At 43.0% G+C, this 72,089-nt stretch overlaps 2 protein-coding genes across 4 annotated transcripts in view; both read right to left on the reverse strand.

Moving 5' to 3' along the window:
- Positions 1-15,778: 15,778 nt before the first annotated feature.
- On the reverse strand, positions 15,779-50,661 carry Washc3 (WASH complex subunit 3). 2 transcript variants are annotated; one of them, XM_050145762.1, is made up of 7 exons: positions 50,499-50,661; positions 49,855-49,953; positions 43,220-43,285; positions 40,660-40,767; positions 37,049-37,156; positions 22,731-22,795; positions 15,779-16,886 (listed from the first exon to the last, which is right to left on the reverse strand). In XM_050145762.1, the coding sequence occupies exons 1-7, from the start codon at positions 50,547-50,549 to the stop codon at positions 16,802-16,804; spliced, it is 582 nt and encodes a 193-aa protein (XP_050001719.1). In that variant the 5' UTR covers positions 50,550-50,661; the 3' UTR covers positions 15,779-16,801. The 2 variants fall into 2 exon arrangements, with proteins under 2 accessions (XP_050001719.1, XP_050001718.1); XM_050145761.1 differs by having other exon boundaries at positions 37,049-37,159.
- A 13,281-nt stretch (positions 50,662-63,942) lies between these two features.
- Nup37 (nucleoporin 37) overlaps positions 63,943-72,089 on the reverse strand; it is a 31,873-nt gene continuing 23,726 nt past the window's right edge. For both annotated transcript variants that reach the window (XM_050145756.1, XM_050145757.1), the window contains exons 7-10: positions 67,614-67,795; positions 67,219-67,269; positions 65,085-65,178; positions 63,943-64,200 (exon numbers count right to left, since the gene is read on the reverse strand). In XM_050145756.1, coding sequence (XP_050001713.1) covers positions 64,087-64,200; positions 65,085-65,178; positions 67,219-67,269; positions 67,614-67,795 — 441 coding nt within the window. In that variant the 3' untranslated portion in view covers positions 63,943-64,086. The remainder of the gene's footprint in view (positions 64,201-65,084; positions 65,179-67,218; positions 67,270-67,613; positions 67,796-72,089) is intronic.

Here is a 72,089-nt window from a genome sequence, read left to right on the forward strand (position 1 = left end):
TCGTTAACCATTGCCCAGCATGTATCCACAGCACCAGCTGGTGACTCCTAGAAATAGATTCCCCAGAGCTCTTAACCAAAGGAAATATTTACATTTCTTAAGGTTTTGCCTATAAAATCAACATAGAAGAGGCCAGTCAAGTGAGCATTACAGCTTGTAACTGGCTGTCATGCAAACCCTCCAGCAAAATCAGCAATTAGAGACAGAGATAATCTGCAACTTGACTTCGGGATTTTTTTTTAAAAATGCATGATTTATATTTATATTATATCATGTTATAGACAAAATATTGGTCTTCTCCAAATCTATAGGTTGTAGCTGTAATCGCAATCGTGATATTTGGAGATGGGGCTTTTGGGGAGTAGATGAGGTTGTCAGCGAGATGCCATCATGATGTGTTAGCCACCTGATAGCTTTACCATCTCCCCAGCAGTTGAGGACACAGAGAAGCTGGCAGTAGTTTCTGTCCTGCCCAGTCCCGCAGCCGTCCAGTCCCAAAGAGACACACAGAGGTCTACATTTATCATAAACTGATTGGCCTATTAGCTCAGGCTTCTAATTAACTAATTCTGACATCTTAAATGCGCACGCCTTTAATCCCAGCACTCGGGAGGCAGAGGCAGGCGGATCTCTGGGAGTTCGAGACCAGCCTGGTCTACAGAGCTAGTGCCAGGACATGCTCCAAAGCCACAGAGAAACCCTGTCTCGAAAACCAAAAAAAAAAAAAAAAAAAAATGCTCGTAATTCTTATCTATGTTAGTCATGTGACGTGAAGCGTTCTCATCTTGCTTCCTCTGTGTCTGCTTTCTCTGTGTTGACTGCAGACTGACTCTCTCCTCTTCTCAGAATTTCCCTGTTCTCATTGTCCTGCCTCTACTTCCTGCCTGGCTACTGACTAATCTGTGTTTTATTAAAACAGTACAATATAAGTGACAGGGTAGAAGACCATTGTCCCACAGCACAGAGAGAAGTCTGTTATCTGAAAACCAGGAAGAGAGAACTTGCTAGAAGCAAGTAAGTCAGTCCTTTGACTTTGGATTTGCCAACCCCAGAACAAAGAGAAACAAATACCTCATGTTGAAGCCACTCATTGTGTGACTTTTTTCTTTATGACAGCCTAAGCAGCCTGAGATGTGACCTTAGATAGTTACAGAGGTCTGTAAAAAAAACTGTGAAAACGCCCAAACGTTATCTCTTGAGGTTTCCAAGAGAGGTCCCGCGGCTCTGCCAGGCTGGCTCTCCAGCATCTCTTGAAGAATATTTGCTCTTTCACGCTTCTAGCTTCTCCTCCCCCTGTGCTGTTCTCTTTACCCCAGATGACCTCCACAAATCTCCCACTTCTGGTTGGGAGGCACAGCTCTGAGAACCCCTCTTAATTACCCATGATCCCTTTCCCACACGATGCATTACTGTCTTCCCATCTACTCCCTCAGGATACAGCTCCTACCTGCTCTAGGGGACTTTCCTCAAGCACCTCTAGGACAAACCTAAGATCTACATCTTCCGTGTCTTCTACTGGCCCACTGGGGGTGTTTTGCAGATCATATGGGAATAAAACTTACTGAAGAAAATTGAATAAAACGCTCGAGGCCAACACATGTTCTGGGACAAACGAGCCAGCAGTAGAAGGATGTACAATAAAATCCTGGCTTCCCAGGCTGTGGGTGGGGGCGGGGTGGGAGGAGGCATGTTCCACATAAACGAGTTTAATAGATGGCTGAGGATTTATCCTTTTAAACACCAAAAGTTTTACTTTTAATTGTCTTGGATGGAAACATTTCCAAGATGTTCTTCTGAAATAATGCATTGTAAACACAGCCCAGTCAGAACACTTGCCGTCATTAAATGAAGTAGTGGACTCTAACCCCCAGAAGCCCCTGGACTCTTCGGAGATATGTAATGGAACTGCTTGTCCCTGTTCTAAATGGCCCCAGGTTGCCGTTTTTATTATTACTCTGTGTGGTCATACACACACACACACACACACACACACACACACACACACACACACACACGGGGGTGCTTTTGTAGACTTTTCCTCGATGAGGCTGTTCGTCTTACTGATGTCTATGTAAATGACATCTATTCTGTGCTCCAAATCGGCTGTTTCTCAGCTAAAATAAGTTTGGAAATCAGATGCTGGAGTCCACTGTGGTTGTTGTCATGATGACCATTGTTAGAAACATGTACGAACTGAGAGCAAAAGGCTCTATGTGTGTGAGGGCTTGCCAAGGTCTCTGTGGCTAAGTGGGGTCAGAGTCAAGGGCCTCTATGTCTGAACTCCTACTTAGATTGCTCTCAGACTTTTCTTGCTATTCCGTTCTGAAAATAAAGACAGTTGGATGTACAGTTTTCAAGCAAATGAGGAACTTAGGTACGCCACAAATATTCTCTGAGTACTTGCAGAGTAAGGCACACATGCTAGGGACAATGGAAGAGACACATAACAAATAGTCTACTGGTCTTCTTATATTACACACCATAGATACATAGTTATTGAATGAGAAACTTTATAGCCTCATCATTGAAAAGATGACACCCAAGACACACAAGTAACCTCGCCATGTAACTAGGGTCAAAATAGACCATACAAATAAAGTAGATTTAAGGACTAAAAGATTATTTCCTGCTGGCAAAATCCAGGAAGACTCCATAAAAGAGGTTCTAGTTTTGATTAGGACCTGATGGGTGGGACTCACGTTTCAATCAGCAAGAATTCAGGGAACTAAGAAAAAATACAAATGCTACAGACGTGGGGCCCAGAAGCTGGACTGGATAGGATGCTGTTGGGAGTTGACCAGTATGCTTTGGCTGGACTTCATGTAGAGAGTAGAGGAGGACACATTATGATGCTATTAGGGTCACAGCATGGGTGGGCCTTGGACAGCAGCTAGAAGGAGTTGGGCCGTTATTAGGCAATGGGGAAAAGCGTTAGCTGGAGGTGGCAATGCCCAGAGCTCAGCGTGGGATTACCTTGGCTGGTGCTAGGCTATATAGAAGAACGTGCTATGCATTGAAGTGATGTTCACTCCAGAGCTTACAGAGTTTGAAAGAGCAAGTTTTAGGGGATGAAGAGAGTCTGAGCTAGGGTGGCCTCAAGGGTGAGGATTCACTGATGTTTACACACGGCTGGGGAAGTGCGCTGAGCTACTCAGAGAGTACTGGGTCCTCACAAGATGAGTGCTCGTGTGCACTGGGCTCTCAAGAAGAGGCTCAAAGGTTCCCATCTTAGTTTTGGTTCCTTTTGGACACATCTATATTTAAAAAATAAATCTTACTTTTCAGATAGCTTTCGAGCGAATCTTTATAGGCAAGCTCATCCTTGCCTTTTCCTGTGAGTCCGCCCTCTGTGTGACTACAGGATTGACACTGACTTCTTCATGGAAGCTGGACCAGCTCGCTGGGATCGATCCCGTATCCCACAGAACGAGTGAGGAGGGTTTGACACAATCCAAGGCGAAACAGGAAGAAAGTGTGTCTTGTCTTGTAAAGGGCGTGTGCAAAAGAAGCTGAATATAAACCTGGATGATAGAAAGTTACATATGTGCTCAAAAGACGGCAAGAATGAACTCCCCTGTAGCCAGAGAGCGCGGAAAAAAGAGTGTGGGAACAATACCATATGCTTAGGCAACAGATGGCTAATACTAAATGTCGTCGGAAGCCAGTGATGGTGGGGCAATAAACCTACCAACTAAGCCAGTGCTCCGCCTATAATGGGCACTCGGTCCTGTGTGCTTGATAAATTGTCTGGGGTTCTAAGCTCATCAGAACCTTTAGGGTTTCCTCTTGGGTTCAAATCAGCTTCAGTTGTTGGTAGAGCTCAGGTCTTTAACTGAGAAAGATTTTAGGACATTAACATTGGAGCAAAAATAGCAGCAGGTTTTGGTAAGTCTGCTTCCTCTTCCTGGTAACGTGAAAAGTCCCTAAGGCATGATCGCTCTGGGCAGGAACATCAAGCCTCCAGGGCCAGGGCAGGGTGTGTTTGAGCTTGTAACTTCTTAACTAAACCAAAGGGAAATTGCAAGGGCTCTCTGTGGAAGAGTCTCTACTACTCTTCAAAATACAGTAAGTGTTTGTCCAACACAATGGCCACTAGACTGTATGTGGTCACTGTAAATGTCAAATGTGGTGACCCAGGTGCTCCAGGGGGCTTGGTAAAATGCTTGCCTAATGAGAGTGGAGCCCTGGGTTGTAGTCTTACTACCTCATAAAGTTAGAATTAGTAGCATACACATATAATTCCAGGACAGGGGAAGCAAAGGCAGGGGAGAGTATAAGGAAATCCTCAGCCATATAGAAAGTTGCAGACCAGCCTGGGATTCAGGAGAACACAGCCAATTTCAAAGACAGTATGAGAAAAATAATGTCAGCTACCCATTAAGACTTCGTTCCTGGTTGTCTGTTGAAATGCTGGTTTAGCTATGTTGAGTTAAATACGTTGTTGAAGTAAATTGAAAATATTTCTGTTTACTTTGGTATTTGGATGCTACTTAAATTTCAAATAAAATATGTGGCTTATTTATAAAATTTCCATTTTATTGGGAGAACTGCAGAAATGCCGTGTTATTTTCGGTTGCGATAACAAATAGCACCACCTCCCTGATTCTTCTCACTTTTTTTCCCTTCTAGGGAACTTGCTAACACGAACACTAGGAAGACGTTTGAAGCCTAATAAACAGGTTCATGCATTCTTATCTATTGTCTGGGATTGTTTATCTGCATTTCAGTGTTTCCATGGAGATCCGTGTAACTGCAAGCTTGTCTTAATGGTCACGATGTTCGGTACAGTTTGCGTATTATAAAAATTAGTGAGACAAAAACTCTTAAAACGGCTCATTACTTTTGGTCATTAAAAAGCAGAAAGGCAGAGGGAGGGAGCTGACTTATTAATAACTTTCATATCAGGCAAGTTGTTGTCTGACATACTCAGATGGACGACTCACCCTTTCTGGAGAAGTTATTGCTAAACACTGCTCTCCTGCAAAGCGCCCGGAGCCTGCATCTGTTAGAACAGCAGCAACGATGGCTGTTCTCAAGAGACGGAGCTTGCAGGATCATTTTGCTCTCACACTGGTGAACAAAAGAAACTGTCTGAAAGGGATTCCTGAAATCAATTGCAGGGCTTCCAATTTTTTCGCTTATGGGCTAACGGGAATGTAAGGTTTGATCATCACATTTACTTTTAGCCTAATTTGCCCTGGTTTTATGAACTTTCTTGCTTCCCACCAGCAAACTCCCATGATCCCATGAATTTGGTGTATGCCAGCATTTAAGAGATGTGAAATTGCCTCAAGGATTTGCCACCAAATGGAACTGATCACACAATGAAAATTAGCTGACTGAGAATCCGAGATACCATATCAAGAATTTACTATGTTCTGTGGGACTCTTTGCGTTTAGGAAGTGACTTGTTTTTAAGTACAAATGGGATTTGTTTAAAAAGTAAAACCTTATTCAATGTCTCTGAAGTGTTAGCAAGCCAAAAAAAAAAAAAAATCCAGAAGTTAAATTCTGATGATGAAATCCAAAAGGGAGAGTTACAACCTGAGGCGTGCCTGCCACACGGAGGGTCTGCTGTACTTCAAAACAGTCAGGAGCAGTCTCTGTGTGAGGATGGCCTGAGAGTCCTCAGCAGACAGCGAACCTTCTGGAAGAACACACAGTTCTTAAATACCTGTCACCAGCGTTATACTGCAGAGCAAGAGGAGATGGAAGGAGTCTCATGCTAAGCATTTCCTACTGATACAGCAGCCATGACTTCATAGTGCAGTTAGCGGACAAGCTGTTCTCTCTCACGCAGTCCCTTCAGGGGGAGAAACTCATTTTGACTCTCTCTCTCTCTCTCTCTCTCTCTCTCTCTCTCTCTCTCTCTCTCTCTCCTTTTGTCTTCTACACTGAATTTTGTTACTTTGTCAACCGCAACCTCTTTGGCCTAATAATTACAGTCAACATTGCAAAGCTCTGCTCCCCAATTATAAATTATTAGTACAAATAAAAGGAGGGAAAAACAAATTGAACTATCCGCACAGAAAACCCTTCTTTGACTGAACCATCTTCCCGCCCTCACACTGAATTTCTCTTTACTAAATTAATTCTGCAGAATTTGGTGTTGCATCTGCCTGGTTGCTTTGCTGATTTGACTGAACTGTGTATTCCAACAAGTTGAAAAATAGTTATGAATGTTAATTAAGAATAATAATTCTTTTTAAAAATTTTTATTGATTTTTATTGAGCTCTACATTTTTCTCTGCTCTCTTCCCTGCCTTTCCCCTCCCTTCAACCCTCTTCCATGGTCCCATGCTCCCAATTTACTCAGGAGATCTTGTCTTTTTCTACTTCCCATGTATGTCTCTCTTAGGGTTCTCTTTGTTCTCTTGGTTCTCTGGGATTATTAATTGTAGGCTGGTTTTTCTTTGCTTTATGTCTAAAAGCCACTTATGAGTGAGTACATACGATATTTGTCTTTCTGGGTCTTGGTTACCTCACTCAAAATGATGTTTTCTAGATCCATCCAAGAGTAATAATTCTTTTATATAAAGAAAAGAAATCCTATGGAATCTATTTTCTTCCCATTGAGTTTCAACTATCTAAGGAAAAACTGAGAGGAGACAGCACTTAGAGAAACATATGATTCTTCTGTACAGGACTTAAAGAGGCTTCTAGAAGAATATGTTTACATAGTAACATGTCTCAGAGGAAGGAGAATACAGACCATGTGTTTTACCTTTGTCTTGATGGTGAACCAAAACTAAAAAGAAGTTCCCCCAAGCTTTCAGGATTAATTCATCTTGCTAACGATAAACTCCGGGAGTCTAGAGCTGCTCATGTGGTGCCGGCAAAGATGGTACTTTAGGGATGGCCCCTGTTGCGGAAAATTCCTTCACAATGTGTGAAGATATTTCACTGGGATTGGTTTAATAAACAACTCAGTGACCCATAGCTAGGCAGGATTTGGGGGGCAGAGAGAATGTTGGGAAGAAGGATGGAGTCTCAAGGAGATGTCAGCACTCAGAGGAAGCAGCATGGGCAGTACAGACTAAAGGTAATAAAGTCACGAGGCAGAAAGTAAATTAATAGAAATGGGTTAGTTTAAGTTATAAGAGCTAGTTAGAAACAAGCCTAAGCTATTGGCTGAGTTTTTATAATCAATAATCAGTCTCCATGTCATTACTGGGGAGCCAGTGGTCCCGATGGAAAAAAAAAATCAGCCTACATGCCCCATTTTAAACATAGCAGTAACCCCCACCTGCTGCTATAGACCTGTCTGTCATTCCAGCATTCAGGAAGCCAAGAAAAGAGGTCTCCTATGAGTTCAAGACCAACATGAGCTGTGTAGCATCAAGCCAGTCAGAGATACATAGCAAGACCACATATAAAGACAATCAGTATCCCAGCCAAGGAAGCAAGTAGAATAAACAGAGGTCTCCACTTCCCCTCCCTCCTTGCCTCCAAATTCAATCCCGCATTCTCACATTTGCTGTGCCCCCCACTTCCTGTCGGCCCCACCTCCAGTGGCTCATGTGAATCTTCCCCTCTATCCTTCCTTCCAGGGCTGTCCTCTTTATCCCAGCCCCCAACTCCACCAGGCATTCTCTGGGAAACAAGTAACTCTTCAACAAGAATCGAGAGCATTAGGTCTTCGTGCTCACTCCTCTACTCTAAATCTGACACCCAGTCTCATCCCCAGATCGGCAGCAGACCTCCCGTGTGACCTTTCCTCTCTCTGTCCCCATTCTCAGCGAACTGAGCAGAGCGTGTTGGAACACCCCATTTCCCTCTCTCCTGCAGACTCCCTCACCACCCCCATCCCATCCCTATTTCTGACTGTCAGCTCCTAGTTTATAGAGACACATTTCACCCAGAAACCCCAAGCGGCAGTACCTGGCAGGATCCCAGGAGCATTCCCCGCCAGGCAACACCCTCCTACAAATCAGAGAGGGCACCTGAAACCAAGGAGCCAAACAGAAGTGATGTAGAAACAGGATCCATCCTTCGCTGCATCCAGGAAGCACACCTTAACATCAAATATGCAAGATGCCACGCAAATGGAGCTAAGAAACAAACTGGTATGGCCATTTTAATATCCAACAAAACAGACTTCAACCCCAAACCAATCAGAAGAGACAGGGAAGGACACCACATACTCATCGGAGGAAAAAAATCCATCAAGAGGGCATTGCCATTCTTAACATCTACACACCAAACACAAGGGGGGCCAAGTTTATAAAATAAACACTACCACAGCTTATCGGTGTATTGACCCTCACACAGCGATAGTGGGAGCCTTCGTGCCCGACTCTTGCCAATAAACAGGCCGTCCAGACAAAACTAAACCGAGGCCATAAACCAAATGGACCCGACTCCTTCACAGACCGTTTCGCCCAGACATAAAGACTATAGCTTCTCGGCACCTTATGGAACCTTCTCCAAGACTGACCACACTCTCAGACACAAAGCCGGTCTCAATAGATACAAGAAAACTGGAATAATAGTTTCTATCCTAGCTGAGCCCCACGGATTAAAGCTGGATGTCAACAACAGAAACAACAGAAAGCCTACAAACTCATGGAAGCTGAGAAACTATCTACTTAATGAAAAATGAATCAAGAAAGAAATCGAAGGCTTCCTAGAATTGATGAAAATGAATATACAACATACCCAAATTTATGGGACACAATGAAGGCGGTTCTAAGAGGCAAGCTCACAGTACTAAATGCCTATATAAAAAAACTGGAGCGATCTCACACGAGTAATTTAACAGCACACTGGAAAGCTCTAGAACAATAAGGATAAATTACACCTAAAAGGAGTAGACATTAAGAAATAATCAAACACAGGGAGAATTCAATAAAATGGAAACAAACAAACAGACACACAAAAATAATACAAAGAATCAATGAAACAGTTTGTTCTTTGGGAAAATCAGTAAGATTGACAAACATTTACCCAAATTAACTAAAAGAAAGAGAAAGAACATCAAAATTAACAAAATTTGAGATGAAAAAGGGGATATAACAATAGAAACCAGAAAACCCAGAGATTCATAGAAGATACTTTAAAAACTGTATTCCCCCAAATTGGAAAATCTAAAATAAAGAGGGTTTTTTTTTGTTTGTTTGTTTTAGAAATATCACTTACCAAGTTAAATCAAGATCAGATAAGCAATATAAACAGACCTGCAACCTCTAGTGAAATCAAGGCAGCCATTAAAAGTCTTCTAACTGAAAAAAGCCCAGGGCCAGATGATTTTAGCATAGAGTTCTACCAGACTTTCAAAGAATAGTTAATGCCAATTCTCCTCAAATTATTCCACAAAATAGAAACAAAAGAAACATTGCCCAATTTGTTTTATGAGGCCACAGTTACTCTGATACCCAAACCACATAAAGACTCAACAAAGAAAGAGAATTACAGACCAATTTCCCTAATAAACAAAAGAGCCAAAAAATCTTAATAAAATACTTGCAAAGTAATTCCAGGAACACATGAAAAAAATTATCCACATGATCAAGCAGGCTTCATCCCAAAGATTCAGGGATGGTTAAACATATGCTAATCAAAAATATAATCCACCATATAAACAGACTGAAAGACAAAAACATCATGATTATCTCATTAGATGCAGAAAAGGCCTTGAGAAAAAAAAATCCAACACCCCTTAATGATGAACATTCTGGAGAGGGGGCTGGAGGGGTGGCTCAGCAGTTAATAGCACTGGCTGACCTTCCAGAAGTCTTGAGTTTAACTCCCAGCACCCACAAGACTGTTTACAGCCGTCTGTACCGGTGGTACCATGGGACTGGAAGCCCTCTTCTTGTGTGCAGACAGACATACATGCAGACACAACATCGATATTCCTAAAATATCTAAATCACTATTTAAAAACTCCTGGAGGTACTAAGGATACAGCTGACATGCATTAACCTAATAGATGCGGTTTACAGTAAGCTCATAGCCAACATCTACTGAAGTTAAGAGAAACTCAAGTCTGCAAAAATCAGGAACAGGACACAGTGGCCCCCTTTCTCCACACCTCTATTCAACACAGTACTGGGATTGTTAGCTATAGCACTAGCTGCTCATACAACTAAAGGAGATCAAGGGGACACACAATGGAAGGGAAGAAATCCAAGAATCTTTATTTGCAGATGATATGATAGTATACATAAGTGGCCTAAAATTTCCACTGGGAAACTTGTACAGCTGATAAACACTCTCAGCAGTGTAGCTGGATACAAAATCAACACCCCTAAATCAGTACCCTTTCTCTATACAAGTGGCAAATGGCCTGAGAAAGAAATCAGGAAAACAACACTTTGCCCACTAGCCTCAAATAATACTAAATATCCTGGAGGAACTCTAACCAAACAAATGAAAAATTTGAATGAAAAAAAAACTTTAAGAGATTGAAAAATATATGAGAAGATGGAAAGATCTCTCATGCTCATGGACTGATAGAATGGGTATAGTAAAAATGATCCTCCTGCCAAGAGGTGGTGGTGCACCCCTTCAATCCCAGCACTCGGGAGGCAGAGGCAGGCGGATCTCTGTGAGTTCCAGGCCAGCCTGGTCTACAAGAACTAGTTCCAGGACCAGTTCCAAAGTTACACAGAGAAACCATGTCTCAAAAACTCAAAATAAATAAATAAAAATAAAAAATAAAGAAAAAGATGACCTTTCTATCAAAACAATATACAGATTCAATCCCCATGAAAATTCCAATACAATTCTTCACGTATCTTGCAAGGATAGTTTTCAGCTTCATATGGAAACACAAAAACCAGGATATCTAAAATAACCCTAAACAACAAAAGAACTCTGGAGGTGTTGCCATCCCTTACCTCAAATTGTACTGTACAGTTATAGTAATAACTAGCGTGGTTGTGGCATAAAAAAAGACATGTTGGCCTATGGAATCTAACTGAAGACCCAGATGTAAATCCACACACTTATGAACACATGATTTTTGAGGGGGAAAAAAAAGCCAGACGTATACCCCGGAAAAAAGACAGCATCTTCAACAAATGGTACTCATCAAACTGGATGTCTGCATGTAGAAGAAAGTAAATAGATTCACATAGCATGAATAATAAAAACCCAGAGATAGATATAGGGGTTAAAGATCAGAGAAGCAGTGCAGTAAGCCACTAGAGAGACCTCTTACCTCTACCAATGCTCAGACTGAAGGGCGATCAGTCTGCCCAGACTGCACTGTGTGTCTCCACCAAACCTCAGACTCCACACTCCAGTGGATTTCAGTTGTACTTTAATAAATAAACTTGCCCGAGGATCAGAAAAGTAAAACAGTCACACTGGTTAGCCTTACAGACCAGGTAGCAACGATACACACCTTTAATCCCAGTAGCCACACTAGTTGCCACAGAAACCAGGCGGTAGTGGTGCACACCTTTAATCCCAGAACTAGAGAGGAATATAAGATGGGAGGAGACAGCTCTCAGTCTCAGTCTTGTTCTGAGATTCCTGGAGGCAGGATCGCCATTTCGGACTGAGGTAGAGGTAAGAGCCAGTGGCTGGCTGTTTTGCTTTTCTGACCTTCATGTTGAACTCCAATTTCTCTCTCTGAGTTTTTACTAATTGTGCTTTACCACATTCCTGTCTCTCCTTTATATCCATCCCTCTGCCCTGCCTTATCACTCCTGTCTCCACCTCCCTAAAGCTGGGATGAAAGGTGTGTGACTCCCAAACACTGGGAATAGAGCCACCACCACCTGGATCTGTTTCTGGATCGATTTCGTGTAGATCAGGGTGACCTTGAACTCACATGGAACTCACAAAGATCCGTCTGCCTCTGCCTCCCGAGTCCTGGAATTAAAGATGTGTGCCACCATTTCCTGGCCTGTAGTGGCTTAGCTCTGCACTCTGATCCTCAGGCAAGCTTTATCTATGAACATACAAATAGAATGTCACTACAGATTCATATCTGTCTCCCTGCACAAAACTCAAGTGCAAGCGGAACAAAGACCTAAAACCAGATACGCTGAACCTGAGAGAAGAGAAAGTGCGGGAGAGCTTTGGGTGCCCTGGCCCAGGAGACGACCTCCTGAGGATACTGTTAACACAGGCACTAAGATCAACAATTAACACATGGAATCACATGCAAGTGAGAAACGGTAAGGCAATTGGCAACATTATTTGGACAGAGTGGCGGTCGACAGAATGGGGAAATATTTTACAAGCTACACATCTAATAGAAGGTTAATATCTATGTAAAGAACTCAAAAAAAAAAACCCCTACATATCAAGAGAATAAATAACCCAGTTTAAAAATGGAGTACAGATCTAAACAGAGAATTTTCAAAAGAGGACTCTCAAAATTCTTAGTCATCAAGGAAATGCCAGTCAAACTTTGAGATTCCATCTTACACCTGTCAGAATGGCTAAATCGACAAAACAAATGACCGCTCATGCTAGTGACGATGTGGAAAAGCGGAACACTCCTCCATTGCTGCTGGGAGTGCAAACTTGAAAATGATATGGCGGTTCCTCAGGAAGCTGGGAGCTGATCCACATCGAGATTAAGCTGCAGGATATACGGGAATATATTAAGCATGGTGTGATGAATACTAAAGAAGAGTTCATATTTCGGAAGAGAGAACAAGGATACTGTTCTTGGTGTATGAGATGCTCATTGACAAAGGGGAGGAAATGGAGCCTCATTAATTCAATAACTGTTGAACACCTACAACGTACAAAACTCTAGTCTAAGTGCCAGCTTAACTGAAAAGGCCAAGGTTGCAATTACACTAAAAGTCTAATTAAAGCCGGGGCATCGAGAGCTGGAGGGATGGCTCAGTGGTTAAGTGTGCCTGCTGCTCTTCCATGGGATGGGGTTTCCACGCCCAGCAACAATGTGGCAACTCCTAACTGTCTGTAACTCCAGTTCCATCCTGTCCAGTGCTTGCTGCCATGACCGCGTAACAGGAACAAAACTCATCTCTTCTTTAGAAGGTGAACTCTCTCTCAGGTGGCGCACTTTGGACATTGCAAAGTAGGTGGCCCAGGACAGTGATTCCCCCCCCCCCCACACACACACTGAGGTGATGGTGGCTCTTCCAGGACACTGCCCACACAGGGAACAGGAAGTCAGGACCCTTGGCAATGTCCCTGAGTTGAGCAGAGTTCAGAGTATAAAGATACCAAAGTGGTGGAAGTCAGGGACCAGAGTACCTGGAACTAGAGACCAATAGAGAGTGTCCTTGGGTCTTTAGCTATATTGTAGTTAGCACGTGGGTGTGAGCAAACTATCAAAGCTAGAAAAGAAATCAGGAAAGGAGCCTTTGGGGCATCCCCAGAGCACATAGGGCAGTATCCTGCATGTTCCCATGGGCTAGAGAAAGCCTTCTTCACACATGAGCAGCGCCCTCAAGAGAAGGAACTAGTCATGCCAAATAATCCCTAAGACGGTTTCAACCACAAAACTTGGAAGTTTCAAAACCAGACAATTAGGCCCAAGTAACTCAACAGTCATTCCAGTAAAAGACCAAACCAATTAAAATCATATAAATCATATGACCATATAGAACATCCCCAAAACTGCTGGTGTGTCTGTGGGGAAATGTCTTAATTGCTAATTGACATGAGAGGTCCCAGCCTTCTGTGAGGAGATGCCAGCCCTGGATGGGCGGGCCTGGGCTGTGTGAGAAAGGCGGTTGAGGGATGAAGGGGAAGGAAGCCAGAAGAAGCTGTGTTCTGTGGTTTGGCTTCAGTTCATGTCTTAGGGTTCCTGCTTGAGGTCCTGTCCTGACTTCCCTCATTGCTGTCCTCTTACTTCAAAGAGTAAGCTACATTAAACCTGAAAATGAATGGAATGTTCGCAATGTAGCAATGCTGAAGCAAGTGTGGGCAGTCCGAGTGTGGAGGTTCTGTTGAACTTGTCTGTATTGGGCTTCATGGTCTAAACTGACAAGGATGATTGACAGGTCTCTTCCTCTAGAGGACGCCAGACCTCATTACAGATGGTTGTGAGCCACCATGTGGGTGCTGGGAACTGAACTCAGGACCTTTGGAAGGGCAGGCAGTGCTCTTAACCGCTGAGCCATCTCTCCAGCTTCATTTCATTCAGATTAAACCTGTTCCTCCGCAAATAGGTTTGGTCAGTGTTTTAGCGTAGCGTCCGAGGGTGCAAACTAGGAAAGTCAGGCATGCCCTCGGGAGCGGTACAGCCGGTTCTAATCACTCTTGTTTTTAACTTTTTCGCGGAGCCCCCAGAATGATTTCCATGGTGGCCTGCACCAGGTTTACTTCCGCCAGTGAGCGCTGGATTCATCTTTTGCCGCGTCTTTGCTGTAGTAGTAGTGGGCCCAGAGGCTCGTGCATTTCAACACTTGATCTCTGGTTGGTAGCACTGTTTGGGGAGGTTCTGCTGAAGGAAGTACATCACCGCGAGGTGGCTTTGTGTGTTTCTAGTCTCCTCCCAACTCTACTCAGCTCCAGTTCTTACTCTGCCTGCCACTTGTTCGCAGCTGAGATGTTTCCTGCTCCTGTTTCTAGGCCTGCCTGTCACTGTAGACTGAGATAGATCATTTATAAGTTAGGTTTTGTCAGAATATTTTATCAAAGCAGCAGAAAAAATTGACTATTTATAATTAAAATTATTGCTTAAAGGATTTCTTGTGTATGTGTAGGGGGCTATGGTATGGAAGAAAAACGAATTTAAGGTCCTGATGATTAGACATAAATTACTGAATTCAACAGAGTAAACAATAGGTTTAGGAGAAATAATAATTGCAGCTGGGAATTTTACTTGGGAGTACTTTGGACGTCCAGGTGAATCTGTTCAGGATCAAAAGAGATCAGCACAGCTGGAGCTTGGGGGAGGGGCCTGTACATGAGATGAAGCTTGGGGGAGGGGCCAATACGTGAAATGAAGCTTGCAGGAGGGGCCTATACGTGAGATGGAGCTTGGGGGTGGGAGTCTAGACTTGAGACAGAGATTTGGAAGAATCAGCTCATAGCAGGTTAAACTATGGACCTGGAGGAGATAATCAAGGACATGCATTCATAGCGTTTCAACTTACAGTAGTTATTTTTCATGATCTTCCAATTTTCCTTGGAAACCTATTTTGTCCTTTTGACCCCTGCCTGGCTGGTGTCTAATATAGGTTTAAAGCTACCCATACTTTCCCAAGGCTCAAGACAGGTGCTGGGATGGATGGTCCTGGTTGAGTTTATGCTATTGATGGTTGTGTTCTACAATCCTGCTAAACTTGTCTGGGCTTCAGTAGAGTTGTTTGTTTTTATCACAATGGACATCCTAAAGGATTAATAATGTCATCTTTCTTCTTCACAGTCTATACATCTCTTCCTTCTCCTGCCTTACTGTGGCAGCCAAAATCTTCACTACATATGAAGCTGAACACCAATATTTCTGGGCCTACTGAGCCTTGCATTTCATTGTTTGGCTTATTTGTGCTGGGTACCAGGATGCTAGGCAAGCCCTCGGTCACAGAATGAAGTTCCCAGGGGGGCTGGAGAGATGGCTCAGAGGCTAAGAACACTGACTACTCTTCCAGAGGTTCCTAGTTCAATTCTCAGCAACCACATGGTGGCTTACAACCATCTGTAATGAGATCTGGTGCCCTCTTCTGGCCTGGAGTCATACATGCAGACAGAACACTATACATAATAAATAAATCTTTAAAAAAAAAAAAAAAAGAATGAGGCTCCCAGCCCGGTTTGTTAAAATGATAAAGTAAGTATTGGCTGATTTTCAAGTGGAATCTGTTCTTGTATTTGTGGGATAAATGCTACTTGAATGAATTATTAACCAATAGATTTTATTTTAGCACAATGTATAGAGTTAGTATACACAGACCTATAAATTCACCTCACGCCTCATCACAGCTTCCCATATTTTTAAGATCTTGCTTTAGTGATACATTTGTTAAATTAATAAACCAATATTAATGTATTATTTTTAACTAATCTACAGATTATATTAAGATCCGCTATGCTGGGCAGTTCTATGGATTTTGGCAAATATACACTAGTTCTGCACACAATAGCTTTAGTTTCTTCAGGATCCCCCGTGGTTGGGAGTAGTTCTTCTACAACGGCTGGTAGAGGAAAAAGCCAACGCCCGTCAGCTTGGGTTCAGCTGTGATGACAGAAACTACGGCTTGTCTCACCGATCTTCTCGGGTGGTCTTTCAAGAGCACAGCTCGATATCCTCTTTGAAGTCTTGGAGATGAGAGCAGACAACACGGAGTTCGGGCAGATCTGGGCAGTCCAGGGCACCCCGAGTCAAACGTCTTTATCCGCCCCGTGTATCGCATCCCTCATTTCTACTTCTGGCCGCACTAACACCTGTAGTGAATAGTTCTGAGCTCTTATTTACTCACAGCAACACTTATCCAGGTATTTCATTCTGGCTACAGTTTCACAATCATCTTCACGGCTTGGGAAGCTCCTTTTTCCCATAGAAAAGCGCATCCCAGAAGCTCAGGGGCAGCTACTGTCCTTGCAAGCCACTCTTTCCCTGATGGGCCCTAGAAACTGCCTGGGGACCTCGGTTCTAACCAACTCCCTCTTAGAATGTTTATTAAATCACCTTAGTGTTTGTAGCACTCGTAGAAATTTAGGTCGTTCTGGTTTTAATTAGAGCATTTTATTTGGTTAACAAAAAATACTGGAAGCTTATAAACGCTTTATTTTTTTTAACAGAAGAAGGCTGGGGTGGGTGCGTGGCCACTGGATGACACAGTCACTAAGCGCAGCGTTCAGACTCTTCCACAGACGATAAACATTCACACATTTTTGTGATCCTCATCCACAGTTCAACTCAGTCGCTGAAAGAAGAGTCACTGTCTGAACTTTCTTCTATGGCTTTTTCAGTTGCTCCATTGGGCACCGGAGCATCTGGCTTCCTGGAAAAAAAAAGGAGGTGGGGATTTAAAGATTTTCCCAACCGAAGACAAGCTTACAAACTGTGAATTAGGTTCATCGTGCAGTACTGTTTGTTGCTAATAAACCTGCCGGCTCTGCGTGTTTCCAGGACCCTCCGGTACTGCGCCCCAGCGCGCTGCCTCTGACTCCCGCTGATTCTCCTTCAGCACTCTGCGTCACAGTGCCATGGAGACAGAGATGCGACGTGGACAGGCTGGCGTGCCTGGCGTTGAGTCCCTCCAGCCTCAAGTGCACACTGAGGCACAGATGGGAAAGTGAGGAATGGAAAGACAAACGGAAGCTCTGGAAACCCAGAAGCAGAAAGGAGCTTGAGAACAGCTAAGAAGCAGAGGCCAAGTGGGAGCGTTGTGGGAAGGGGTGCAGAGTTATGGGGAGGGGGGCAGCATGGTCAGAGCAGGCTCTTAATGTCCACGGGGTGTTTTCACTTAGTTTTTGTTCTTGGGCTTTTCTCTAGAGAACAAGTATAAAAAGTCTGAGTTGGAAAAGAAAAAAAACCTCAAAAAAAAAATCTCAAAGAGAGCGCATCAGGGAACACCAACTGCTTAAGCCCCAAGTTCGTGTGCTATAATAAACAAAAATGAAAAATTATAATGCTATTAAAAGTCATGGTGAGGGCTGGACAGATGGCTCAGGTGATAAAGCGTTTGCCTTGCAAGTGAGAGGATCTGAGTTTGGATCCCACACCATGCAGAATATTTATGCAAATTTCCATATGATTCATACATGTCAATTACCACTTTTGAGCATATTACCAGAATAGCAAAATTTAGCTATCTGCAGCATTGTCTGCACACCCATGTTTATCACTACCCTATTGACAAGTCGTGGAGCCAGTCTCGCTGGTCATCAGTGGACTGATAAGATGTGCAAGGAACTGGAGGCTACCATGTTAAATGAAATAAGCAGGCCCCTCAAAGGCAGTATCATGCTTTCTCATGTGGAATCTGGGAAGATATGATAATAAACCAGGACTCTTAGCAAGGAGAGGAAAAAGGAAAGCAGAATAAGAGAGCAACAGGGGGTGCGTGTGTGATCGAAATGCATTATTTTTTGCAACTGACATGTTAATAAAAAAGAACAATGATGTATATGCAATCATTCACGGATCGACACGATGCTGCACTGTACAGAAGAAGGGAGGAGATGTACTTTCTTCTTCCACATGTGGATGCCCACTTCCCCCATTTATTAAGGAGGATGTTTATTCTCTAATGTATATTTTTGTCATCTTTGTCACACACCAGGTGGCTGCTGCTACATGGGTTTACACCCGCGAGTCCTCTGCTCTGTTCCACTGATCTCTTCGTCACTACTAAGGCTCTCAGTATAAACTGGAGTCAGGAATGGCGATGCCTCCAGCATCACTCCCTTCGCTGCTGACTGTTTTCATACCCAGAATCTTTTGTATGAATCTCAAGATGGTTTTCTCCTTCTCTGAAGAACGCTACTGGAACTCTGACTGAGGGAATCACAAATCACATCGGATCTGTAGACTGCGGTGGGAGGTCGACCATGTTCCTAACTGTCATTTCCCCAATCCTATCCACTTTGTATTTCAGTCACATGATGCAGGCCTGGTCCATGACAGCAAGACATTTCTTTTCCTGGGGATTCGAGACGTGCATGTGTCTTTAGAAGCCAGCTTTGGGTTATGGAGCAGAAGCAGCTTGATTTTATTCAGTGGCAAAAACTAAAAACTTCCCGACGGCTCCCTTAGTTGGATTCAGAGGAGAGAGCTCAGCAGTAGGAGGCAGACGGTGTAAGGTGGTAGGGAGGAGAGGAGGATGTCCACAGTCACCAGCCCTGAGACTCAGAGCCTCTAGTTCCTGTCCACTGTCTGCACCTCTCAGCTACGGGCCACTAACTTCCCTTTTTGCTCAAGATAGCTTAAATGGCTTTTATAATTTTGGAGATGAAGACAGTTTAGAACACACATATATTGTTGATTTAATATTTCTTTGTTAAAAGAAGATTTAACTTTGTGTTTAAAACCATAAGCACTTAAAGGATATAAAAATCAAATAAACATTCTTTGGGGAAATATGCAGACAGTTTAAAATCACATTTTCATTTTCTTTACAAAGCAGTTCAATTTAATTTAAACTGTATTCCAAAACAGTGTTAGAAAAACTATGGCTGAGCAGGAGGTGATGGAGAGGCTGGACTATTTACCCAAGTGTATATAGACATATTAAAATTATAAAAGAAGTTATAAACTTGAGAGAAAGTTGGTATACATACATATAAAAAATTATAGAAGATTTCATAAATTTGAGAGGGAGTTTGTGGGTATATAAGTAGAAATGATTAAAAAAAGACACCACTGATCACTAATTAAGAAAATGCCCTATAGCCAGATCTTATGGAGGCATTTTCTCAGTTGAAGCTCCCTCCTCTCTGATGACTCTAGCTTGTGTCAAGTTGACTTAAAACCAGCCAGGACAGGTGGGATGGAGCCCAGGTGAACAGACCCGACTAGCTTGCTCAGCTTCAAATCTGATCCCCAACACAGAGTAAATAAATAGTCTATTCTCTGCTACATAACTGGAAATAGAGATTTTTCAGTTTGAAAAAGCAGAGTATACTTCTGAAAGGCCATATTCTGCATATGAAATATGTCCGTTGAAAACATGATGGTATACATAGGCAACTCAGGAGTATAAACAAGTTGTGGCCCCAAAGCTTGGTAGAGCCATGGTTTGGAACATTCACAAACCACAGCAGCATTCATTAAACGCTCACTGCTTGTCCAGAGCTCTACCGAGCACGTGCATCACTGCTGAGGGGCCGGGCTGTTCTAGTTTCCATTTCACAGATCAATCCGTAGTTCAGAGATAGAAAGTGGCAGAGCGGACCGTCACCCTGGCTGCCTCTGGCTGGCTGTCTCTAGTCTAATGTAGCCCGAGCCTCCCTCACCATGAACTTGCTCCTGAGACGCATGGGACCAAAGGCCAATCTGTCTGTCATCCCAGATGAACAGATGTAGTCATTACGGGGTAATTCTGAGACACGAAGGGTGAAACTTCTGTTTCCTGGTACGGAAACCTAGGCATTGATTCAAAGTTTTAAAAGTATGATTTACTCATTCTGTATTTCTGGGACAACATTAAAGCAGATGGATCTCTGAATAGAGGTTAACTAAGTTTCAATTTCACCTTAAACTAAGGAAGACAGTGACATCCCCACGTCTTTTTATGTCAGTAGCACCAAAACTAATCTTGAGAAGCCGGGGATTTAAAAAAAAAAAAGTAATTGAAACAATCAGAAGCATCAAACAAATACTTGTTTGTTCATCAGTTTTGTAGACATCTCAAATTCAAGGATGGGCATAATTTTGCAGTAAATTGCCAGGCTTCCTCATGCACACTTTCCTTTGAGACAGTGTGTGTTCTGTCCCTCTGGACGTACAGCAGCCAGTCTGACATGCTTAGAGACCGGGTTGTTTCTCCCTCAACTCCAGTTCTGCTCTCTGTCCAGATCAGACAGATCTAGACCAGCTCTTCTAACAGTTATACGAGTTTGCCTTACTACCTGGAGCTAATAAAAACAGAAAGTGTGTGTTTATACTCTTAAAGAAACAATCAGGACGCTCTTTACTCAAAGTTCTTGGATGAGGCTTATTTTGTACCTAAGATTCTAAATAAAACTACGTTCCCCTTGGATGGTACATTTCCTTCTTGAACACCCCGTCAAACTTCTCTCCTTGAGTGAAGGTCCCTACCTTGTGTAACTCGGATTCCACAGCCCCAGACTTCCTCTGTGAACAAGGTTGCTGCTACATCACAATAAGCTAAGGAGACGTTGTAGCAGTGACTGCATAAGTGAGTCAGTCCACTAGGGCCTGTACCTATGAGGTAATGGGTCAGAAGGCAGCCTCGGCTGTGGTTGAGAAGCAGCCTTTCGGTAAGGCCATGCTGTTACTGGAATCCTACCCTACAACTTGGCATCCACCTCACATCTGAATGTTTTTCAGCATTTACAGACAATGACATACACCGTGCCATTGCTAAGGATGCTATCAGAGCACACTGGGTGTGTGTGGGCTTCTCCGCTGGATAACCGCTTACAGATCCCTTAGGGTGACAATATCCAACACTCTTGAAGAATAAGGAAAGGGGTTCCAAGAAGAGTTAAAAACGTCAAAAGGGAGTAGAAAGATGATATATTCAGAAAAACACAAGCCATTTGCAATGGCTGCACAAAATGAACATGGACAGAATCAGCAAGTACTTGAGAAGCAACCCAGGACGCGATGGGAAAAGCATCTGCACCCCGCAGTTAGACATTATACGTGGAAGGCGAGAATAAAGTCATGAACAAATACACGCGGCTTTATTGGGAGGGCTTGAAGGCGAACACAAAAGCCAATCAGGTGCTACTGTGATAACCAGGTGAGAAATGAAGGGTCACGGGAACAGCAAGAGGTACGCAGGCATGTGGAAGGAGGGAGGCGACACCAAAACCGAGAAAAACCATAGCAACTGACATCACAGGACAGGGGAGAGGGAGGGAGCAAAGGTGATCTTCAAGTGCTCATGTGGACAGGGTGAATGAAAGGACCGTGTACCAGGCTTCATCTGGGAAGAAGATGAATGAAGCTATCAGCGGCCGAGGACTGGAGATGCAGCCGGTGGAGATACTTATAGGACACGGGCTTTCCTGTCTCTCCAGAGTGAAACATCACCATTTTAAAGGTCATTTGTTACTATTTATGACCCATTGTGTATTTCCAGAAGCCAAAAACATCCCAATTGATGGTAAATGTGCTTATACAATCAAGTACCCAAAGGGATTAAATCCAAACGTTCCATTCTTATTAAAATACATGCTACAATTCACCTACTTTTCAAACGTCAGAAACAATTTCCAGAACACATAGTAAACATGCCCAGACGCGCTGTGCTCAATTCACCAGGCCCTGCTATTGGAGTCGATCCTTCGGCCCCTTGGAAACACACCAAATGAACATACATGTTGGAAAATCCATTGTTGGCAGCTTTACAGGCATTCTTGAATTTCACATTTTTGAAGATAAAATATGAGAAGATGACTTTTATGATATTTCATTTCCAAAATGCACACCTTTTTCTGAAACGCTGGAGCCAAGAAAAATTCCAGAGCATAGTACTAGCACAGCCTGAATGCCCGGGGAACACGGGGTGAAGGAGTGCTCCAGCTAGACAGACTGTTACAAGTATCTGGAGACGTATAAAGCAGACTTGTGAGGAACCCATTAAGATATATAACTTATTGAGATGAGCCACATGGCCAGCCTGGCTTGGATAAAATGAATTACTATCAAAGTTCTGAGCCGTGATTTCTTAGCATATCTAAAAGGTATTTTATAATACACATTTAACTGGCACCTATTTCATAATAACCATTAGTGTGCACTGCTCATGTGAGTCGCTTCTCAGCCCTGTGTCATCTAGGCTGCCACAGAATACTCTGCTTATGTATTGTGACCTTAAGTGAAAAGAGGTGGACAATATCTTGTCACATCAACCCCCAAAGGAAATGTCAACATGGAAAAAACGAAAACCAAATGCCCATCTACCAAATTCTGACCAGTTTCACTACTGAATTTCCTCTGCTGAGGTGTGCAAGGGCTGATTTAGTAGCCTAGGATATTTCCTTTTCTTTTCCTTCCTTTCTTTCTAACATGGCAGGGGCATCATTTGGAGGACGATATTCTCAACTATCAACACTGTATAGGAAACAGTAGGGAAAGCTCAAAACATTTTTTGTTGCACTTGACAGATCTGGTACCTTGTCAATAGGATTTTATTAGAAATATTACTTACTCCAGCAGGTCTGGATCCAGCCCTTCGGATATCATTTTGTTTCTGATTGCCATCACTGGAACCCCCTACGCAAAAGTCAAAAGACAAATTCAGTTATAAGAAAGCCTTCTTCGTCATTCCCATGAACGACCTGAAAGAATACACCGAGGTTCCTCGTTAGTTAAAGCACACCCCCTTTGCTTCTACTGCTGCATGTGCATAGCATCTCAAAGACCTCCGGGCACATTCACAACGACCTGTGGAACCAGCACTGTCTAATTCACGCACACCCAAACCAAGTCACGTGAAACATCTTATTGCCACTTCTGCCCTGCAGGATGAGGGGGTTACGTTCTCATCCAAAGAAAGGAAGCAATGACAGCTCAGATGACGAGACATCTGGCTAACCTGATAGGATTTTCAAACAAAAACAAAGGTCTCAGAGCTTTTCAAAACATAGCGCACACCAAGGTAAATGCTTGTGTAATAAGCAAACATCCATATTTCATTTCGACACTTTTGGAATGCAGAATCCAAGTAATATATTATACATTTTCTCAGACCAATACACACATGAAGCAGGGATAATACAGGTGGTAAACTGAAGAACACTGAGAATGCAGGAATATCTGCATTCAGGTTAAGAATATCAAAACAGCAAGGAAAGGATACATCAGAAATGAATACAAATGCATTTGAAAAAAGAACTCATTTGATGTGAACACACTCCATAACTCCACATCCCTGAGTGTGGATGTGTCAAGACCTTTGGCGGCAGTAAATGTCCTCTGAAAGCAGCACACTCCAAGATTAATTCAAGCTGAAATGCACGAGGAATCTGAGGTCTCTGTCAGCACTCGCCTGTGCTGTAGCAGGTGGTTCTCCTGAAGCCTGGGTTCTCCACACAGCATGAGGACTGGGCCCCGTGCACACTGCCAAGCCGCACAGCACACTACCAGAAACACCTCCGCTGTGTTCAACACTAGTGCATGCTAGGAGCTGCAGAGCCTTTGGATGCTCTTGCAGAAACAATGGTTTGATTATGGAAAAAAAAAAAAAAAAAACGTTAGTTATGATTTCTCGCTGTTGTTCCTTGGGATATAAATGTCAAAACAGCATAATCCGGGTGGCAGTATGTTAAAATGCTTGAATTTAAAAATTGCTGAGTTGCGTTAAAGAATAGTTTGGGTTGGATATGGTTCCGTGGTTAAGGGTGCTTGCAGCTCTTCCAGAGGCACCTGGAGTGGGTAACCAAGATGTTAAGACAATCCCTACTTTTGAGGTATGTTTTCTAAAACTTAGACTTGAATAAAAGAGAGTTCAAACCCAAATCTACTATTTAATTTTACACAAGGGATCAGTCTAAGTGATCCCTTTGATCCCTAAGCAGGGATCACCCTTCTCAGAGAAACTTCTTTTTGCAGTGAATGCTGGTCAATAGAACCGCAACAGGCCTAAGTGCCCGGGAGTGCTCGGCTCCAAACGGAATCGCTACATCACACCCGCTGTCACAACGGCCAGGGACCGCCACGGAAGACAGGGCAGAGAGAGATCGCAAGAGGCTGGGGGTGCTGCTTCAGAACAGAGTTTCCTAGATGAGACAAACACCGCACAGACGAGCTCTCAGTTCCCTTGGCTGCCTGCACAAGACCCATACAAGATCGAACCAGTCCAAAGGACGGCATGGACGGGGAGGGCCGGAGGAGCTAAGCAAGCACCGCTGCTAACAGAACAGCTTCTGGCAGTCATTGGTGGCCATAGGAGGGAGACTCGGTTTTCTTCAGGAATGTAGCCCCTGATAGGCCGCCGTGCTCCACTGGCTGCCCCTACGGCATGCACACACTGGCAACGCTAACTGGTCTCAGTGCACTAAAAACACTGCGGAAGACATGAGCAGGAACTTGGAGATGTGGGATGATGATTCAAATATTCAGGAGAACAGAATGAAAAAGTTTAGAGCATTTCATTTTCCAAAAGTACTGATGTTCTAAGGATAGGAGGGAAAAGAACAGAGTTCATGCCATATTTCCTAAAAGCAGCAACAAAAAGAACCAAACAAGCTCTCAGCTTCCATTAAGCATGATCTGATGTCAGAAGGTCTTTCTACGAGCACAGCTATGTGATTTATTTATCACATGTTAGTGTAAGCCACAAGACATCACTGGAAAGGTCACAAAAATAAATTACAAAACCCAGGAAACAGAAGGGAAGAAAAATGAGGTTAAAAAAAAAAACTGAAACAAAACAAAAAGCAAAAACCTGCAGCATCAGCATCTCCTAAAATATAGCACAAAACTGTCCATGGGGCACAGGGGAGGGAGGCGCCTGGAAGCACACAGGCGAGAAGCAGAGATGTTGGTAGAATAGATAAACTCCCCATTTTAACGGATCTATGGAACTGATTATGGAGAAAGAGTAACAGACATCTGAGCCTGGAGCTCCATACTTTAATCTGACGTTTCTGGAACCAGCCACAGGAGGAGAAAACAGAAACACTCCAAGTTCAGTGAGCCTCTTGTCACTTTTGTATATTGGTATAACATACAAAATACACCCATTTTCCCACCGTCTGCCCCTGCAGAGGCTTCTGATCACACCATGATGTAAATCTCATAAAGCTTGATAAACAAATGAAACCAGTGATTGGGCCTGGGTTCCGAGCACGCATCCCCACCGGACCTGCTGCTGTGTGTGCGGCTCGGACATCTCGTTTGCTACATTCCTGGGAGGACGTCACTTGTCAGCCATCAGAAAGAAGCGTCCAATGTCTGATCGCAAAGAGACAAAGCTACTGGTGGTCTAAGGAGGACACAGGAGACCTCAACATGAAGTCTACGGAGCTGTGGGGTTTTCTTTGGCAAGTCATGAGGGCAGCCCGTCCAACAGAAGCAGTGAAGGGGAGCGGAGGCAGCCATGGGTCTGCATTTGCGTCACTGGAGAAAGTGTGTAAAGAAGCCACGCTAATGAAATTAGGACAGCAGCACCAATGGTTAAATGCTAGTTTCTTATATCACAAAACTGTCTGGAGGTCTCCAGGCCTGCCAAGATTTACACAATAATCTGTTACTGTGTTAATGAGAACCCAGCTACTAAATCTCTCTATCAGCCATGTTTTAGATTTGAAGGGGAAAAAAAGGGACTTTGCTTCTTGAAAAAAATAACAAAATCAAATCCTTATAATTTAGGCTTTTTTCCCTATCATTTTATGAACTTGAATCCAAAAATTTAGTTGTAAGAAGTGGAAAATAGGAAGTTCTTTCCTTACACAGAGCAGGCATAACACAAGTCTACTGAGCTGCTGATCGGAAGGAGAACTTGTTCTTCATAGGAATGGTGGTGACATCTCAACCCAAGCATCCAGGCTCAGGCAGAGGTACAAGTCTGGGACAGACTCTGTCTCAAAACCACTTTTCCTTTGCAAAGAAAGAGTCATGCAGAAACTGTGGGATGCTATGGGCTAAAAAGGGAGCCACTACATGCTAACAAGCTTCTTGACGTGGTAAAATCGACTCAACCGTATCTTCGCCTTTTGATGTTTCAAAAGTCCTGTTTTTATTCATTTATTTGTTTGTTCAGTTGTTTCTTTTGAGACAAGATTTCATGTAGCCAAGGCTTACCTTCAAATAAATTTATATAGCTTGGAGCTAGCCATGAATTTCTAATCCTTCTGCCTTCACCTCCCACACTGTGATATTATAGGTATGTACCTCCATGATTAAGAATGCCATTTTTAAAATTTTACTTACTTTTATTTTATGTGCAATGGTACTTTGCCATGGCTGTCAGGTCCCCTGGAACTGGAGTTACAGAGAGTTGTGAGCTGCCATGTGAGTGCTGGGAATTGAACGCAGGTCCTTTGGAAGAGCACTAACTGCTCTTAACTGTTGAGCCATCTCCCCAACCCAAGAATGCCATGTAAAGTTTTATATAAAGTGGTATGATCTTACGTTAAGGATAATATTTTCAGATAAATATTACATATACATTCAGATAAAATTATATGCAATGTTTGCTGACCAAATCATAAACAAAACACATGCTCAATGATTTTCTTCATCCCCTGGAAGCTTCCAGTAAAGGAATATGAAATTAATTTAAATAAACATCTTCAAGACTTTAACATGAATATGGTTATCTTAAGAAGGAAGCTTTACAAGACAAGTTACAAAGACTTGTCCAGATCTAGAAAATGCTGTGGTCTCGTATTAACGCGGAGACTGTTCCTGCTAAGTGTTTCTGTCTTGAACCTGCGCGTGTTTATGGGTCACAAGTCTTCAGTATCAAAAGTCACTTCTGTGAAAAGGAGCATGACTGAGGTTTTACAAGGTTTATTTCACGAGATGGGTGTGTGGTCAGAAGCGCCTTTTTCCATTGGCTGCTCTTCAGCCATCCTTACAGACACAGGCACAGCTCATGGGAGAAAATGGGTGAGGTCACATCAGACCTTCTCAGGGCCCAGACGGCTGGTAAGGAAATCACAGTGGCTTTATTCTTAAAGTACACACATCTTTAGCAGTTCTGTCTCTATGCTTTAGGGATAAGAAAGAAATTAAAGTTCACCTGGAGGCATATGAGTTTAAAAATCTTTAAGAAAATCATTTCCAAAAGTTATGAATTTATTGTCATGAGAACATTTAAAGCACAGCTACACCAAATTTCCATATTAACACCATCCCACGCCCCATAAAATATACTTGTAACATAATAAACTTTACGTGTTAATGACCAGAAGAGGGCATAAGATGTTTTCTTTGTATTTGTAACTCCTCAAGCATTTGTTGACTTAAGAGTAACTTGGTGCCTAGGGAGACCCAGTTTCTTCCCTTTACTATCATGTGTAAGTGGTAAGCAGAATTTGTTGTTTGTTGAGACACACAGCCTTGGTTGGCCTGGAGTTCACTGTGTAGATCAGGCTGGTCTTGAACTCACAGAGATCCACCTGCCTCTGCCTCCTGAGTACTGGGATTAAAGGCATGCGGCACTGTGCCTGGCTTGGTATGGAGATTTTAATGCTTGCTTTGACAGGCTCCTCCATGGTGGAACCATCACCTCATTCAAATCAGATAACTTCTTTCTATAAATGTATTCACTTTCATTTTAAATATTATTATACTTTAACTTTCTAAACTTGCAAACAATTTAAAATGTTTAAATTATGCATATGTGTGTGTGTGTGTGTCTATATGAGGGTTGTGCATGTGCAGACACATACCCTCAGAATCCAGAAGAGGGAACCAGATCCTGGAGTTAAGAGTTATAGGCGGTTGTGAGCAGTGTTGAATGGTGGTGAAACAGAACCCAGGTCCTCTGCAAGGGTAGAATGTTCTTTATACCACCAAGCCTTCTCTCCAGCCCCCAAAATTTATTACAAAATTATATTGGAATTTGCTAACCAAATTACGAGTCTATGAACTTATATGTTAAAAACACGCACATATTATTCATGTAAATTTAAAGTCATTTCTCCAAGTATAGCAATAAAAGAGTAGAGAAGATTCTAGTGACTTAATATACAGGAAGTGCACTTCTGAGTTACTCTTCCAGGTAGGGTCAGGTGCTTAGGGAGCCGACTATGACTCCCTCCTTCTTTGACCTTAACAATCTACACACACACACACAGAGAAAAATGGGTGGGGTTAGGCACCCATGGAGGCTATAGAACCACAGTAAAGGGCCTTGAATCTGGTAATGACATGTCATCAATCTTGATCTAAGCAGCTAATCTGAGATCCTTTGTGAACCCAGGCCAGGGAATGGAAGGTGTTGCTGTGTGCTGGGGACTTCAGGATGGTGCTTAGGTCTGGACCTGCCGATAGGCACTCTCTCGCTCCCAAGGGAGCCTGCTTCCTCTGAGAGCTCACTTGTCTTCTGGTCTTTATTGTTTCTCTCATAAATTAGCCAAAATGCTAGATAAAGAAATTAACAGGAAAGGTGGGAACTATGTATTCCAAAAAGGAAGAACCAAAAGCAGCTGCTTAAATCCCAATGGCTATTTTTCCTCTTGACCCATGTGGAAAATTAATTTTCAGGTGAGGTGGAAGGATTGTAAGGAAGAGGGAACGGCACGGATGAAGGGTAGCTGGGAACTAAAGGTACAGGCCGGTCGGAGTGAAGGGAGGCCTTGGCTTTCGGCAGGCACCACCGTCCTTCAGGTCAGTGCCCACGCCCGAGAGCGTCCACAGAAGCCTGGAGATGCTTTCCCTGCAGCCTCTGGGGAGCTAGAACGGTTGTGTAACAGAGACAAGAAGTCAGCAGTGCCTGCCTACTGGTGCCCTCTCTGTCTTTCCATGATGGAGGTAGGTGCTGTGCTACAGTGGTTTAATACACCGAAACCAACTCCATTGGCACTTAAAAAGTTGGGTGAAATGGATATTTGACTTTAAGAAGTTATTTCAGATAATGAATCTCATGTATTATTTAAATTATTTTAGTTATAATGCCATTGATACAAATATCTGATGACTTAATGAATAAATACATTCTTATCAAACTCACTTTTTAAAAAGATTTATTTATTATGTATACAGTGTTTTGCCTGCATGTCTTGTTTGCAAGCCAGAAGAGGGCACGAGATCTTATTACAGATGGTTGTGAGCCACCATGTGGTTGTTGGGAATTGAACTCAGGACCTCTGAAAGATCAGGCAATGGTCTTAACTTCTAATCCATCTCTCCAGGCCTCAACCTTACTTTTATGCAGGTCCCAGGTCAAGTTGCTAGGCTTGGTGGAAGTGTCTTCACCTGCAGAGCTGTCCTGCTGGCTCTCAATTACATTTGGAATATTTGCATTCTCTGTTTTCTTATTTTCTACTTTCACCTTTTAAATTACTTAAAACTTTTATTTTATTTTTATTTGTGTGTGTGTGTGTGTGTGTGTGTGTGTGTGTATGGGTGGCATGTTTGCTGGTGCCTGCAGTAATCAAAAGATTAGGGTATCAGATCCTCTGGAGCCAGAGGGACAGGCAGCTGTGAGTCCCCTAATATGGGTGCTGGGAACCAAACAACAAGAGGAACAAGAACTCTTAACTGTTGAGCCATCCCCCTACCTCTAAAACTTGTTTTTAAATAAAATCAGGTTTTAAAGTATCCAAAACTGCATTAAAACAAAGAGCCAAGGGCCATCAGCAACTCTAAGGGACTGGTCTCCATGCAAGTACATCAGCTTGTTGATATGTGGCCGTTCTTCACACGTGACTGAGAATTTTTGACCTTCCTAAGGTTCACAACTCAAAACAAAACATATATATATATATATATATATATTTTTTTTTTTTTTGGTTTTTCGAGACAGGGTTTCTCTGTGGTTTTGGAGCCTGTCCTGGAACTAGCTCTGTAGACCAGGCTGGTCTCGAACTCACAGAGATCCGCCTGCCTCTGCCTCCCAAGTGCTGGGATTAAAGGCGTGCGCCACCACCGCCCGGCTCAAAATATATTTTTCAAGTACATTACACACCACACATAGATGCAGTATGGCAAACAACTAGTTCCTGGAAACAAATGAAAACTTTGAGAAAAGTGCTACAATGGAAAATTTATAACGCGAGCACGAGAATTCACTGAGTAGGAGTAAGCCAACAGTGGACTAGCGAAGGGGAGCAGTTGAGGAACCAGGGAGGCATGAATAACAGAACCAAGTAGACACTGACAACCATTGGACACAGCAGCAACCTGCTGCATGGCAGCCGCTCCCTGCTATCTACCACACCTCAAGGGAAACATGAATGGGAAAATCCGAATTAGATATACTCTTTGTTATTAACACCCATATTTATAAAGAAAGAATATATGAAGCTGGGCCAGATATCATAGGCCTGTAATTCTAGCTCCCTGGAGGCTGAGGCAGGAAGATAACACATTGAAGAACTGTCTGGACTACAGAGTGAATTCAAGGCCAGCTGGAAACTTAGTGAGACCTTGTCAAAAACAGACAAAAAAACCAAAAACAAAAAAGAGCCAGATGGTGGTAGCACACACCATTAATCCCACCACTAGGGAGGCTGAGGAAGGTGGATCTCTGAGTCTGAGGACAGTCTGTTTTACAGAGTGAGTTCCAGGCCAGCCAGGGCTACACAGAGAAACCCTGTCTTTAAAAAACCAAACCAAATTCAAAGTTAAAAAGAAGCTCATAGATATAGCTTAGTGGTAGAACTTTATATAGTGTTTGGGAGGTCCTGCGCACAATCCCCTGCACTGAAATAAAAAAACACCCAATACGAAACCCAACACACACAAAGGCAAATACATAATTCATAAGCACAGTTCTTTCTGTTTCGGAGACAGGGCCTCACTATATAACCCAGACAGAACTGTATCTCATCGGTAGCCCAGTTGTCCTTAAGTCTGTGACCTTCCTGCCCCCGCCTCTCAAGTCTGGAAGTACAGACTGACTGTCAGGCAGGAAAACGTCTTAACTTTCTGTGTACCATGACGTGCTCTGAGGTCCCCAACTCAAGGCAACATGCAGAGGTTTAGGAGAAAAGCAAAATGATTGAAAACTCAGTCTTTATAGATTTTATAATTGGCATGAAAATATTTCCCAAACAGTATTCTTAGAGTTCAGTTCACTGACATTAGGAAAAAATAGTAATGCTTATATTTCTCAAAAATATGACAGAAAGTTGTCTTTCTGGGTTCTCTGATATCAAGTCATAGGCAACATTTTGACCGCTAAGTTTTCTGTTTCAGGGAGAGCTCTTGTACTTCTATAGGGTAGGAGAGAAGAGAGGGGTTATCACAGGTCACCCCAGACCCATTTATTCCAGCTTATACTTCCTCCTCATGGGTCTACTGCTCCTCAGAGGCTGGTGGCTTGCTTGTCATCAAACTGACATAGTAATCACTTAGTGAGCAGAAAACAGGAAGCTTATCAAATCACTGGATGTGTGGTTTCCCTTCTATAAGCAGCAGGAGATTGCCCTTTATTCTGCGAATCTTCCTATGTTAGAATAAACTGTCTGACACTTACTATTATACATAGATATATTTACACACACACACACACACACACACACACACACACATATACCTCAGGTATTACAAAAAGAAACACATATTCACACTTAGAAGTAACACACACTTGGGACCAGCATGTGACAGCTGGCATCACCTCGAGCCACAACTCTGTCCTCTGGTCACACTGTTGAGTAATGAAAAGCAACCTAAGCTGTAGCTTTCTAGACCACGTGAAGTCACTCATATACTAAGGGTCTGGGTGTCAACCAGTCTTGACAATAACTCCACCTTGTTGGTATCTAAAGGGAACACTATATCAGGCTCACCCGCTTCCCCGATCCACGGGGCAGCACCTCTTTATGAACATCTTTAATCCGCACTTGGAGACACTCTGCCCTTAGGTAATGGAAGTCCCGCTTCCCTAGGCCCACGTTCACTGCTGGCAACGGCTACATCAGAGCTACCAGAACCAGATTTTATTCAATTCACATTTTCAGCAAGCCAAAGAAAATAGAGCTTTGAACAGCCTAAGTGTCTGAAGAGGCTGCTTTGGCAAATACGGTTTCAAAAAGTACAAGTCATTAGCTTCCTTCATCTGGAAGCAGGACTTTCCCAATGCACAATTTATGACTGGCACAGGATTCACCAAGCCCTGCCAGTAAAAGGGGAGAAGAATTGTTGGAAAAGTGATCTATGGCCACGATTCCAGTTAAGTTATAAAAGCAATATGTACCGGAGCCCAGCCCGGTGCCACACAGTTATGGTAACAAGCGCTAAGTCACAATCAATTATCTGCCACATTTGGAACAAACCAGGATTACTCACTGAAAAATCTTGTATAAAACTTACTTTAAAAGGAAAAGAAAAAAATCAGAAAGTGCCTGCAGGTGTTCCAGGGACCTTTATTAACGCAAGGACCAAATCTGAGGATTAGTGAATGAATCATAAATCATAAATCTAGAAGGGAGCTCAGGTCTCAGTTTATATGAGGAAAAGGGCCTTGAGGTGACAGGACTTGAACGTGTCCCAAACAACTGAGACACAGCTAAGGAGCTTTGTATTTCAGGGGTTCCCAGGCTTCGAGGCACTCACCCTGTCTCTCAGAATAATCGCTTTCTGAAGTGGAAAGCACCCTAGGTCTCCCAGATGAGCAACCAAAAAAGACATGGAGGCCAAAATGCAAGTTACAGCTTCCTGGTCTGCAGCGTGTTCGTGTGAAAGAAACAGAGACCACATTATCTTCTTTTCAAAGACATTTATATTAATTAATGTAAACTATTAGGTTTAAAGTGGGTTTGCGAAATGTGACAGGTGAGACAGGGCATCTCAAAGCAAGACATCCCTGAGGACAGCTGGGACTTAGGAACTGAGACAGCTTTCTTGGTACCTTAGGGAGGAAGCCCCAAAAGGTTACAGTGCATTTCAGAGGGAGTCTGCAAATAAGATGATATTTTTGTAATCTATAGGACTTTCCCAGAGTGAAGTGAACGATCACCATAGGGGTAGCCTACAAATTCAAGCCTTTTATACTAGAAAAAGACACTAAGGAGGCTTGAAAAGGACTCTGTCTAATCGAGAGGATGAGATGACTCTAAACAATTCGGGAAGGAAGCAGAAGAGATAACACAGCCACCGCAAGTATCAAGATGCCGCTGAGTGTGACTGTCCACTGTGGCCAAAGATAGTTCAGCACAGGAGGAACTGACTTCTGAGTCAACACAACGGCACTGAAGAAGGAAGGAATGTCAGTACTGGGCAGAGGAGGGGAGGCTTGGTGAATCCACCGACTCCCTTTTGAGAGTATAATTTATACTGTTGATGTAAACATACAGCTTCACGGCATAACACTACCGCGTACAGCGGATGGCACACGACTCAAGATGGTATCTACATACAGCTTCATGGCTTACACTCCTGCATACGGCGGATGGCACATTACTCAAGACCGTGTCTACATACACTTTCATGCCTTATAGTACTGCACAGTGGATGGTCTGTGTCTATATACAAGTAAAATCCTCTGGATAAGTTTCTCTGCTATTAACAGTCCTAGGAAATCAAAGGAAGCATTAGTGACCCTCTGAAATTGAAAAAAATCGGGCATTTAATAAAACTGCTGCACTTTTGGGCAAGGTAAAGTACTTTTCACAATGAAGGAATGTGCTAGAATTAGCTTGATTAGGCTGCTTTTGGGGATGGCAGTGAAGTATGTTTATCATCTTAGCTGTAGCCCACTGAACCCTGCTTATTTTCACACCCAAGGAACTGAACCAACTGAAGAGAGTAAGACCAGAAGGCTAAGACAGAACAGGAAGGCATCTTATCACCCTGTGTGACTAATCTAATCATCTAAACAATTCCTCTCCTGTCAATGAAAGGCTGAATGAGCAGATGATACGGGTCTCTAACGAATCTACTGCCAGGCATGTTCTAAAGCAGATGGTAATGTCACCATGTTCCCCCAGTTCTCACAACAGATTTGAGGAACACCACAAAGTGTTTACATATAGATTAATAATTGGATTCCCAAGATTGGTGCTAACCTTGAGAGACAGCTTCCCTTGTCCTATGAAGCATTTAAAACCAACAATTTGGAGAAATAGGAGCTAACTCTGCACTTGCCCATGACTTGAAGCTGGCTCAGAGAACAGACAGGAAGCCTCACAGTGTCACTATGATGAAGACCATGGCACAGAGCACCTTGGGGAGGAAAGGGTATATTTTAGCTGACAGCTCTCAAGTCCCACCCCATCGCTTAGGAAGCTGGGTAGGAATTGGAGGCAGGAACCTGAAGGCAGGAACTGAAAGAGCCCATGGGCAAATGCTACTTCTCAGCCTGCTCCCCATGGCTGGCTCGGCCTGCTTTCTTACACTACCTAGGCCCACTTGCCCAGGGGATGGTACCACCCTCAGTGGGCTGGGGCCTTCCATGTCAATCATTAATCAAGAAAATGCCTACCAGACTTGCTTATAGGACACGTTAATGGATGCTTTTCCTCAATTGAGAGTTCCTTCCCCAAATGACCCTAGCTTGTATCAAGTTGACAAAAAATTTAGCAAGTACCAGGGATAAAGTGAACACAAAGATTACTCAAGGCTGTTTTTCCTCATACAGTTCCCCCTTTGACTGGTAATATATATATTGTCTGGTGATAATATATTTATTGGTGATGATATATATAGATATGTATATATATATTATACATATTCATAAAAAGGCATGAAATAACTCCATAATGAATACAGAAAAAAATGGCTGGATAGGTTAAGGAAGATAATGTTTTAGCTTTATGAGCTGGGACATTCAGAATCTGGGATTCGAGACAAGTAGAATTTGAAAGCAGTAATTAAGACAAGCGGACTCTAGGCTCAGCCTGGAAAAGCACTGTGCTTGTGTGAGGAAGGATTGTGGTTTGGTTTGAATGGAGAATGGAATTCAGGACAGGGAGCACTAGGAAATAAAAGTTGGGTAATAAGAGTCTGGGATACAGGTTGGCACAATGAACTAAAAACAATAAAATTAAATTTAACTTGGATGAACTTCTAGTTTGGGATGGCAGGGTAGAGATATTGTTTCTCCCCTTCTTCTTGAAAACCACCCCCAAACAATCAGAAAACCACCTCTAACTTCAGTGACTAAGAGGCATGTAAGAACCACAGTGCCTGAAAATTAAAGCAGGGACCAGAATGGCTGATGAGTTAGTACGACAGATGAAGGCCAAGCCCACATGTCCCGAGAGGGACCCAGAATACCTGTACCAGAGACTCGGGGAAGGCAGGAGTTTAATACAGGGACAGATCAGACTGGTCCCCTGCTACGTTCAGGCACAGAAGCAAAAGAGATGGTACAGAGTTAAGTCACACACTTCTAGAGAGTTATGTTTGTTTCTTTCTTCCTTAAAAAAATTGCTTTTTTAAAATATTTTAACTTAAAATTTATAATGGCATTAACAAAACGATTTTAAAATACTTTAAAGACCATATAAAAAACACATATGGTCTGGCTATAACTTCCACATCCAGAGATTCCAATTCTGTGGGTGGAGTCAAGGACACCGGATGCTATCTAGTACTAATGAAAGGTTTTAGGAAACCCAAGTCCGTGGTCTCATTTCTTGTTTTTTTGCTTTTTCAAGACAGGGTTTCTCTTTTCTCTACATAACCGACCTGGCTATCCTGGTACTCAGAGATCCTCCTGCCTCTGCCTCCTGAGTGCTAGGATTAAAGGCATGCGCCACCTAACCATTTTCTCATTTTTATGTTGGTTAGGTGAGAAGACACTGACATAAAGAGCTTTTACATGTCATTCTGAAGGCTTTTCCTTCTTGTTCTGAGAGGCATACAGTTTTTAAGAATTTATCTCAAATGTCGTCTTTCCTGTTCATTATTCATGTTTAAGCTGAACTCTTCCTTGCTCTTATTAAAAATTTATAATTCTTTTTTTAATCCAGAAAAGTGTCTTACTACAAAGTGTTCTCATACTTATCATTTGCCATTATTGCTATGGTGTTTTTCTAAATTTATTTTACATCTCTACTTGCGGCTTCCCCTTCCCACCACGACCTCCCCTCTGCCTCCCGCCCAATCCACTCCCCCTCTGTGTCTGTTCACAAAGGGCCGGCCTCCCGTGGGGGTCAACAAGGACATAACAAGTTGCGTGTATTAAGGCTGGGCAAGGCGACCCAGTATGAGGAGTAGACTCCCCAAAGCCAGCAAGAGTCAGAGATGGCCCCTGCTCCCACTGTTAGGAGTCTCACAAGAAGAAGAAGTTACACAACTATCACTATTATTTTACGTAGCCAAGAGAGCTGTGCTCTTTTTTCTATCACTGATAAATGAACATCAAAATGGAATATATTTTGAAAGCATATTTACACTAGCATAAGAGAATCAAACTCAAGTATTGATTTACCAAAGGAACAGCCCTCTTTCATATTTCTGATACAGTCAAGATTTCAAATAAGATAATAACAATAATGGCACAAATCTACACTGAACTGTTAACCTATGTCAACCTCAAGTGTAATGAATTTTAAACTTTAAACGTATTTCCTTTTATTTTATAAGATTAGCATGCACATCTGTATGAGAGTCTCAGGTCTCCTACAACTGGAGTCAGACAGTGTGAGCTGTCATGTGGGTGCTGGGAATTGAACCGGCGTCCTCTGGAAGAGCAGTCAGTGCTCATACCCACTGAGCCATCTGGCCCTGTGTAATCGATTTTAATGAGAAAGACTGGACTCTGGTTTCTCTCTTATGAATGCATTATTAAGTAGGAAAGAAGCAAGAGACTAGAAAACTTGGTCATTCGGGTTAGCAGTTTTCTCAGACTGAAAAAACAACGGCAAAGTCTCCAGGGTTAGAGAGAGAAGACGGAGCAAAGCTTACCACTTGAACCATCTTGAGGTATCTGGCATATCGCGGATCCTTGGCTACAGTTACGACATTTTCTGATGGAACTTCACTTTCCTGTGGTCTGGAGTCTTGTGCGCTGTCCTGCTGAAGAGAGTTTATGTAAATCTTTAAACGTTCACAGAAAGCATCTACCATGTTTCTTAAAAGGGATGTTTATTTTTATAATTATAAGGCAATAAATATTTAAAAATTGTATTCTTATATTTAAATACCAATAATTTAATTATTGCTATGTTTCTAAATACCTATACATACTTATAAGCTAAACTTAATATCAATAATACATTGTTCCAGCCGGGCGGTGGTGGCGCACGCCTTTAATCCCAGCACTCGGGAGGCAGAGGCAGGTGGATCTCTGGGAGTTTGAGACCAGCCTGGTCTACAAGAGCTAGTTTCAGGACAGGCTCCAAAGCCACAGAGAAACCCTGTCTCGAAAAACCAAAACAAACAAACAAACAAAAAACATTGTTCCTTAAAATGTATTCTTAGCATCAGAATTTTTGTTTTCCTTTGTTTATCCTATGACACAGGATGGGCGGGCATATCAGCAAGCCAGTGAAGCAGTTTGTCACCTGCTCAACCAATGGACAGCGAACTACTGTTCTGGGTGTCTGCCAGCTGTCCTATCGCCCCTCACTTGTTAAATCACCACATCCTAAATGGACACAGTGATGCTCGGAGGCTTCTCGGAGATACGAGACTCTCTGGTTTTGTACGCTTCATGTTAGTGAGCTGTTATTAATGGTGACAAAGTCAACAGCGTGGCTAAATACTAATACTAGTCCCAGTGACAAAGACTGAGGACGGTGTTTCTGAACAATGGCACTCGTGACATGGCACAACTGTGTCACCAGAAGTTCCGGTGCAGTTAAGACTCGCAGCACGCGGCAGCTGGCTTCCCTACCAATCTGAGCACTCAGTAAATGTATTTTGTGACGCCCAGCCAGCACCAGCGTAACAGCTACGAGGAACTTCTGCCGCAGGCGTCATTAGCTTTACGTCAATGTACCTGCACTAAAAGGTGAACAAGTTACTATTTTATATATCCTCAGTCTTAGCCGCATAGAGGTGGCGCATGCCTTTAAAACCAGCACTCAGGAGGCAGAGGCAGGAGGATCACTGTGAGTTTGAGGCCAGCCTGGTCTGTAGAGTGAGTTCCAGGTCAACCAAGATTACATAAGGAAACCCTGTCTGGAAAAAATAACAAACAAAACAAAATCTTCAATCTTTAGAAAACTAACCATAAATTATGTTTTTTTTAAAATTATTTATTTATTATGTATACAATATTCTTTCTACATGTATGCCTGCAGGCCAGAAGAGGGCACCAGACCTCATTACAGATGGTTGTGAGCCACCATGTGGTTGCCGGGAATTGAACTCAGGACCTTTGGAAGAGCAGGCAATGCTCTTAACCACTGAGCCATCTCTCCAGCCCCCCCCCCTTTTTTTTAAAGATTTATTTATTTATTTATTCATTATGTATATAGTGTTCTGTCTGTATGTATGCTTGCTGACCAGAAGGGGCACCAGATCTCATTATAGATGGCTGTGAGCCACCATGTGGTTGCTGGGAATTGAACTCAGGACCTCTGGAAGAACAGGTAGTGCTCTTAACCTCTGAGCCATCTCTCCAGCCCATAAATTATGTTTACATACTGATGTTTTTTAATATAATTTATTTGTAAGCCAAATCTTTAAAAAGAAAACAAAGAACTCTGAAGTAATAAAATAAATACAAATTCTTTTGGTTCCTTCCACTATGTGATATTGTTAAATGTTACAAAAGCAATTGACAATACGTATGAACATCGTTAAGCACAAAAAGACTCCAGCATGTTTTTAAGTCTTTAATGCACAGCCCATAGGAAGCCAGCAGGAACAACGGAGAACAGCTTGGACTTCAGCTGCTCCCTTGTCCCCAACCAGGGCCTCCTGCTTTAATTAGCACTGTCGTGCCCTTACTATATGAATGGCCTATTAAGCCTCATGATCCTTTCTCTCAACTGTCCTTCATTTCATTCTCAAATCGACCTCAATCTGAATAACTGATACCCTGCTGTGACCAGTGATAGGATCTGAGCCTGAAATCAAAGCTGCACAGAAATCAGTATAGAGACCACAGGGTTTTGACTCATTTAGAAACAGTAATAACGGGATGTTTAAGGTTGTTTTCGATTCTGTTACTGTTTTGTGCTGAGGCAGGGTCTCAGGTAGCCTAGATTGGCCTTCAATTCACTACAGAGCCAAGAATGACCTTGAACGCCTGATATTCCCCTGCCTCCACCTCTCAGGTACCGGGATAGCCGAGTTGACTACAAAATCCATGGAAATCTGCATAAAGCAATATTTAAAACCCTTTCAAGGCATTTTATATAAAAATATACTAGTAAATGCTAACCAAGACAGAATGGGAAGTTGATCCGAATGCTTGCATGCTTGTGAGACATGTTGTTAGGTTGACCAGATGTCATCACAGCTTTATAAACGCAGGAAGCCACAGAACTGCCCCGTACTCTATAAGAATTTATTTACAGTTCAAAAACTGTCAGACACATATCAGGCAATTCTGAGTCTGCAAAGCAAACTGAGAAATTCAGGTTTGATTAACAGTAATAGGTATCTGGGGATCTGTGGGGGACTGGCTGTAGGACCCCAAGATCTTGAAATCTGCAGCTGCTAGAGTATCCTATATAAAGGTGCACTGTGTCCGAATTTAACATATGCTGTAGTGTGTTTTAGGCTATCCTAGATTACTTATAATACCGCTTACAATGTAAGCAGTCTGTTGTTTAAGGAATAATGATGAGGAAAGAAGTCCATATACATTGAGCAGAGATACAAACATTTTTTCCTGAGTATTCTTAATGTGTGTCTAGGTGAATCCCGAGATGAAGATCAGGCACAGATCAACTAACTATACTTGGGTCATAGGGCTCTTCTGGGATTAAATATATTCAGTTATTAAAAAACAGAAGTATATGTGTGCTGACACCCAGCAGGCTTCCCTTGTCAGCTGCTAACCTTATTAACAACACCATTATGACCTAAAAACACTGTGTGAGACTATTTCTAGGCAGAGATGCAAAATTCACTTACACAGGATGCTTACTGTTAGTATTACTTTAGTGGGTCACCATTTTGGTGATTGTTCTATTTCATATTTCAATACCTCATTGAGATGTGCATATAATGGCGATTTCTAGATTGTAACAAACTTTGAAAGTATAGAAGCATGAAGGAATATTAGCCCAAAAGCCAATGTACAGCGGCTCTTACTATGGTGCGTAAGTGGCTCTAATTAGAATACCAATTCAGACAAAACAATCCCAACCACACTTTCTCAGTCCATTGAGATATACAGACTGGGTCTTGTTAACTTTGGTGTGATATTTATATACAATAAAGGTTTAATAAAATTAAAAACAGAGTATCTAGCTCCTTTTCCTCAAAAATGTGTTCTGTAGCTTCAGGTTTTGTGATCTGACTACTAAGAGTCTCACGCCCACTGACATCTGCCAAGGTCTATGCACAGGGCTCCGGCTCAACCGAGACGTCCCACATGCCCTGCAAACCCCTCTTACCTGCGGCTGCTCTGAAGGGCTCTCAGAATGTGACCCGCTTGGGACCGCAGTGACACTTGCAGGAGACACCTCAACCGTGACGTCCTCGAGGCCTGGGATAGACGACAGCTGAGAAACGTAAATCAGTGTTGGCACAGGAAGATCACTCCAGGGGCACAAAACATACTTTACCCACGGGTTCTTACTTAGCTCCCTTAAATCTACAAAATTACATAGGTTCAGCATTTTCAATCTTAATCTCCATGTCATAAACTAAAAGTGAAAGACATTCACACACTTTTGAATATTTTTTCAAAAGTTTAGTTTAATTAATAGCCCCTTTCTCTATAAATTGTTGTTAAGGGGCTGGAGAGATGGCTCAGTGGTTAAGAGCATTGCCTGTTCTTCCAAAGGTCCTGAGTTCAATTCCCAGCAACCACATGGTGGCTCACAACCATCTGTAATGGGGTCTGGTGCCCTCTTATGGCCTGCGGGCATACACACAGACCAAATATTGCATGCATAATAAATAAATAAATATTAAAATAAATAAATAAATTGTTGTTAAGACGAGAGTAGTTTATAGTGCATGGGCTGGGAGTCTGACTGACCAAATGTGCTGCACCACTAATATACTATTTGAGCCTCCAGCCCACCTTCCTTATACCCCATTTTTATTGTCTGTTAACAAGGATGAGGAGACTTTCCTTATAAAATTATTTTTGAAGCATTTTTATTAAAAATGGCTTGCTAAAGAAAAGTACTCTGCCGTACACAGTGTGTGTGCACACATGGTGTATGCACGTGTGTGTATATGTATACCTGTGTGTGAGTTAGCAAGCGTGTGTGTGTGCGTGCATGTGCGTGCTTGTGTGTGTGTGTGCGTGTGTGAATGCGTGTACCAGCGCATGTGCTGGAGTCTCCCTCCCTGGCCCTTCACCAGCTTCTCAGAAAGGGTCTCTGCTGACTCTGGAGCTCCTCCATGGCTGGATTGGCTGGATCCTCCTTTCTCCCATCTGAACTTGGGTCCTCAAGCTCGTGAGCACGCACTTCACCGAGCTTTCACCCAGTCCTCTAGCACATCTGAAGACTAATGATGTGAGATGTGTCTTTACACTTTAATATATGACACAGCTTGTCTTCTCTCTGTAAACGTTTACCGTTGAATGTTACTAAAGTATGCTTTCTAGATTTACAACAAACGGGCATACTGTCAATGTTCCAGACGAGAATGCATTTTAAAATAAAAAAGATTTTGGGGTTAGATTTTACCCTGGTGATAATGATATGTGTCTGTCAAAGCTTGCTGGCTGTGAGGATCATATGATAGCCAGGGACACGCTAAGGTTAACTTGTCCATAAGGATATGTAACCTGTGTGCTTGGATGGCAGCACCTGAAAATTCGCCAACCATTAAATAGGACATGGTCCTGAGACAGGGCGTAAGAATCACTGCAGACAGTATCTCAAGCAGCACAAGTCATTGAAAAGTGTTGAGAGAAGACAGTGCTTAGCAAAGTGGCAGCGGCCGCACAGTCACGAGTTGGTGTAGTGGTGACTGATAGAACAGCCCCAGCATGCTCAAGGCCACATATTCTAATGTCTAAGCCAGAGAAATGTTCTCAGGCAGCACACTTGTTGAAGTCCATAGAGGGCAAAGAAAGTACAACAGCACATTTACTGCCTTATTCTAATGTGAAAGCAAAATTTCCACCTTAAATATTTAGTAAACATTTTGATCAATTAAAAAGTTAAATTCACTTTTGAATTGATCCATAAAAAGACAGACACTAAAGACTTTTATGGAGTGGAGAATAAAATCACAAAAATACAGTAGGAAAAAATACAGTAGTTTCTCCTGTATTTCATAAACAGGAAAAACATGGAGATCACTACAAATTAAAACAAGTTAAAGCCGAATCTGTCAGTTATTTATCAAATCTGTAGGCTTCAGATAAAAATTATTTTTCGCAGATAACATGGGACCTTTTGTTTGTTATTTTGTTTATTTCATTTTTTTTAAAAGAGACTGACTGTCTCTGTATAGATCAGGCTGGCGTCAAACCCATTATCCTCCTGCATCAGCCTCCTGAGTACTGGGATTATCAACATGGACTACTGTACCCAGCTTCTTGGCAATTCATGATTTCAAATTGATATTCTTCATTAACTTTCAAGATATTTACATATGAAAATATTAGGCAATGTTTATAAATTTTGCCCGGGAGACATTTAAGTTTTATTCTATTTTATTATTGTGCTACTATTAAAATGAAAATAATTTTGAGTTTCCATTACGTAATGTGAATCATATAATAGCTTAATTTGCTAATATGATGCTTCTATTGTACTTTTACTTGGCATAATAAAGGAACTCTCAATCCACGAGCATTCTGACAAGACTAGGTTAATGTTTATTTAACACCATTCATTGCCTTGCAATTATAATACATTTTTTTAATGTACTACACTGTATCACTTCACAGATAGGGGTCAGGTTGACTCCACTCCCAAACACATTCTAAATATAAGAAAGACGGTGTGCATGCGGAAAGTTCACCCTGTGTTTAGAAATACAAACCTTCGCATCTAAAATGTTGAGAGTTGTTTCGATTTGTTGAATTCGAAGAGAAAGGTCTGCCAGTTTCTAGAAAAAAAATCAGAGACATAATAACAATATTTGATGAACATGCTGAAGAGAACAACGAAAGGCAGGTCTGAAATTTATAAAACACACGATTTAACTATTTCTCACACACCACTGTTTTCACAAGGGCAGAAGGAGAACACTGTATCACTGGAGTGTGTCACAGAGTTTCTACATAGTCACTGATAAAAATGTTCACCTTTCAGCTTTCTCCAATTCATTACCAGAGCACTAAGCCAACATACAGACTCCACCCAGGCCAGTCTTCCAGTCACTGGACCCAGAACAGAACCGGAAATGTAACAGTAGCTCAATAACTCCTTGCAAACGAATGGATTTTCCATAGGAAACAAGAGAAAGAATAAAAATGAGTCTAAAGCAGCCTCACGTAGGATCTGCCTGTGGAAATTACTTAGGCGAATAAGCAAATACAATTCAGTCCAAATTCAAGCCTCTCAGGTTTGAAAAGCAATAGGGGGAGGGGCTGAACTTCCCTGAAATGAAGCGGAACGATTCATTTTAGAATGAATTAAGAGAGAAAAAGGGTTCCAAAGAACCAAAACGAAACACCTACAATCAAAACCCAACATAAACCAGAACAAAGCCCAGCATGCCCTAACTACTTTATAGAATTAAGTTATCCATCTGGCCCTAGGGAGAAGGTTCAGGGGAGAAAGCACTTGCCACTCCAGGGTGCCGACTTGTGTCTGCATGCCAGCACCCAGCACCCACATGAAGGCCAGGCAGGCAGGGTGGCCCACCTGCAATCCCAGCACACGGGAAGTAGGAACTGGATTTCCAGAGCAAGGCGGATAGTAGGAACAGCTGAACTAGTGAGCATTGGCTTCGACCGGAGACCCCGCCTCAGGAAATACAGGAGAGAGTGACCGAGGAAAAGATCTGATGTCAACCTCTGGACTCCATGTGCTTGCAAAGCTGTACACACATGTGCCCATACGAAGGCATGCACATACACCACACATACGATTATTCACTACGCACACACTTTCACAAATAAAAGGTAGCATAATGATGTACAACCCAGAGAGGCGTTCACTGACATCATATCTTAGTTACACATCCCAAGAAGGCTAGCCAGTTCACTCCACGGCAGAGAGGCACCATTTTGTTTGCTACCTGGGAGAATATAAAAACCCTTATTAAAAGCAGAGCTTTAATGCCCCGATTAGGAGTAAAACACTGACCACTGACATAGACCTCTCAGCGCTTTCTGGGGTGCCTGGTTGTTTTAAAGCAGGATCTACCAACGCTGCCTATGCGGGTATCACATCTGGGCTCATAGCAGCCTCCTGCCTCAGCCACCCAAACAGCTAAAATGACAGGATATATTACTGCACCTGAATCTATCATCTGAAACTTAAATAAAAGCTGCTTTCTTTTTATTTTACCTATTACTGTATTTTGTCTCTTTCTCTTTGCAAGCTAGGATGAAGATAGATAATATCCCAGGGGATGACAACGAAAGCCGGTGTGGATGCTGGAGCAACAATACCAGAGGACATAATGGAAGAAGCTGCTTTTGGATTAGCAATTGCTCTGATAACCTAGATCCGCAAGCCTGGCACAGGAGTGAGAAAATACTTGGTTATTATTGAACTCACACCCTTTTCCCATACCGATGCACAACGAACTGCTACCAAGTCCTTGCTTTTACTTGTTATTAAGGATAAAGTTTACTTTAAATTATGGGTATGTGTCTGTGAGTATGTGCACCTGAGTGCAGGTACCATGGAGACCAGAGGAGGGCGTCAGGTCTCTTGGAGTTGGCCTTACAGGCAGTTGTGAATGACCCAGTATGGGTGCTGGAAACCAACCCTGGGGCCTCTGTAAGAGGAGCACATGCTTTTAACCACTGAGTCATCTGTCCAACCTCAGGACATGATCATTCGGAAATTGCACACACATAAGCCAATTTCTGGTTCTGGTTTCATTGTTTTAGAGAGGGTCTCGCTGTGGAGCTCGGGTTGGCTTCAAACATTCCGTCCAGTCCAAGCTAGCCCCAAACTGTCAGCACTCCTGTCTCGTCTCCCAAGGGCTCAGATTAAAGGCTCAGATCCTTGGATAAGCTTAGCTGCAATGGCATCGGCGCTAAGTGTAACTTTGAGATTTGTTCACAATAAGCTGTTATGTAAACATAAATACAGTTATAAAACATGTCATGCTATCCAAATTATAGGCGCATTCCTGAAAATCATGGAAATTCAATTTTGGCAAATTCAATAAGTCTTTTAATTCACTAGAGAAGAAATCTTACAATAAATTAATTTGTAAAATGATAAATTCCATATGTGAAAAAATGAGCATATTGGTTTAAATAAAGTAAACATAAAAAGAAAAATGAGTTAGAAATTTACTACTTTATGCATGTATGTGCACATACATGTTAATGTGTGTGAGAGAACATGTACATGTGTGTCTATGTGGAGGCCAGAGGTCCACACCGGCATCTTCCTTAACTGATGTCTATGTTTTGGGACAGGGTGTTTCTCTGCACCTGGAGCTCTCTCTCAGTTAGATGGACTGGTGAGCACGTCCCAGGAACCCTCCCGCCTGCCCTCCCAACGCCCGTGTTAGACATGCTCCGCCTGCCTCCCGACACCCATGTTAGACATGCTCCTTCATCCTTGACTCTTACATGGGCTCTGAGACATCAACTCAGGTCTTCCTGCTTTCACGAGAAGCATTTTAGTGACTAAGTCATTGCTCCAGTTCCCCAAATTAATTTTTATGTTTTAACCTACCCCCATGAAAACACACCTTTAAATAAATTTAATATTGTAAATGTTGGAGCAGTTGTGTGTGAGATATTACTGTCTGCAACACGTCATTTAAACACTCACACCGAGACTATGACGTAGGAAGGACTTTGCGTGTTTTTAGAGAGAAAAAAAGTGACACTTCACACAAGTGAAATAACCTGAACCAAAACACTTCAAATCCGGGCTGACAGAGTTTGCTGCAACAGGATGGTAGATCCAGGGCCCACAGCCTACTGTTCATTACCCAGAGTTAGTAAACAGCTGACCAGCTTCTCAGCAAGTTCTGGATTACACAGACTGGAAATCAGTCTGGCTGATTTTCTGACTTGGAACATTTACCAAGGTGGATGGCATTCACCTGCAATTACTATTACTATTTTTAAATCAGTATTAAATATCTCATGATCAGACTATACACCTAACTTGTCACTGAGTAAGGAGTGGAGATTTACACAGGGCAGACTGAGGATGGGAAGGCGGATCTTAGCGATTAGCTGAGTAGAGCTGTTTGGAAATCTACCTACTGGACAGAATGAAGGTTTTAGGAAAATGATCATTTCAGAGCAATAATTTTCCCCCTCACTGTATGACACCAGATTATTTCGGTACCACTATCCTTTCATTCGGAGCCCATTTTACCTACCCTCACCTGCTACTGCCAAAGCCTCAGAAGGCATAAATGATTTATCTTGCAAGACATGAAAGACATTGATAAAAACATCAATACCTATTAGCTTACCATCATTTCTCTAGATACCCTAGAGAGTTGTGGGGAACAGTAGTCTCTGCCTTGCTATGGCTACTACCACCTATGGCAAAGCTAGACAAATCAATGCAAACATAATTTCAAGAGAAAAAAAACTCTGCTAGTTTTATACTACATCGGCGGACTAAAAAGCCCTCCAAATCGTCTAGTCATTAATTTAGAAACTCATGAGGAGCGCTGCATTAAGAAAAAAATCTCACAATCCCACAGAACAGAAAATCTGAAAACACGCAACACCTGCGATTCTCAAACCAGCTCTAGAGAAGGCTACTTGATACCACTATGAACAATGAGATGACATAACTTTATGGCTGTAAAACACCGAGCATCAAAACAAAACAAAAACATAAAATAAAAATAAAATACCAAGCATCTCTAGTCAGGTCCCTAAAAGAGTGTTTTAAAGTAGCTCTCCACGCGCTCCGCTGTGCTATGTTCTGGAAGCCAGTGAGGGCATCAATCCATGTCTTCATTAAGCCGTATAGAACTCTTAAGCCTCCCCACTAGAAGGACGCAGTGAAACCCAAAAAAGGGTTTAAGAAAGACATCACATTTGTTTGAAAGTTAAGTTCAATGTGGGCCTAAATCTTGGATATAAAAGATAAACACTATAAATTTGTTAGATGAGAATTCTCAACACCTTTGCCTGAATTTAAAGAGTTTTAGAAGGAAAAGATTAGAAATGGTTTAAAATCCATTCTTGTGCGTACTGAATCTGAGTCAAGATAAAATACCCACACGTCTTGTTTACACGGGGCTGTTGAGTCGGTGATTCTCTGAGGAGTCTGCCCAGGAAGGGCAGCACTAAGAGCTAGAGTTGGCCCTGCCCACTGGGTGGTGGACACCCGGCATTCTGCGGATGGGAGCTGGAACAGTAATGTCTGCTGAGGGTTGTGAAGGAAGGGGAGATGACTCTAAGTGACTTTGTAACTTGGGTCTGATTCAACCGCTTTCCTTTCTCCTGCCTCTGGTCTAGGCAGGCAAAGAATTATACAAAGTAACCTCATAGACAGAAAGTTTGTAAAAAAGTTCTTTACAAAGTATAAAAAAGAGTTCTATACTGTTCTCTTTATCAGAAAACTCTAAGAAACAAAATAACAGATGACGAAAAAGCTCAATTTGTTTCAAATTTAATCTCAGCTTGCGTTTACCTGGCGGAAAGTGCTACATTTATGGCTGATGTAGATCCGGGTGTGGGGAGCGAGTGCCCTTCTCCCTGCAGTTCCCTCCTAGTGAAAAAGCAGAGGATGCTCATTTTTTCCTTTAGGGAAACAGTCATTTTGGTTCTGCTATGACTTGCCAAACAAGGCCAACAGGCTTCCCAGGGCTATTGATAGATTAAATACTATTTCAGAAAGCGACGCTGAGACACATATATACTATCTCCAGCAATTTGCATAGTTATAAACATACTCCATTCAGTAGCTACAGAACAACCAAATGTACGGCACAGAGTAGAGAGATGCTCTAGCCTCTTCATTTAGGCCAGAGCTGGGAGCTCAGTTCGGCTCCTTGGGCTGCTCTCAGCAAGTTAGGGAGCCTCCCTACAAATCCTCCGCATGGTTTCAAATGAGCGTGGAACAAATGGATAAAGAACAAGCCAGTCCAAACTGTCCACATCTTCATTTGTGTATATGCCAAAGAGAGATGTCTGGACCTTAAATGGCAGGGCTGGGATGATAAGTGCATGTTCTTCCATTAGTGAGTAAGCACACAATAAATATTAGTTACATCTCACCGAGCCAACAGCCAACCACTGACAAAAATATAAACGGCCAAAATATCAATTGTAAATAATGAATCGGAGTCAATCACCAAACATAAAACACAGAAGGGCGGGACACGGGAAGATGGAGAGCCATGCCTTTCCAATACCCATCCGCAAGCAAAAGCATTGATTTAACCAGAGTCCCACACAAAGACACTTTCCCAAGGGCTAAGGAAACCAGGCGAGCACGAGGGTGACCTGCCGAATTCAGGGAAGATGCATCAGAAAGAGCAGTGTGCCACGTGACATGTGTGTAGTATGGACAGGTGCACATTCCTGTCACCCAACCCCAAGAAGCACAGCAGAGAAGACACAACTCTGGCTGGGAAAAGGACAGGGAAGTGAGCAGCCTCAGAATGTGCACAAAGACCACCCCAGTCAGACCCAGCACTGTATAAGCCCTGGTGACCCCAGACACCTGGCCAGTACCAAAGATGGAATTTTCAAGCCCCACTCATTGTCTGGTCAGACAAGCCTTGCGGATGTCTGTACCATACTGCCACGGTGCCAAACTAGCCCAGAGACTCAGAACCCATGCCAAACCTAAGCAGGTTCTAATGTTCTCATAATCCAAGGCTCTCAGAAGACCGCTGCAGACCTGACCATCAGATTTGTTAGAGTTGGACCAGGCCTCCTCCCTCAGACTCAGGCTTCACACCCATCCCAGCAGACCCAGGGTCCAGAAATGGACAGACTGTGCAAATCCAGGCTCAAGGCCAACCACAATTTAGTCCCTGCAGCCTTGTGGTGTAGGATGGTCTACACTAAGTCTCACCTTACAGAGCCATACCCAAGTCCCGCTAACTGGATCCAAGCTCTATGCAGAAAATAAGATCTCTATAGCCACGTGGTGGCCCAGGACGTGGGAGGCAGAAACAGGCAGATCTCTGTGAGTTCGAGGCCAACTCTGGTCTACAAGAGCTAGTTCCAGGACAGGCTCCAAAGATACAGAGAAATCATGCCTGGGGGTGGGGGATTCAACTGAAATTTTGGGTTTTATTGGGGGGGTTAGTGTATAATCACAACAAACTTAACTAAGCTATCTCAGAAACTTCTAGAATACTAATTCAGTTGAGGGGGGGTACAGGGCTGACAGTAACCAAATCAAAGAGGTGCTAAGGTGTCTCAAGGCAGCTGAAGAGGGTCATGGCCGTGAGAATCAAGGAAGGCTGTGACTCTTGCTTCGCTCTGTTCAGCTACAAGGTGGAAGGCGACTTTCTCGGCGAGAGCCATTGGCCAGTCGCCCAGGACCTACCTCCTCACAGACTGTGGAAAACCGATTGAGAAACTTCACCGTGTGCACCACAAACTGGTTGAGAAAGGCCACGGTTCTTTTCTGCTGAATAGCGGGCACCTGTGTTGTGTAAAAACAAACAAACAAACAACATGATTTTTACGGGAGAAACATACACTGTGCCATCCTTTGGGGATCTGGACTTGATAAAGGGCATGGTTTTGCCCTGGGCCGTGAATTTCACGAAGGGATTAGGATAGTCTCTGCTTTGTTTTTTTTCCCGAAAATTGTGTGTCAAAGTGACAGGGGATGCATAAAGTTTGAGAATGTGCTGCTACACACAGAGAGACAGACAGAGAGAGACAGAGACAGACAGAGAGATAGAGAGACAGAGAGGGGGGTAGTGTTGGTGGAAGGAGCACTATCTCTAGACTTGGGCGTACAGTCACGTGACTGGGGGGGGCAAAGGCTGCGCGGCACACCAGACTCTTTAATTAGCTCAGGATGGACCTCTTTCGAAGTGGACTGCGGGGCTCCCCCTTCCTCAAGTTAGCAAAAGAGAGGCCCGGGTTGGGCCTGGAGGGGTGACGTCTCTCGGGGAACCGGGGCCCCTTGGCCAAGCTCCTTCCCCGTCCGCCGGAAGCTGAAGTCCATCTTTTACAAACCTTGGTCAGGTCTATGCCTGAGCCCATGAGAGGAAGCCCATCCTCATCCATCTCCTCAGCGGACGGGGACGCCGGGTCTAAGGAAGAAGCCCTTCCCAACCCGGTAGAGAGCCCCGACTCCCTTCCCAAGTTCCTGCCTCCGGGGCCTTTCCGGAAAAAGGCTCCTGAGCTTACCAATCATTAGTCGGTGGCTTCGGAGAGCCCGCCTCTTTGCTCTCGCTCAGCATTCTGGGATTGGTAGTTCATGATACGAACTGTAAGGTTGGCCCAGGGAACCGAGGCTGAAAAGCAGTTGCTGTTTTAGCTGTAAAATCTGAAAAAATATCTGAGAAAACACACACACACACACACACAAACACACACACACACACACACACACACACACACACACACACAAAGAGAGAGAGAGAGAGAGAGAGAGAGAGAGAGAGAGAGAGAGAGAGAGAGAAATACCGAGAGATGAACGGAAAGACCTCTGCCCTCAAAGAATAATATAGTGAAGACGTGCAAAATTGAGATGGATGTGCCAACAAAATCCTGCGGAAGTTGTGGCACTGCACATTAGCGCATACAAACCCACAGGTACATGCACCCACATGGAGTCAAGGTGTTGTGGTACTGTAGATAACAGGAGCTCCTAAGCTGTCCAAGCAAAAAAGAGGAAGCCAACTTTAGCAGCTACTTAACGTGAAGAGGCACTGAGATGACAATCTGGAATGAGAATGGTATGTGGGGCAAAGGGAAAGCAGAAATGCCCGGAGGTGGAGAATAATGAGAAATCCGGCAGAAGTAGACACAAAGAGCGGATGAAGGGCCCTTTGTGCCACAATAAGGGTCATGTTTGTCAGAGCCTGGCAGTGGCAGCGCACACCTTTAATCCCAGCCCCAGGGAAGCAGAGACAGGTGGATCTCTGTGAGTTCGTGGCCAGCTTGGTCTACAGAGAGAGTTCCGGGTCAGGCTCCAAAGTTACACAAAGAAACAAACAAAACCACAGAAACCCACAAAAAAATTGTCTCGAAAAACAAAAAAGAAAGAAAGAAGAAAAAAGAAAAGGAAAGAAAGAAAGAAAAGAAAAAAATGTTGGGAGTGCTTCTTAAAAGGCCCATTCCAGAGATTAACCTCAGACAGACTAAACCAGGATCCCTTTGGGATAAACCCTGACACCTGCATACCACTCCCTGGAATTGTTCTGAACTGTGCTGTCTTCAGCAGTGGGGTCTTAGTGTCATGTTCTATAGAACCTCAGAAGCCATTAATTCTAAAAGATGCGACCCATTCCTGTTACTAGGCTTCTTGTTAGCAGCAGTATCTAGTAGGGGCATTGCTGCCTTATAATAGGGTAATTCCATTTAACTTATGAACTGTATACATACTTACATACTTACATACAGATATGTGTCCATATATACAGCTTAGGAACCTTCTACAGTAGTAGGTTTCCATATGCCTTTCCCAAGGTCTTTAGTGTTTCTTTAGTGTTAGTTAGTCCCCACTAGATTCCCTCCTCTACCCCACCTTTGTATGTTTTCAATATCCAGTCATTAGATGGCAGACATCTAGATGGCTTCCGCTTCCTGACCGTCGTGAATACAGCAGGAGCAAACACGGGTGAGCCGTATCTCTAAACAGGATATAGACCTCAGGGTATACGCCTGAGAGTGGCGGAGTCAACCTGTGGCACATCTATCTCTAACCTTTGGGGGACCTTCCCAACTGATTTCCAAAAACGGTCGCAACCGTGTGTACCCCTCTGTTAGCTCCCCCTTTCCTGTAGATGGCATCTGTCGTCATTTGGTTGTTTTAATCTTAGCCATTCTGACTGGGGCTAAGACAAAATCTCCAAGTAGATTCATTTCCATTTCCCTGGTAGCCAAGGAGGGTAGGCATTTAAAAACTGTTTGTCCGCCATTTGTATTTAATCTCTGGTGAATTCTTCAGTTTCGTTCCGTGCCCCGTTTTCTGAATTTCTTGAAGTAAGTCAGATATGCAGTCTGATGCTCTGATTAGCTGCTATTCTCATGAATTCTCTGCACGTCTTTGGCAGTATTTTATTCATGCTGGTAATGTATTTCTGACATCGGGACCAGTTCCACCCATTCCTGCTGCTGCTTTACCCACTACGTTTGTGTAATCCTAGATGCTTTCTTCTCTCAGGGGCGTTCGCCGCCTCCTCTTTGAGTGGACTCCATCCTGAGAACCTTCTCGCTTTGCTCATCAATTAAACGTCCCCCTCTGTTGAAGTGTCTTTCCACAAGATTAATTTGGCCACATCTTCAGGCTCCAATCCTAACTCCAGTCCCCTTTCTGTGTCTAGCATCTCTGCAGTGATCCCCTCACTGAGATTTGAATTCTCTCAAGCTTTGGAACCTGCTTCTTGCACAATGCCCCCTTCCTTCCCTTTGGGACTGGCTCTCCTGTAGCCCAGCTTAGCCCCAACCTCATGCAAAGGAAATGAAGTCCTGCCCCCCCTTCCTGAGTACTGGAATTACAGGTGCGTGCTGCCATGGGCAGTTCTACTTCTCTTGGCGTTGACGTTTCGACCTCTGCCCACGGATCACAAATGTTCTAAGTGACGTTCAGTGAATTCTTTCAGAGATTTTCAGTTTATTTTGCTGAGACCCACAAGAATTGGTGTGTAAGATGCTGCAGCCCTGCTCTCCCCCTTCCTTCCCCTGCCTCCTCCACTCACTCGGTTCTTTCTTCTCTCCACTTCATTCTCTGAGACATGGCCTTGTGTATTCCTTCCCGAACCCAAACTCATTAAGTAGCCCAGAATGACATTGGATTTGTGATCTTCCTGACCCTATGTCTTGAGTTCTGGGATTACAGGTGTATGACACTGATATACAAGAGTATGCCATTTATTTATTCAATAATAAGACTTGAAAGTAAAAATTGTATCCATTGCAGAATGGATTTTCTGTCAACAAACAAAAACATTGTGGAGCTCTTGAGTGAACAAGCGAAGCTAATGTCAATTAGCAGTAATTCTTCGAATTGTTTTCTTTCTTTTTCTTTTTTTTTTTAAATTCCTGGCTAGTATGTGTCAATAATGGGCTTAAAATTGTCTGCAAACCATGTTATAAACAGACATGATATCATCTGGGCTTTGTTCCATTTACAGAATATAGGCAGAATAGATTTAGTGTAAATCTCAAGGGCCCTAGGCTTCAGTGTAAAACTTCCAGGTTCATTAAGCCCTAGCAAGGAAATTAGTCTGGCATTTGAAGCTTTGACAACGCCATTGACGTCTCTCTGGCTATAAAGTCTGACACAGCATCTCTAGTCGAAGGCTGTGTTCATCTGTGGTGAAAGCAGGTTGGCTAGGGTAGCCACCGGCATCCTTTATCTTTGCTAGACCTCAGGGATAACTTGCCTCATCTTCTGCATCGGCACTCAGCGAGTCGCTGTGCCCTTGTATATTATAAAGACAACTTCATTCCCCAAACAGAACGAAACACCCCTGTTAGCATCAAATTTGCCTTCTGTGGGGCTTTTACCTTTCTCAATTTTCATAGAACTGAGGATAATTAAGACCCTGTTCTGGGGTTAGGCTTTGGCTGTGGGGAATAGTGTGTTGTTTTGGCTTTCTATTCAGACCAATAACTTTCTCCATATTAATAACAAAGCTATTTTAGGTTGTTTTGTTATCATCCATGTTAATTCCTTTCAGAAAGTTATTTTCCAGTGTGTTTTTATTTGAAAGTTTTAACAATAAAATTAAAAAATAATCAACATATCTTTTAAAAGTTTTCCTCCGTCTTTACAACCTAAGTGGTAGCTTTTGGTTTGCCTATGCTTTCTGCTTGTCTTTCTCATCAACCTTAACCTTTCTAGCATTTTGGTTTAAAAAGAGAGGGAGGGAGGGAGGGAGGGAGGGAGGGAGGGAGGGAGAGAGAGAGAGAGAGAGAGAGAGAGAGAGAGAGAGAGAGGAGATTCATCTTTCATGTGGGAACTTAAGAGACCTCCATGTGTGAGCTTAAGGGTTTAATTTCATTACTGTGTTTTAGGGGCTCTAGGGAGACACGGGGAGATGGACCAGTCAGGACACGGACAATGCTAATGGGTTAGACCTGCCATCTTATATGGGCACGATTTGTGGCCCTCAGAAACAATGACAGTAGCAACATCAGTGCTGACTGATCCCAAATTACTGTACCAGTCATAATGAGGATGCTGGAAAGCGTGTGAGAACTGCTAAGATGTGGCATAGAACCCCGGCATAGAACTCACAGTGGAAAGAGGACCAATAAATAGACCTGCTCCATGCGGTTGCTACAGAGCTTTAGTTTGTCGGGAGATTAAAAAGAAAAAAAAAAAAGCAATTATCTGGAAAGCCCAGTAAAACCAGCCACAATAAAATGAGGTATGCCTAAACTGTACTTGTGCCATGAGTATAAATAACATGAGCGCCGTGACAGTTCCAGGCAACTGGGCTTGTGTTTTGTTTTCTCCCCTTGATAAAGTCCATACGACTGGGAATTTTTCCACCGGGCTGTAAATTCCTTGGAGCAAAGGCTCTTCCCTTCTTATGAGTCCTCAATTAGTACAAGCCATGCTGCTTTTCAGTGAAAAGTCATTAATAAATTAAACCCACAATTGTAAGTGCTTAGCATGATGCGGGCACGGTCCTCGGCGTTAGTCAGCCTTCCTCCCCTTCATTCCGTCACCCAGCTACTCAAACGCATCCCACACCATGCACTCAACATGTTATGAACAGACACGAGGCGTGAACAGAGGAGAGATGCAGCTTAGGTGCTCGGGACTCTAAACAGATGACAGAAACATGCAGTCGCTGGAATTCTAGACCGGGAGACAGACAAATGAGAGACGAATTGTCTCATAGAGGCTCCACTAAAGTGTGTCCTGAGGAGCAGCATCTAATGGATGGATACATGAAAATGGGCAGAACTTTCTGGAAGATCTGCCGCTTGGCTTTGCGGCTGTGAAAGTTATCATGGTATAAAACAGACATACGGACTCCATGGCATGTCCAGAAAATGGCATCTACACGGATGACCTTATCCTTCCCAATTTCCAGCCCTTTGCTTTGGGCACACAGAAGTCAGTGATGAGTGTAATCCCCATTAGCCTCTCCCGAGCACACTGCTACCTGTGACCCTCTCCTCATCTTCATCCATCCCCCATGTCATCAGGGGGAGACAGCAGTTTCCCCTGGTTCTAGCTGCTTCTAAGCCATTGTCCTTCCCTTCTCTGTTGGCATGCCACCATAGTTCTGAGCTCACGCTCTAAGTCTTGTAGTTGGGTTTCTCTCACTCATGCTTCTTGGGATGCTCAGAGGTGATACTGCTACCCTGGTTTCTCGGTCCCCTCAATTACTCTCCAAATATCTTTACTCTTCAGACACGGAGCTCACTGATGCTCAGTCTTCAATTCCTGGGACTTGGCAGTCTCTTCGCCCCTCCACGTTTTTACTGAAACATTCCCACTGATTCAGTCTTTCCAGCTCACTCCTTATCAGCCTACCTTTGATAGTTTATTGAGCTAAAGGAGTCTACTATTTATTGTTCTTGGTTTTTGGCATTTTTGAAACTTCAAAATAATTACATTATTTCTCTCCTTACCCTCCCTCATTAACCTCTCCCATTCTCTCAAATTCATGGAGGCTCCTCCCATGTATATATATGTACAATGCATGTTTATATATGTGTATACACAAATATATGTGTGTAAATATGCACAAATTATAAATACAATTTGGTCAGCCTATTTAGTGTTACTTGTATGTGTACAGCTTCAGGGAAGGCCAATTGGTACTGGATAATCAATTAGAAGCTTATTCCTAGGGAAGACTACTTTGCCCACTCTACTCTTAGCCTGTCTTAGTTGCCTATAGTTTTTCGATTAGGGGTGTGGTCCTGTGAGGTTAACATGGAAGAGAGGACCAACCATCTGTTGGGGCTGTACTTTTCTGGGTCTTGCTGAGGCAGGACATTGTTGAGGTGTCACGAGGGAAGCTTCCCTGCCATTTCTAGGAGATACAGTCCCACAGATTTCCTAGAAGCCTTCGTTTTCGTCACTTCTCCCTTCCTCCATGTCCTTCTGTCCTGTCTTACCCATTGGGACCCCGTGCTTTATTATGACAACTCTGTGAGTCTGCTTGTCCCCTTCTGTCATATTTACCTGGCCACATTTAGTACCTTTTCTGTGACTGTTACCTTAGTATACCACACTTGTTGGCTGGCCTCTACCAGAATCCCTTTAAATTCGTGTGTCCTGAGGCTAGGCCTTGCAATGGTCCCCCTGCCACATCCATTCCTGATTCCTGAGGCTAAACCTTGCAACGGTCTCTCTGCTACATCCATTTCTGATCTACATTAGTCTTTGATCAGAGGGAGCCTTGTCTTCCCTTCAGTCACTTGGATATACACTGTTCTTATCCTTAGAAAAAGACCATTCCTCTTTACCTATGCCCTAGATACTCACCCCAGCACATCATTCCAATGGCTGCTTCCTTCCCTCCCTCACCATCAGTATGGTCCTTTCACTGGCTCATTTCCAATAAAACATGCTATGACCTCTCCCTCCCTCCCTCCCTCCCTCCCTCCCTCCCTCCCTCCGTCCCTCCCTCCCTTCCTTCCTTCCTGAGACAGGGTGTCTCTGCAGCTTTGGAGCCTGTCCTGGAACTGCCATTCTTCTGAATATAAGCTTCCAGCCAGCTCTGCTTAATCTTGTATTAGCGAGTACTATATTTGTTTCTTTGTGCAGATCCATGCTGGATAGCAATCTAGGACAGACTGCCTTAGATTCTAGCCACGTTTGCCGCATAGCAAACCCTTCCTAAAGTATTTGCCGAGTATGACAATTAGACCTAACAGCCTTTGTGCTTCCTCACCTCCTTTATCTTCTGTAAACTCTTGACCTAGGTACGATGCACAACTCTGGTGTACAATCGGCCTTTCTGAGACACATCTTTATTTGTTAGCCTGTTCTACCTCTCCAGAGCCAAGCTGGGCTCCAAGTCAGAAGACGGAAGATTCGAGAGTGGGTGAAGGGGTGAGACAAAGATCACCTCTAGCCACTGCCCATCTATGAGTAAAGTGTTTGTGTGTGCATAAAACAAGACTGTCTCAGTTGTCAGCAGATTGGCTATTTCCGGCTGCCTTCCTGGATCTTTGATGAGGATGGCTCATCAATCATCCGTAGCTCCTGAGAGCAGCGCCATTCTCATTTTGAGAGCAGAATTTCTAGGACTAATAAAAAACAATCCATAGCTGGAAGTTTTGGCAAACAACCAGGACTCTTCCGACATACATGGTTTTGTGCAGACTTTCTCCCACTGGCAAAAATTAAAATATATTGCCAGATTTCATTTACTGTAGTGAATTTTGGCAGTAAAGAAAGAAGATTATAATGAACACCGACTTTAAGGGTAGAGGTTGTATCTGTCACTCATTTACTCATTCAAAAAAAATCTTAAGAATTTTCTGCAGTTCCTTTTGTTTTTCTAGGTGATTAAAACTTAATTTTATCGTGGATAAGTTCTTAGGCGGGAGAAAGGATGAGAAACGGGCTCCCATCTTTACTCCATTCCCTGCTTTAAGATGGAAAGGTTAGCGGTGCACAGGGCTGGCTCATGATCCCAGGAAGAATGGAATTCCCTCCTTCTTATCCTCGCCTTGATGCCTCCCCTTAGGAGTGATGCGACCCTCTGTCGAGACTTGGTGAAGGGAGGGAATCTCCATCTAATTACTCCGGTGTGTCTGTTTTAGACCGTGCCTGCTAAGTGATCTGGCTTTCCCCGGGCTGCTCAGAATGCTGGACTCTAAATTGATATCCTGCTGGTGGGACACTAGGTTCTCTCGAGGAAGCCAGTCACCTCAAGAGAAGGGTCTAAAGACATTTTAAAAGTCCCCAGTCAAGCAACAGGCAGCCCAATGTTATTCTGAAGGTTATATATACACATATATATTTATGCATATATACAAACATACATATACATGTATATACATACACACACACTATATATTTTGAGAGCGCTCTGGAGGAAAAACCTATCTCGTTTCTACTCATGGGACTTTTATATAAGTTGACCAGGTGACAGTACAAAGAAGTTAGTGGCATTGAAAGCCTTACTGGTCAGCTGGCTAGGGCCCTTTCACCCTACAAGGTAAGAAAGGGCGACAGGAGGGGAGCCATCTGGTGGTGGCCAATCCAGGTGAGTGCCCAAGGCCTTCAGGCTGGACTGGGAGACCCAGTGGCTTAGAGGCTTTGGCTCGAAGCTGCCAGGGTGAAGGCTCGTAGCTCTGGGGACTGACATCCGGCAGCTCTGGAAATTGTCGTCTTTGGCTTCGGGGAGCAGACAGCAGCAAGCAGGAGTGGGGGGCATTCTCTAGTGCTGCTCTCCTGACCTGAACGGCCAGGCCTAAGGCCGAGGTTACCCAGGCCCAGCGTTACAGCTCTTGACCCAGCGTATCGGGGTTCTTGGTTCTTAGGCTTGGATATCCCCTGGAACCCTGGTAGTCATCAAAGAGCGCCATGCCCACTCTCCAGTTCCTCCCGTTCCCCCCTCTTCTTTACCTCTGCCCTATCTGTTCCCGGGGACCCCCAGCGGCCTCTGCCGCTGTCCTTTCTTCATGCCACCAGGCCATCCCACCCTGCGACGGGGGAAAATCAGAAGCGGCCAAGAAAAGACTTCTCTAGAAGCCTTCTGAGGGCCTCAGGTTGCATACCACGGGGCAGTCCAAAAGAGGCGATCTTCGGGCCAGCCCAGAAAGTGAGCCCAACAGCGCTGCCACCGCTAGCAAGGGGGTGCAGGCATCGATCACAGAAAGGATGGACCAGGCCGGAACCAATCAGAGGCCTTCTGCTGGGCCATTAAGGGGAATATTCTTCCTCGGCCCTGGGCAGAGAAAAGGAAACGTAGAGTTGCTCAGGAGGTTTTTGATGGCAGAAAGCTCTGTGCCCGATGTTTAAAACAAGTGTGACTGGGGCAGGGCCTTGAGGAGTCTAGCTCTGATTTAATAGCAAGCAGCTGTGGTTCCTGGCTCACTTCCTCAAAGCAGCCATGTAGTTTTCAAAGCGCCCATTGCTGGCGTGAGGGGAACCCAGCTAGCTGCTGGGCTGCTGGTCCCCTGCTCCAGGCGGCCAAAGCGCTAGGGAAGGATCAAACAGCTGTCAATCAGGGAGTCAACGTCCCTGGCCTCCAATACCTTAGCTTATTTTAAAGGAGAAATGAATATTAAAAGGGTGATGACCATAGAGACATCATTAGCGATGCTATTACTGCCAACTCCCCCTCCCCCCCCCAAAAAAAAAAACCCCACAAAAACAAAGGACTGGGCCAGAGGTTCTGAGTCCACCGGTTCAGAAGAGCGGTTCCTAAGGTTTGCCAGCAGGAGGACCACACTTCTCTCCTGCTTGGATTTCTACCTTTTTCAGTGTTAGAGGCCACACTTAGGGCCTGCTATGTGCTGGGCAAATGCTCTACAACTGTGCGCGCACACACACACATTGTAACAAGACATCTGTCACTGGACAAAGGGATACACACACATTGCTGGGGAAACGGGCGTATTAAATCCAAGTGGGTAAACTTTATTGGAAAGGCCACAGCAGTATCAAGTGTTTCCAATCAAACACAGTGTTTCCCCGTTGTTTTCTAGGCTAGATTTGATGAGTTTCCCTCACCGACTTCGCATTAGAACGCCTTGTCTCCTAGGGAACTGTGAAGTACTCTGGTTTCCATTTCAACACCAGAGGCAAACCCAGAACTGCATACAAGCCACCAAGCAGAAAGACCCACCTGGATGTATGAACAGTCAGAACTGAGGTTTCTCCAGAATTTTAAATAAGGGCTCCAAAGGCCACTGTGCCTGAAGACTAAAGGCCTTGCTGGCAGCTGCACTTCCCTTTCCTATGACGAAATTTTAGGGTAGGAGGTGGCAGATGTCAGGACACATGAACTCAGTGTCTGCTAGAAATATGTAAGCAAATTGGGATTTTGGGGTGTCTATTATTCCAGGATCCTAAGAAATCGTCACTTCTAAGATTTGATAGTGATGATTTGAAATTATTTCTCTCCAAGGCATATTCTTGAAGTTTGAGGAGGAACGAGTCAAAGTCTTGCTAAGATTATATATGCAGAGAACACCTTTAGAGATTGTGGCATCTGGGTAGTAGCATGTAGAAAGAAAGGACTCAGTCAATAACACTCCACAGGCTCAGAAATCTCCTCACACAGGAGAGTAACTTACTTGTCAGGAGAATCCGGGAAGTGCTAAGGCCCTTTAAGCACATGGACATGACTTGCTGAAAATCCACACCAGGGACCTCTTCGTAGACAGAAGAGAGCCCCACATATTTCAGGTGGGGGTACCTCCACAGGCATTCTCCAGGAACAGATAATCGGGGAGCATGCATGTCTGAGCGCCTATCACACGGCTTGAGGCAAGTCTAAGGAGAATAACCTACAAGAAATTGGCAGCGTATCTAAAACTCCTGAGTCTAAATATCACTGAAAAATGATTTTTCTGTATGTTGGATATCAAAATGAGTTATAATACAAAAATTGTAATAAAATCCATCTGTTCTATTTTAATGAACAAAGACTTCATTTTCACTAGGGTTAGTCAAAGAAAGACCAAAAAAAAAAAAATATGAACAAGAAGTTCATTAAAAAGTAACTTGTTTTGGTCTGATTTAAACTTGATGTGAACTGAGAAAAGTAATTTCTTAAGATGGCAGTCTAAACAGAGATGAAGCAAAAGGAACTAACTTGGTGACTCTCCATGTCCTTATCACTGCTAACATTCATCATTAGCTGTCTCTGGCCTGCTTCGGAGGCTGTCTGGGGCCTGTTTCCTTTGTACCCTGTCTCAAAAGCAGAGATTCCCTAAAACAGTATTAGAAAGCTCTTCTTCCTTGAGATGTTTGCAAAGATTACCCTTAATTCTGGCCAGAGTCTAATCTTGTCTGGATTTTGCTCAATGATAGGATGACAGCTGTGTTTATGAGAAAGATCAAAGTTTTGTAGTTAACCACTTTCCTAAGCAAAGAAGCCAGCTGCTTTTGCCTTTTATTACAAAGCAATAGAGACTCAACAAAGCATTCTGAATGCAGATGGCAGAAATGCCTACTTCATAAAGAGTAAATCCACTGCATGATGCAGATTGCTCGCAAAGGTCAAGAAACCTGGTGGCCTCATTTTCTTCAGTATTCGATGCTCATATGGAGTTTATAAGCTGGCAGAAGAGTTACGAATTCCAAGGTCTTCTGTCAAAAATTACCATGGAATGCAGATACAGACAAGACAGAGGCACACATGGAAATAAGTCCACCCAAAGAAAGTTCCAGACAAAAGGTCACTTGTTTCTACTCAGAGTGGCCGTTGTTTTACCAGGTTAGTTATAGAACAGCTGAAAAGGTCAGAGACGAGATTAATGCTCTGGTTTCCCATAAAGGCCGTGTCCGTGTGTGCAACAGAATGCTCATGCCGAATCTGGCAGTAAAAACACCAGAAAACATCAAGTTTTTATTTTACAAAATGAGATCTTCAAAATGATGGCTCAATGATTTTATTGTATTACTGAGCTTAGGTAATGTCTTAGGGTTTTTATTACTGTAGAGAGACACCCTGACCACAGCAACTCTTATAAAGGAAAAGCATTTAATTGGAGTGACTTACCATTTTCAGAGGTTTAGTCCACTATCATCAGGTGTGACATGGTGGCGGGCAGGCAGACACGATGCAATTGCATTTAAAGGTAGAGCTGTCTTTGAATCAGCAAGGTGCACTACGGGAAAGACTGCTTGCTCCTGTCCTGTTCCGGAGGACACAGGGAGTGTTAAAGACACGCTGGAGCAGAAAGCTGCTTCTAAGGGCCCGACTGAGCTCCTGTAAGGGAGTCTGAGGATGCAGCAATCAAAACAGCCGCTTCCGGTTCGCAAAGATTACTTCTGCTCAGAGCAAAGGCACCACTGGTAGGGTCAAACTGAGCTAACTTTTTAACTATAGAAAATTATGGAAACAGTCTGGAGTAGCTATTTCTCAGAGCCATTAAAAGTAGCCGGGGGCATCACGTTGTCTCATTACTCCCTCAGCATTTCTGGGATGTCTGATATTGGACAAATTAGATGCAAGGAAAGCAACAACAAACAAGTCACATATACGCAAGAAAGATTTCAGTATTTCTTTCCTGACACGAGATTTCAAACAGTTATCTGATTTAAACATATCTGAGTCAGTGTCAACAGGCAGCCACAAGTTATCAGAGTAAGCAAACCCGAGTGTGATTCTGTTCTGGCAGCAGAGAGACACTGAAATTTCTCAACAGCCAGATCATCAAAAGCAAAGAAGCCTATGACTGCATCCTCCTGAAAGCAGAGGATTAGTCCTGACATCCTGCAGGCTCGAGAGACCCTGACTGCTCAACAGTGCAGTTAGAACTTTATCAGCATGGCTTTTTCTTTCCATGACGCTTGTGAGTGAAGCCATCTTGAGGGAAACTGGACTTCAAAAGAAGGAAAACCCTCTCAGACAGATTTATAAACAAAAACAAGAGTACTGAACCCAGGAACGGTTATTTCTCATGAACCGGAGCGATGACTAGTAACTCCCAGTGGACATGTCCACCCATCTGTCATCTATCTGTCTGTCTAACTGCACAGGCTGGCCTGGAGCTGATGGCCACTCCTCGGATGACGGCTTCTGTGCTCATCTAATGGAAGGAAACACATTTCACAGAGCAGGCTTACTAAGGTGAGCAGCTGGGAAGTGTCCTGTGGCCTGTCTGTAACCAAGGGCAACAGTCAACTTTAATTCTTTCAACTAAAAGATCAAGGAATCTCATTTCTAGATAACATCTTATTGTATAGAAATATATAATTTACAGCACTTTCTTCCCTGTTAGGTTAATACCTCCTGTCTATTTTAGGCAAAACTGTATTTAAACATCTATAAGTTATCTTTTCCCAATATAGGCACTTTTAATAAATGGATGGTAGTTGTACTGGATAATTTCATTAGACAAGTTTACATTCTGGATTAATTTACAATTAGCAACTCATGCTTGATCCCAACTTCAGCATGTTCACGTCACCAAACTGGATCCCTAAATACGAATATGTTTTTACAACACTTCTTAAGTTTAAGATAACAATTTTCAAATATGGTGGCCCAGGTGATTAACTTTGGGTTCTCAATGTTTTTATTTCTGACAATTAGGAAAAGCTTATATGTCCTCAAAATGTAGCTGGGATGCTCAGCTTCATATTCCTTAGCAAAATGTAGACCCAGGATGTACAGCTTCAAGGCTCAAAATAGAGCTGGGACGTACAGCTTCATGCTCCTTAGCAAAATCTGTCCTATGTTCCTCGTCCTCTCGTCTCTGGAGCTGAGCTCTTAAGGTCATTACACGGTTCTTACAAGATTTTACAGAGTATGTACACACATTTGACAGGCAATAAAGAACAACAAGAACATATGTTTCAAGAAGTCTTCATTTTATTTATCAAAGAAGACAACTGAGGCATTTCTAGACTTACAGTATATTTGATATAAAAATAAGGATTTTTCCAAAATATACACCAAAATACAAAGTATAGGATAAAAAAAACAGAGGAACATCATATTTCTGTCACCCAAAACAAGAGCTTGTGGTCTCCTCCAACCGCACACAGTGGGAGTGTTCTATGCCAGGAAAGACCAGATCCGACTGCCACAGAACCAGTGAGGATGGGCTGGAAATATGTGAAGAATTGAAGAAGCACAGTGAATTCTTAAAAAAAGGAAAACCACTGTCTTTCTTCTATTTTTTTTTTTTTTAGAAATGTATTTTACATTTATAATTGCTTGGTAAGTGTTGATGAAATAATTGTCATTTATAGTAAGGGACGTTACTTATTAAGCTACTATCTCCTAGGGTCAGAGCATCACAGAACAGAGATCTGAATAGTGCAACATGTGAGCAGGCGTTCAGACGACAGGACAGGTGCTCCTCTGTAAGAATTACGTGAAGAAAGAGAACTGCAAAGCGGTGGGCTCTTTGTCAGCCCCTAGACTACTCTTATAAGTTAGAAATGGGACTGGAGAAAAAGCTCAGTGCCCGAGGGCCCTTTTCGAGCCCCACATGGCTGTTCTCTATCACCCCAACCCCAGTGCCAGGGATCCAACGCCCTTTCTGAGCTTCGCAGGCACCAGGCATGCATGTGGCACACACATAAAATACGGTAAGAAACTATTTTTGTAATAGAAGTATAATAATGATAAAATACAAATTATCTACTTGCTCCTGACTTGAATGAAAATCTACACCACCTATGAATTGTGGTACAGTCCAGAGTCAAATATTTCTGTAGTCTACACAAACCAAACAAACAAAATCAATATACTTAAAGATAAAATGCAGATAGAACAGATGAAATATGATTTTTACATTAATTTTGAGGAAAAATAATCTGTTGCTACTGGTGATCAAAACATTCAAAGAAACCTTTCATTTAAGCAGAGAGCAGACATAGTATCTTTAGTTACTAATTGCAAACTTGGGAGCTATGGTTAGAAAAGTCAAATATCCAGTTTAAAAAAACACCTACCCACAAATGCCATGAAACATTTTTATTACCTGAGAGTGTCCTAAGTGGTGAATCTGAAACTGGCTTGTCATTTTGCCAGGATACCCAGTGGTAGCAAATAAGTTTTCGCTGATTGCAGACCACCTAAGAAACAAGAGGGCATAACCATAAGCACTTGCCTGCAGGCAATTATAAGTTTGTCTGAAGAAGGCTACATCCGTCTGTGCAAAAGCAGTCATTTCATAATTTCACCTCTGTCAATATGGCTTCCCAGGTAGACTTCCAGCTTATTTAGCTATGAATGCCTCCCTTTTCTGGATATTCGCTGAGTACTCACTTGGAGCTCAGGACTACATTTTACCATTACGCATGGTTAGCACAGTCTCCACAGATGGAGACACAAGGCATCAGCCATGTATGGACATTCTGAAGATCAAAACAGCTATGCTCTGTCATATGGGTGCTGAGATCAAACCTAGATTCTCTGGAAGAATAGTGTTCTTAACTGCTGAGTCATCATCTCTCCAGCCCCATTCGCGGTCATTTCTTAACTGCTGAGTCATCTCTCCAGCCCCTCATTTCTTTTAAATTCTGTGATACACTTGTGTTTCGGTCACTTGGGATGGCATAACCACTCAGACTATTCAAGTCTTCAAGGTATCAAGGGAAATCTCTCCATTTCTCTAAGTCAGCAAATGCTAGTGGAGACACTATAGATAGATGACTGTCGGTGTCGTGAAGAAGGCAGAGGAAAATAATTCTTTGACAATCAATATCTGTCCTCTGTCTATACCAACTGAACCTCAGCACTGCTCTGTGATAGGGTCCATCTCTAGGAGGAGAGATGTACTTGGTGAAGAACGCCATAGCCATTCCCCACAAATGTGGAAGCACTCCATTTTCTCGTGATCTTAGGCAACGCTGCAGCAGACTCTATCAGCCAGAAGAACACGTCCAGTACCTTCTACTAGTCTCCTTCCTACTGCCAGCAGGCAGGGTCTCTCCCTGAGCCAGACGCTCACCATTCCTTGTAGGCTGGCAGGCCAGTGAGCTAGGATCTACCTGTCTCCGCTCCCCAATGCTGGGGAGGTGGTGGAGACTGGAACTCAGGTCTCAATGCCCACATAGTAAGGGTCCTTACCCACCACACAGTCTCCCTAGCAATGTCTGTGTTTTTAATGACATCGAAGACCTGCTAACACACTGAGCAGGTGACTCTCACCAATCACACCGAGCAGGTGACTCTCACTCTCTGGAGAAGGGGAACTCTTAACATCTTTGAGTTCTCACAAAGCACACACAGTCATTGAGTTAAAAGCATGCCTTTGCTCATATCTCTGAAATTTGGATTATCTGATAATCTATGGAATTTTTAAAAATATATAATTTATTTTTATGTGCACTGGTATTTTGCCTGCGTGTCTGTCTGTGTGAAGGATTCAGAAGTCCTGGAACTGGAGTTACAGACAGGTGTGAGCCACCATGTGGGTAATGAGATTTGAACTTGGATCCCCTGGAAGAGCAGCCTGCACTCTCAACTGCTAAGCCATTTCTCCAGCCCCTAATCTATGGAATTGTAAGACTATAATGAATATATTTCACTTTTAATAATAATGGAGTCTCCATGATCTTATTAGGGGTATTTCAGACTTGATTTAAAACAAACAAACACACAAACAAACAAACAAACTCCAGCAAATTTCAAATGTCTTAGTGTTTTCAGTCTGGTATTATGCTTTTTCTATTATTTAAGACTGCTAATAACTATATAATGGAATAAAATGACAAAAAGCAAGACATATTAATTTAAGTGAAAAACAAAACTAAACTTCAGCATGTTAAAGAGTCATACTAGCTGGCATGATACTGCTTACAATCCAGTGATATTCTTACGCAAACTGGGTCTGTGCACACTGTACTTATCAGAACAGAACAACGCTGAGGTGGTACTGAGACTGGCTACACGTTCTCTGTGAACGAGCATTTTCTAAGTGTTTGAAAAAGTAGATTTCCCACTTGCTTAAAGCAACTACATAGCAGGGAAAGCAAGACAACCCTGAAAAAGCGAGCAGACAAAGCAAATCAACCCCCAAACGCTAATGCCGAAGGGAGGGCTGAGGAATTCTGGTAGTGGCACACCACCAAAGCAAGAATTCACACAACTCCAACAAAAGAGAGCATTACCTAAACAGATGTGCTCGGTCCGTGTGAACAGGTCTCGTCTCTTGAGGGTAACTGTAAAACAAGAGTTTGCATTTTGAAATTATGTGTTAGACTCAAGTAGACAAACTTAAAGGTTTCAAAGGTGTCTTTTTCTTTGGAGCCCAGTAAATTTAAGGTGCAACAAAATTCCAAGTAAGCACTCAATTGGAAATAGATAGAAACCAACAGACACGACTTAGAATCACCCTAGGGCACCACAGAGTCAGCGTTTTTCTTTTCTAACATTCCCAGAACTCCTGCCCTTCTACAGGAGAGACTTGTTTTCAATCTACACGGAGGCCTGTATGTATAATGGCCCATCGGGTCACTTAACAACGTACTTATGTAATGTAACAGCACATATACTAAATATCTACCTGGACCGAGTGATGTCCCAAATTATCCAATCATTTCCTGCGACAGCACCAACTTTGAAGGTGTTTTTCAAGCACCAGTGTGCTGACATTAACGGTGTCTGTTCTGATTGAAGAGATAAAATCGCCTGCTGGGCCATTAGATCATAAAAGCGGATTGTTCCATTCTTCTCGGCAACCATGAGCTGTAACACACAGAGGAAGAAGGGAACTCCATGTCATCTCATTAGCTAAATCTAAGAAGGAGAGGTTCAATGTCATAAAAAATAAACATGCACACACAGATACACACACACACACGCACACACAGATATACACACACACATCACAAACAGAAGGCAGATGCATAAGAAATGAGAGGCTAGCCGGGCGGTGGTGGCGCACGCCTTTAATCCCAGCACTGGGGAGGCAGAGGCAGGGGGATCTCTGTGAGTTTGAGACCAGCCTGGTCTACAAGAGCTAGTTCCAGGACAGGCTCCAAAACCACAGAGAAACCCTGTCTTGAAAAACCAAACCAAACCAAACCAAACCAAACCAAACCAAAACAAAACAAAACAAAACATAAAAAAAAAAGAGAGGCTATATAAAAGTATCAATACAAAAACATTCCAGAGGAAATTGGCAAAAAGAAACAAAAAAGGTTAAATTTTAGGGCATCAGCTTTGTCACTAGGAGGATCAAGATGAATACTCTAGGAAAAGTTATATTTACACTAGTTATAAAAGGCCATTATGTATCCTTTGACAGGTGATTTCTGTTACACATCTTTATACAGTGTTTACAGATGTATGTATGTATACACGGCATGGAACAGTCAAAGACAGACAGGTCTGGATAGAAAGATGGCTGCTTCTTCCACTTAAAAGTGACTAACTGCTATGTGATTGGCGGCTCTTATCTCTGAAATGGAGATGTGAGGAGAAGACTCTAGCTACTGTGGGAACTGTGAGATGGACCACTGCTAGGTACCACTGTGTCCTGAAGTTACGACCTATGTCCTACCTCTATAATGCCAAAACAAACAACAAAAGCTCAAGTAGATACTGAAGGAAAGAAGGCCAAGCCACAGAAGAGCCACATGCCCATCTGCTAAACTTGCTCCTGCGAAGTCAGGTCCCAAGCTTATCAAGGTCTCTATGAAGTACTGAACGGAAAAAGCTAATCCTGGCGAGGATGGGAGCACCCTCCAGAGTCTGCAGGATCTGAACCAGGAAATCTGATGATGCTGGAGATACTTCCAAGCTTGTGTATTGTTGATAATCCTACTTCTGTTGGCTAGATAATTTGAAAAAAATATTTTAAAATAAAGTCTTATAAAAATGCAATCTTCTCTTTTCCAAGCTATATAGCCAGCACACAGAACCCTTCACTGCGGTGGGGGAGAGAACATGTGTTATTAACAGTGTTTCCAAAGTCAGACTGAAGTATAGGAGGGAGAGCACCTCTCCCTGCTAGTTTTGAGACTTTCTCTTGAATCATAGGATGAGGTGTTCCCTGACATGATGCAGGAAAACTCAAGTTTATTTTTATGTCCTTTTCCCCTTCTACCATCAACTTAGATTCAGTTGTTTTAATGGCAGAGATAATTTGAAAAGGACTCAGGGGCTTCTTCAGATTGATACTTCTGTGATTTTCAATTCCTGGATGTCAGGGCCGGCTTATAAAACGCTGTCAAACATGATGTGACGGCTAATATCACTTGTCAACTTGACAGGGTGTAGACTCGCCCAGGAGACAGGCGTGCCTCAGAGAGAACACCCACCAAGAGTCAGCCAGTTCAAGTGGGAGGATCCACTGCAGGTGCTGGGGTCCTGGACCGCACTGAAAGAAACCGAGCTGAGCGCTAGGTCTGCTTCCCAAGTGCAGACGCAATGTGACCAACTGCCTGGTGCTGTCATGACCTCCCCAAACGATGAGCTTCCCCTTCAGCAGTACTCAAACCCCTTCCTTCCCACTTTACCAGGCTTTCTTGTTGTACCAACGAGAAGAAGAACTAATACACAACCCTAATGTGAACTGTCAATCCTCACTTTAAGCTTCCCCATTCAGAACCAAGTATAGACTTTATGCAATCTGATGGCATCTTTCCCATTTTGATAGCTCATGTATGAAGGGAGTTTGAAAACTGTTGCATACTGTTAATGACTGCCCATGTCTTGTTTGAAATATCATAGTGGCTCATGAAATCTATTTTTAGTAAGCTACATATAAGCTGGCACAGAAAAAGTAGTAATAGGCTTGTTTTGCAAAGCATCTAGTAAATACTGAATTTTTAGATAAAGAATATTACTACCTAAATATTCCCTTATTCTAAGATTCCATTAGTTTTAGATGTTTAATAGACTAGTTTTATCACTATATGAAATATGTAATCAAATGTATATTTATACAATAACTCCCAATTTTATAAAAATTACATGAAAGTTGTTTCTTCAACTCACGAAAGCGTGCCATTAGGATATCATCTATGGGAGAAAAGATTGCTGCAACTATATTCGGCACGGCGTTCACAGCTAATGTCCACAGAACACGCTTTATCTCCTCTGTAAGGCCCCTTCCTCCTGAGAGTGTCCTTTGATTTGGACTACAGAAAGGTGACAACGCTCATGGACGTGAAGGAACAGGGACGGAAGAAAGAGCAGGGCTGCTGGGAGACCCTCGGCTCTCACACTCAGTGTGTCACAAAGAGGGAAAACAGTTCACAATCAGAAAGTAAGAAACGGTGACAGAGCACAAAGGGAAACGCACGAGCGCGCGTGTGCGTGCACACACACACATCTATTTATTTAATGGGATGAGTTTCAAGAAATAAACTATCAACAATGTGAAAACTATCTCCATTTAAGCATTTTTTTAAGGAAAAAAACCCACTAATGTATTGGAAATACCACAGGTAATTTGAGAAAATATTGGTAACTCAACGACATTATAGAGTTAGACTAAGATGAAAAACAACTAAAGTCAAAAGAGGGCTAAACCTGCCGCATTTATACACCTACATAAGTTATTCTAGGATCCGCATCTGAGAAGACATGAGCCTCAGTCAGACTTTGTTACTTAGTATGGGCTTCAACTTCCATCTACTGCCCTGCGGTTGTCGTGACTTCATTCTCGTCCATGGCTGAACACACACACCACATTTCCTTCACTGATCTGCTGATGGGCATCTAGGCCACTCCATTTGTTGGCCATTCTGAAAGGCGCAGCACTCATCAATAGACATGTTTATGAACACACACAGAGCTAAGAAGGGAACCATGAGAAGTGGAGGAGAAAAGGCATTAAGGGAGGGTAACAGAATACATGTGACATGAGGAACAGTGGAGGCGTCGGGACAGGAAGGAGACCAGGCAAGAGGGCAGGAAGAGAGGGAAGGGGAGTGGGTCAGTGACCAACAAGGACATACTTATGCAATAATGAGATCCACTAATTTGTATTTTAATTTTAAGAAAGCTAAACAAAGGAAAATATACCCAAACATTTAGAAATAAAAGGTACAACAGAGACAGCTTAAAATTGAAAAGGAAGTTGGAATGATTTAATTGCTAGGAGAAAAAGCTTTACCACTGCATATTTGCTAGATTTAATCAACTCTATCTTTTTGTGGGAAATCGAGGACACAGCAGTGAACTAGAGAAAGGCACGAAGCTATTAGAGATCTAGGAAAATCAGGTGCCCAAACAATGAGGGTGCCTACAGGAAATGCTGAAGGATCCATTCTGAAATGAACATGGACAGTCTATGGAAAACATTGGCAGATGAGAAAACTTGTTGAATGGCTCCTGTCTTCACCATGAATTAAGGGTAAACAGCAGTAGTTAAGAACTCAGTGTAGCTTTAGTATCTTAGGAAGCTTTAATTTGAACAGCCCTGATGACTCAGTGGTTAAGAGCACTACTTGCTCTTCCAAAGGTCCTGAGTTCAATTCCCAGCAACCACATGATGGCTCACAACCATCTGTAATGAGATCTGGTGCCCTCTAGAGGTAGTGACCTGGGCAGTCATCCTCATCCACTTAGACCATGAAACCCAGTATGCACAAGTTCAACAGAACCACCATACACGGGCTGCCCATGCGTGCTTCAGCATTGCCAGGGCATAGATTTCATTTCAATTTTTTTTTTTAAATTTGAACAGGAACGGGATGTCACTAATACAGAACAGATGAGCCTTATGCCACTGACGCTCTTGTCTGTATGTAACCTCTGGTGTTCTGTTTTTGTGAGCTGCACACTGCTAACTGGACTGAGCCTGGGTCTCCAGGCTGCAGCCTCCACAGGCCAGGAAAAGCACATTCTGCATATACAAACGATGGTTGCTAAGGCAATGTGAGAGAAACAAAGTGCCGACTTCTGTACTACCTCAAATGCACTTGTGCTCATAGTGTTTGAGGTGGGAAGTCACTGGGTCTCCTTTACAAGTATAGGCATTCATTATACCTGCGTGTTTGGTAAGGGAAAGCCGAGTTACAGATAATAA

Source organism: Alexandromys fortis, unplaced genomic scaffold (assembly GCF_014885135.2).
Source record: "Alexandromys fortis isolate MF-2015 unplaced genomic scaffold, M_Fortis_MF-2015_v1.1 scaffold_50, whole genome shotgun sequence".
In the NCBI taxonomy this organism is placed as follows: Eukaryota; Metazoa; Chordata; class Mammalia; order Rodentia; family Cricetidae; genus Alexandromys; species Alexandromys fortis.

Bases quoted from the DNA above. Each gene is read 5' to 3' on its own strand.
- Washc3 (XM_050145761.1), bottom strand. From the start codon at position 50,549: ATGGATGAGGATGGGCTTCCTCTCATGGGCTCAGGCATAGACCTGACC. The intron at 43,286-49,854 runs GTAGGTCCTGGG...TTTTTTTTCTAG, and splicing joins TTTCCACAGTCTGTGAGGAG to AAACTGGCAGACCTTTCTCT. The intron at 37,160-40,659 runs GTAAGAGGGGTT...AACTCTCTTCAG, and splicing joins GCCCTTCAGAGCAGCCGCAG to CAGGACAGCGCACAAGACTC.